Here is a 63278-nt window from a genome sequence, read left to right on the forward strand (position 1 = left end):
AAATAATATCAACTCTACAAAAACACTAAAAAAACGTATATTAGTAATAAAAATAGCTCCGTAGAGCTCAAATAAGCACAAATATGACCATGGGACGGGGAATAAAAATATATATAAAATAGACTCATCAGGCTTTCATCTAGTATATATATATATATATATATAAAGGGGAGTTTTTTTACTGAGTTTTTAGAGAGCCACGTAGGATCTAATTTTCTTAGTGCACCAAGTAGGATTTTAAATTTTAGTAGTAGGCAATTAAATAAGAGATTATTAAAATCTTTTATAATTAAATAATTCAAATGCCACGTAAGCAAAATTGGCGAATGAGATTTTTAAATTTAAATTAATTAAATATAAAATATTATCTTTTGATATTAAGAATTTTATTTAAATATATAACCAATTTTAGCACATAAATTAAAAATATATATATTTTAAAAATTCAAACAAACCGTGCATTGCACGGGCTTCAATTTTCTTAGCATGCCATGTAGGATTATAAATTTAAGTTGTAGCCAATTAAATAAGAAATTATTAATTTCTTTTACAATTAAATAATTCAAACGCCACGTAATCAAAATTGACGAATGAAATTTTAAAGTTTAAATTAATTAAATACAAAATATTAATTTTGAGATTAGGAATTATATCTAATATTTTAAAACTAATATAATAACAATTTTAATCACATAAATATGAAAAATATTTTTTAAAAAAATACTAACAAACTGTGCATCGCACGAGCTTCATCTTGTATGTATATATAAAGGGGAGTTTTTTTCCCCGATTTTGTAGAGAGCCATGTATGATTTAATTTTTTCGGCGCGCCATGTAGGATAATAAATTTAGTGGTAACAATTAAATACGAGATTATTAATTTCTTTTAGAATTAATAATTTAAATGACACGTAAGCAAAATTGGCGAATGAGATTTCCCATTTTAAATTATTTAAATATAAAATATTATCTTTTGATATCAGAAATTTTATCTAAATATATAACAAATTTAGCACATAAATATATATATATATATATATATATTTTAAAAAATTCAAACAAATCGTGCATCGCACAGATTTCATCTAGTAATGTGTAATATCAGAAAACAACACAAACCTATAAAATAAAATATATTACCTCCGGTCCAAATTACTCGCAACTTTAAAATATTTTGTATCTTACAAATAATATCCAAAGTTGCGAGTAATTTAGACCGGAGATAATATCAGCAAACAAAAAGAATATACTTGGCATTACATGTCAGGTAACAATGAAACATATAATAAGCCAAGTAAAATAGAGTATCATCCAACCCATCCGCAAACCAGAATATAAACCCTCTTCTGCATTTTCCGAGTCCATCCTACTCTCCGTCCTTTTCCTCTCTCTGTCTCTCCTTCATTACTTCTTTGAAGCAACAAAAATGGCGTCGACAGAAGAAGAAAGCGCAGTTAAGGAGCCTCTCGATCTCATTCGTCTCAGTCTCGATGAACGTATTTACGTCAAGCTTCGTTCTGACCGCGAACTCCGTGGCAAACTCCATGTATGTCTACTTCTCTTCGCCTTTCTCCTTTTCTTGCAATTTCTTTCTCTAAATACCTATCAATTCTGGTTTATTAACCTACTACTATATTTCAATTAGGGTTTTTCGAATTTTTCCTCTTTTTGTTGTTGTTGTCAAATTCTGGAATTAGGGTTCCTGTTTTCGTAATTACTCATTTCTGAGTGTATATTGTTAGTGTTCTATTTTAATTTTCTGGGTTTTTGTTTTTGAATGCTTGTTTCTAATTGTCGATATTGCATAGCTAGTTTGAATTTAATTTTTCTGTGCCCAACTTGCTAATACTAGGAATTTGCATAATTCAAAAAAAAAAAAAAAAAAAAAAAAAAAAGATCTTTTTTTTTGCTTGAATTGGGTGCATTTGTCAATTTTGTTTCATCATTTGTTGATTAAATGCATTCACTTGCTTTGAATTTGAAACTCGTTAGATTTCAAAAAAAAAAAAAAAAAAAAAAAAAAAAAAAAAAAAAAAAAAAAATTGAAACTGGTTATGTTGTTTTAGTGGTGCATTTGCTTTTTATGTTGTAAAATTTTGAATTGGGCTTTCAAAGAGGTAGGATTTGTACCGACACATCCATCTTGTTCTAATTTCTATGTTGTATCAGCTTAAATTGACTAATATTATAGTCTTAGGCATGTTCAATAGCTTCTCGAATCGTTATGAAGAATAGGGGGAAATTTTTTCCGGTAGTGATACTAGTGATTATTTTTGCTACCTGAAATTTTAAAGTTGATGTGACAAGAGTAAAAAAACCAAATCCCTTTAGAAATGTCCAAAAACCAGGTGTATGACGTTTTGGGTTGAAGCTTTATAGTCATTTCGTATTTATTTTCCTTCACTTTGGGACTAAGCTTAGTCTAGATTTTTGCAATGCCTATTACTTGATGCAACCAATGGTTTGAGTGGGGCTGCGAGTTTCTCTTCTGCTTCCTTGCCATTTCATTATGATTATATGGTGGATAATCTCTGAGAATACTGTGTTGGGGGCCTTAGCGGTGCATGCATGCACAGTCTGATTTTTTGAAGGGAGGGGAGGATGTTGTTAGGTACAAATATTGTGGCAGTTTCTATGGAGTTGTGTGAATTGCTGTTTCTGTTCTTCTGTCTTTTTTTATATATCTCTATCTTCCATCTTGTCATAGTACACTGTACATTGATACCTTTGTATTTTGAAGCTATGGGATATTATAAAAATCATTTGGTGTACTTTCTTCCCTTTTCATGTCACTTGATTAAAATGAGTTTTTTGATTGTCATGGGAGATGATTATTTTCTTCCCAACTGTAGTATAATTTCAGATGTTGGTTTTTCAAATTAAGGTTTCACCCTATTTCAGATGAGCCTACCCGAGTGCCTTAGGGACGTTAGGGTCATTACAACTTTATTTGCCCTGTTTCTTTGACAAATACTCCCTCCGTTTTATTAAATGCATCACTTTGACAATTGCACTATTCACATACCATGGTTGACTTAATTTTTACTTAATTTTTTCACCTCTATAATATAAATAAATGTTATTGTATAATATATCATTAGATTAGTCATAATGTCTTTTTTCATAATATAATTTTGTTACAGTTTTTATTAATAGACAATTAAAGATATTAATGGTCAAAGTTGTGTCTTGGAAAATATGCCGGTCAAACTGATGCATTTATATAAAAACAGAGGGAGTAATTTATAGGTTACTGGCAGATGAATTTTCTTGCTTTTGACCTTCTTAAGGCTCCCAATCTCCTATTTTGATGGATATATTAAATAACTGCAGCTTGTTTTGTCTTAAATTATTTGTGAAATTATGGTTTGTGCTCCAAAATTTTAAATATATTCAGAAATAGGAAGTGTATTATTTTTATTTTCCCCAATATTGTTTATCTTGCTTAGAAGCAGTATAGTTTTGTTCAGCTTTACCTGTGTTGATTTGCAGGCTTATGATCAGCATTTGAATATGATTCTTGGAGAGGTTGAGGAAATTGTGACATCTGTGGAAATTGATGATGAGACTTATGAGGAAATTGTTCGGGTAAGTCAATTTATACACCCTCCACGCTTGTATTAGTGTCTATGGTTTGTTTAGTAGCAGTATACTTGATATTTTGCATATAAAATCTCATACCAATGTACATGATAATATTTGGCTATGCTAAACTTGTGATCTTCTTCATAAATATCCATTTCCATCCATTGCCACTTTGAGGGTGGTATTGAACGGTAATTTAAATTCAAATTAAATCCATATATTTGTAGATGGAGTTCCATCATCAGACATTGGCATGGGACTTTCCCTGCAAATCTATACCTAGTATTTAAAAACTCAAACCATAAATTACACGTGACATCATTTTTTCACTTCTGCATCTTCACTTTTTCAACCTAAAAAAGCCACTTGGCTAAGCTTCTTAATTTTCTTAACTCTTTCATTATGGTTCCTAAACTTTTCATTTATCCCATATAGTTCATCTTCATCTCCCCCTCTTCATCAATTCAACCTTTAATCAAATTAATTGCCCATTCAACTTTCAATTTTAGTCCGTCAATCTTCTTCTCCATTAATAGCCTTATGTAAACTTAATACTCCAAAAAATAACTTTTTTAATCATTTAGAATTCAATACTGATCAATTGTAGGAGGGGTGAAATTATTCTTGCTCACAAACTAACTATTGACCAATACTCAACCATATATGTTCATACTACTATTTAACAATAGAACATAAGGAGTGAATATTATTACCATTTTCCTTAATCTATCTAAGTGTCTGACGTACTCTATCATTTCCATTATACTCAATGTTCAAAAACATACATATCTATTGAAATTATTTCCATAAAAAACCCGTACATTGGACGGGTCAAAAGACTAGTTTAGATATGATTTCATTACCATTTATGCCATCTATATCTGCGTGCAAAATGAGCTGTTGAGTTTATGTACAAGTAAAGAGTTGTCATTGTATTGCTATCCAAAGATGACCAATAACATTGCGTTGGTACATCTGAAAATATAAGCAATAGTGCATTTCAATAAGCGGTCTGTTAATATGGGAAAGAGGGATTAGTATCTGTCAAAGATGTGTAAAGACCTGTTAGAAATGGCCAGTGTAACCCAGAACAGGCCAGCTGCCCAATTTCCTATTTCACCGGCTCATAACAAGTCAAAATTTAGTTAAGAGCAGCCAAATAATGGTTGGATAACTTAGGCTGCTCTGTTTGTCTGTAAATGAAACTCCAAATGACATTCTATAGACTATAAAAAAATCATTTCCATCAGTGACAATTGAATCCCAGTAGGCACTACTTTCATATATATGCAAATGCATTCATTTTATTTGTTACTTTCCGCTATGTTTTGAACTGGTAGAAAGACTAGAAACATTGAATATTAAAAAGGCTAAAAAACTGCTGTTCCACACTTGCATGCTATATAATGTTTGCAGAACTTCATTAAGAGTGTGATAATGCCATACAATTCTTGGAAAGGAAACCGCTCTTCTACTTATTCTCAATTCTTTTGTTACATTCTGTTATCTCCAAGGGAGCCTTTGATTATCAAAGTCTTTAACTTATTCTTCTTATATAGGGTCCCTACTGTGTTTTGATGTAAAAACTGCTGAGCTCCGTTGTTCCCTGAGAAACCTGCAGTGTTTGTGGTTTATTGTAGAGACTATAGAGCTTATATCATATCTTTGTCTGAAATAGCTTGCCGTGGGTGTTTTTACTGGGTGCTTCAGGAATACTTATATTGGTAAAGCAGTCTTTTTATAAAGGCATTTTAATCAGATTACATGCATCTGTTTTTGGGCCACTGCTATGAACTGAATTTGGATTCTACAAGATGTACTAACTCACTGCACACTCTTACATCTTGCAATTTTTGATTTTTGTCCCCAGACTACAAGGCGCACTGTTCCATTTCTCTTTGTTAGAGGAGATGGTGTCATATTGGTGTCACCGCCTCTTAGGACAGCTTGACTTAGGACATCACAATATTGGATTTTGACCAAGGGATCAAGCATTTTATAGTTGCATCTGTTGTGATCTTATGCAAAGCTCAAGAAACTGTTTTACAAATGTAGTCTAGTTTTGGACAAAACAGGATGTCATAACTCCGTGGATGAATGTAAGCCTTTTTTTGTGCGCTTCCCATATATATTTGCATCTTGACATTTTATGATCTATGTTTATTTGTGGATCAATACTAGCTGGCATTGAGATTTTTTTTAATTGAATATTTATGGTTCGTACGTAGAATTTATTGGTTGCAGAAAGTTACTAACAGGCCTATTTTGAATTTTAACTGATTTTTGTCACGCTTTTTTCGTCTTCGGTTTGATCTGAGCGAATTTGTACTCATATTGGCAATTTGACATATTAATGTGGGCTAAACATGGAAATTGAAGCCGTTTTATTTGCCGACTGCTTTCGAGGTATAGAATGCTCCTCCTATCCATTTGCTGACATACTTAAATGGGCTGGATTTTGAACACTTGAAAATCAGATATGAATGAACAGAGTGTGGTACAGTGACCGATATGTTTCAGCCATATAAACTCTGTAGCAGCCACCCTACCATTGGATTACGGAATGCATGGATAGCAGAAAAATTAAATAATCTATTTTAATCTCATGCGTCTTTTTTTGAAAAATTAAACCCTAATTAGTCTAAAAAAATCTCTTTGACATTGTCATCAGTACATTAAAAATTAACAAAAATAATCTCTTCAAAGTTTTACTTAAAAATTTACGAAAAACAATCCCTTAGGTTTTTTTACATATCACCTTAGAACTAATAACATCGCAACATTAATTCGACTTGAAATCAACCGATACATAGTTCTCATATAATATTCTAGATACTTTTATCAATAAGCTCTTTACCAATATGATAACTCACAAAAGCATCTATACAAGCATACATAACTTGACATTCATCAAGCACTTCTTTATCCCACTTACTCATTGTTTCACCATCTCCCACCCCAACACCGCGATTGCAACTTCTTTTATGCCCACATTTACTCTAAGCCTTTGAGTCACTTTTGATTCCGACACCAGAGAACTTGCATTGTGGGTCCCCTAGGAAGTCCTCGAGGGCTGAGGGAATTGAAGGGGAGTGAAGGAGTTGGTAGATGAGGCAGTTGGGCCCTACACATAGCTGTAGGGTTGCTATAGGGTTTAGCCACTCAGTGTCTAGGCTGATTATGGTTGAATGATGGTTGGATCGAATGTGCGTGATCCAGGATGTTACTACGTCAGGGCAACATGTCACGATGGTTCGAACCCGATGGTTGAAACACGTGACGTCGTAGGCTGTGTAGGTGTTGGTTTGATGGTGTTTAACTATTGTTGTTGGCGAGGTTGCCATAGATGGTTTCGTTAATTAAGGCTCTTAAGAAGCCGGCGTTCTTCCTTGTTCTTCCTATTTAAATTCTCGAGAGAAGGGGATTAGAGAGAATTTTTGTTAATATATTTGCAACCACAAAATAACTGACTATATTAAGAGAAATTTATGTTTTTTTAAAGGTTAGAATAAAGAAATATATAGGGTAGGTTTATATTAATAGAACTTTATAGTATTTCATCCGTCTTTAATAAAAATACATCATATTTATTAGGATATGATCGTAATAAGTATCAAATAGATAAAATATTATTATATTAATTAGCCTATATCATAATAAGTATCAAATATTACTATGTCTAGTTGATTTTTTTTTTTTTTTTTTTTTTTTTTTTTTTTTTTTTTTTTGACAAAGGATAAAAGTACATAAACCTAAAACAAGTTACTACTAAAGCATATAAGATGGCCTGCAGCTTCTCCCGCAATTAGATGCGCCCTGTGGACACGTGTCCGATCTGCTTTATAAATACTACACTGCTGGAAAGTAGACCCGACCAGTTGAATCTGCTGCCCCAGCCATAGATACCGAATATCTCCTCGTCCATCGCCGCGCAGAAGAGTGACCAGATTATAAGAATCTGTAAATAGAAGAAGCGATTGAATTCCTGCCTTTGAAGCCCATTGCAAGGCATAGCAACAGGCTAAGGCTTCTGCGTGAAGAGAAGAGGAGCATATCCCAAAATTACTCCCCCCTAGAGGATCTGTATTGTCAAGACACCATCCCATTCCTGCTTGTTGTGTGTCTTTGAACTAAGAGCCATCTACCTGAATTGTCGAGAATGAAGAGCCCGAGTGGTTGTGCCCTAAATGGGCAACATGAAACCCAGGCGGGGGCAAACCAGGGAGATTAGTAGAAGAGAGAGAAAGCTCCGTCCCACTTTCCTCATCCATATAGATAGTATGAGAGTGATGTATGTCCAGTAGTTGCAGATGAAAGGGTCTTGTGACAGAAATGTCGGGATTGAACACCCTGTTATTCCTAAATAACCAAAGACCCCATAGAGTACCAACAAAGTTGCTAATACTGGGACTAAAAAGTCCATCCAGACTAATGAAAAGTCGGATATAGTCTTGGATCCAATCTGAAAGAGAAAGGTGTCCATGTAATTCTGAATGGATGCCCAAGGCACCACTCCTCCAAGCTGTTCTTGCAATAGTGCAATCTCGAAACAGATGGTTGAAATCTTCAAGCTGTGTAATGCATTGGTCACAGGACGCATCCTGTATGGGAACCCCCCTGTGATGAAGTTCACTTTTGACTGCCAAACCGTTATGGAATAACTTCCATAAAAATAGCTTCCACTTTGGTTGTAACTGCAGGGACCAAAGGACTTTCCAAAATGGACTTACTGAATGAGAAGTAAGCGGCTGAATGAGCATTGCATAACCAGTCTTAACCGTGTAGTTCCCCGAAGCAGTGCTTGCCCAAAAGCGAAAGTCCTCCTTCTGCAAAGTTGGGGTTTCCAAGGCAAGGATTGCAAAAGTTGATTTTTTTTTTCAATGGATCTAGTTGATTGTAATTGATAGTTCTAAAATGAAAAGAAACATGTAGTATACATATTTGTTAGATGTGTTTAAATATTTAGCCAACAACCGATCATATGATGAATTACACCACATTATATTTGTATCACATAGTAAAAAGCTGGTATTTCATGCCCAATTTCAAGTTACTCTATCCACCCAATTTGACTAAAACTAACTGCAAAACAGCTATTAAAAGCCAACTTCAGACATCCTTCTTATCAAATTGGTTAGGGTAAAAGTTTAACATAAGCAACTAAATTAGACAACGTTGTAAGCTTTAGTTCATAAGTCTGAGATGATCAAACTAACTCTTTATATTGAAATCACTTTGGATTGGCCTCGATCCATCACTAGAGTCAATTTGTATACTCAATTTTAAGTAAAATAAAAAAAAAATGGCGTGGGAAGCCGAGAAGGGGAGCTTCTTGAAAAGCATATCAGGAGAAAGCTTGGTCATGAACATGTGTACCTAAGGAATGGCAATTTGTTTTACACATTGCACCATTAACAGTGCAACAAGGACATGATTTTCATCAGTGAGTTTAGGGAAAAACAATCCATAGACAAGTAATATGTACTATAAAAAGTAATAGTTCGGCGAGGTGAACCAGTAAGGTAGCAACTAGTGTACTATGTAATTGTGTAAACCCCTATATATCTGGGAGGCTGGGAAACCTTTCAAGGTAGAGTAGACAAAGGGCTTAGCCATATAGCTGAAAGGACTACAGCCAAACAAAAACGAGGAAAGAAAAAATTATTGTAGGAGAATAAGAACAAAACCGCCAGACATAAAATTCTCTTGCCCTGAGAAACTGGACTAATCTGTTTCAAGATCTTACAAAAAAAGGTGAAAGGATAGTTTGGAGCTGATTTATAGTAATTATTGGAAACACCCAAGAATACAAAGACATCATTATCAAATCGTAACATATGCGTAGGATTATAATAAATTCTTAAGGTACATCAAAAAGAGAAGAGTTGAGAAGAATGATAATACGGAATTTTATTAGCACACTATAGTGTAACAATTAAATCGCATTCTTTCAGCTACACTAACTTAAATACAGCAATTACACAAAGAAATGAGAGCAAAACTGAGCAAAAAATGGAGATGGATTGAGAAACAGAATAGACACACGCTAAAATAAAAAGCTACCTCATCTACGTCGATGTTTAGAGATACTAGGGGAGCTAACTACTTGTGCCCCTTTGTAATTTTTGCTTGGAGAATCCAGTGACCCCCTGAAGGAAGCATAAGCAGATTTTGCAGACTCTGGTACAGAGTCCAGTGGAAGAGATTCAGCAAAGCATGCCGTGTTTATACGTGTTCTCTCAAGTTCCGCTTCAAGAAGCTCTGAGCTGCATTGTTGTGCAAGTGCCTACAGTAGGGGGGAGGGAAATTTATATGCTTAGATGAATGGCAATTTCAAGATAAAAAACACAATAAGAATTACAACTCATACATTTTATTGATAAGATCCTAATCCACCACCCTAAAGAGACAAAATAAATATATACGATAGGTTGCATTAGTGGCATACTTCAAATACAGAGAACGGAAAATAAAAATCTACTTCAATTAGACCAACTTACCCATCTAATGTATTTTGTCAAATGTCTGTAAATTTTAGAGTGGCTCTTCTCTGTTATAATTATAAACTAAACTAAAATTTACATCACTTTCCGTGGATGTGTGTGTGTGTGTGCTGAATATCCCATCAAAACACAGCAATCAAAGTTGCTTGTCACCACATCAAAATTAAAAAGTACAGTAGTAAAAATGAAAAGAAAAGAAAAAAAGATAAAAATATACTCACAATCAGATCATCTGGTGACACACTAACTCCCTGCTGTCTCTCATCTGCAAGAGCATCTTCTCCCCCTCTTGTTGATCTGCGATGATGCCCAGGATTCTCAACCACCTCTGTCACACTTTCAGTAGCTTTTTCCAGCAGCATCCCTTGAAGTGATTTTAGAGATTCTCTCGCATCATTTGTAAAGTAGGGATTTAGTACTGTCTCGAAATATTCAAGCTGCATAGAACCAAAAGTAAATTGCCTACGTCAACTTATGAGCATGTAATCTTCAAGCTATAAAGAAACTACGGAATTAGGAAATACAAGTATGAACTAACACAGAACCAATTGAAGTGATAACAGACATTTACTTTATGCAGCTTTCATTTATTTTTATCATCACCTTCAGCTACCATACGACTTAGTCACATAAATAACCACCTCAGTTTTCACAGAATTATCAATGAGTAATTTCCAACTATAATGAGAGCGTCATCTCCTGTGATAAAAGGAAAGTCAACTCACTTAAACTCCACTACCCTCTATCTGGTGAGAAAACTCTACTTACATGTAGTAATGTTATAATGCATCCAGTTATACTGATCTACTACATGAAATAATGTCATCTCCAATGAAATAATTTCAGCAATACAGCAGAAAGAGCCTCTTTGTAGGCAATGGCACCCAACTCCAATACAACAGGCAGGGGCCTACTTAGTCATTGGGGTAAATTATATATTGATATAGGATGGTGTGAATCACTTGTGTATTGTCTTACAATTTAATTTAAAAATTGGGGAAAATACCAATACCCGACATGATGTGATATTAGGAAGAAGATAAAAGACAAGCAAGACCATCATCACACAGAAAGTAAAGTAAGAATGCTTGTAATCCTTAATACTCCCTCTGTCCCATATTAGTTTATTACATTTCTTTTTCATTTGTCCCTAATTAATTTTTACACTTTCTTTTTAGACTATAGTTTTATATGATCTCTTTCCACTACCATAACAATAGGTTCTACTCTCTAACATTCAAAAAAATTTATTCCTCTATCTTCTATCACATCTACCTATTCAATAAAATTATATTCCACTATCTCCATTCACATCTTACTTTACAATAGAATAGTGATTGATGACCAAACAACTTATCAACCAAAACTATGTGCCATGATAAGTGTAAAATCTAATCTGGGATGGAGGGGGTAACGTTTACCAAGTCAGTGAGACACTGAGATATATATTATCCACATTAAGATATTTTCACAGAGACATATTACATGTTCTTGAGCCCCTGAGTGTTTCAGAAGACTAGCATCACACAGAAGTACAGAAGAAATGCGTAATCCTTGATTAACATTTGCCAAGCCACCAAGATAAATTAAAGATTTGCCAAGCCACCAAGATACATTTTATTTTCATCAAGAAATTTCAGTTTTGGAAAAAGTTGTATGGAAGAATGCCCATTTTTTTTTATAGATTAATATAGTGCTCCTTGTTAAGAGAAATTATGAACTAAGTAACAGATAGAGAAGCATTCCCAAGCCTGGCAAAGGAATATGTTCTGAGCTTATTTGGGATAATTGTAGTTTTCTTGGCGATTATCAAGCTTCCTAATATTTTTTAGGCTTAGTTGTTTAATCTTGCAAATCATTTTGGCACATTTTGATGACTTCTTTCTCATACAAGATTATACTGTTCACTTACAGGAGTACATAAAATGTACACTGCAGCACTGCTAGAAACGCAGACTTAGGAGCTACAGAGCCACATACCTCAAGCATAAGCTGACAGAAACCATTTGAATCCACCGACTTAAATTCTTTGCTTTCATATTCATGGAAGATACTCAAAAGAGTATCAATCAAACCTTCAACAAGAACACCAAGTGTCTTGTCTAGAAGGGGCTTAGCTCCAGCAAAGACCTGCACCAAAGGAACCAATTCAAAATTAAACGAAGTATACATGTAAAAGATGACAAGTGGATCAAGGAGATTATTTAACAATTATTAGAGGTGAAGAGGTTGACAACATGTTAATATGTTGTCTATTAAGCATATTCAGAGAAATTACATTAGATGGTTAAAAAGATATAAAATACCATTGTCCCTTAAATAGACAACTAAGCACAAAGACTCAGAGCTCCACAAAATGGTATCTGATGGAATAGCTGAAGCTATTAATTTACCTCTGCATGCACAGCTACCAGGGTGTGCAACAGCTCTACAGCAGCATCACGTACACCCTGCATACATGTATGTCATTAGATATGTTAAAACCCATTTGAGGAGAATATTAGATAGTTAATGAGTTGTTTAGCATCTAACTTTGACTGAAGGAGCTGAACCCCATTGAACTCCAGCATCTAATAAGTAGCTCATTGCAGCAGTCCTGATCATGTTTGCCTGATAAAATTAACATGTATGTTAAAAAAATGCCAGCAGATGAATTAGGGGATCGATCAGAAGATTTTACCATGAAGACAGGTTACCTTGGCAAAAGTATACTGTTCCAGGACTTTATCTTCAAGAGCAGAAAAAGCCATTACCAAATCAACTTTATCAGAGTCCTCTTCATCTTTCTCCCTGCAATAGTGAAGTCGAGGATAAATGATCTAGCTGTTTGCAAACATTGACATCCAATGAAAAATTGAAAGAGCCAAAAAAAAAAAAGATGCCACGATATGACCTAGAAAAACTGCAGGGCACTTTTACATACTCTAATCAGAAGAGTGGGCTTTTATTGGACCGTTCAAAAGTTATGAAAAGGCATGGAAGGGTTGTTTGTTGCATTTAAGGCAATATTGCAATAAGTAAAATTATATAATAAGGAACATAATACATTTGTTAAGTAAATATAATGGAATAAAGTGAGAAACTACTTTGAAAGCAAGCACAACAAGATACAAGTAAAAATTACTAACCGAGAATGTGACCATATATGTTTGTATTTATTATAAAGTTCATAACAAAGTTCATCTTTACAATATCCGACATTGCTCAAGACCATCAGCAACTGCTGGTGCGGATCAACAACACTTCCAGGCATAAGATCTAAAGACTTTTCTGAGTTTTCAAAAGAATGTCCGTTGGGTAAATACGAACTTTCTCTGTTAGATCTACTTTGCGTCAACTCAGTTCCAATACGTTCAAGATGCCCTACAAGATCCAATAACATGCAAATTTCATTATCTAAACTGAAGCACATTTTTTGAAAACATTATTGACGGGCATAAATCAAGGGGTCAATAATATAACTAGTCATCCTACTATTTTTCTTTCTACAATAGGTTCTTTTTTTTTTTTTTTTTTAAAGAGGGGGGTGGGGGGTGGTTTAAGAGCAGCAAGATCTCCTTTGTTTCACATTACCAGCAAAATCCAGGAAGCAATTCAAAGCGGATAATCTAACAGATTCTTGAATTTCATGAAAAGGAATAAAGACATCCTCTGTCTTTGCTGCCTCGCTCTTTAATGTCTGAAGCATCCTGAAATTATAGCACAAGTTCAATGTTACGAACAAAAAAAGAGTCCCTAGATTACTGTTCCTAAAAAAATAGATATAACTCAAAATGCAAGTTAATCAAAAGGAAAAAAGAAATGAAATAACCAATATTCTGATAAAAGGGTAAATGCTCCAGAAACAAATCCTAGAAAAAAAAAAAAAAAAAAAAAAAAAAAATTGGGCATCCAAAAAACAAAACTTCCTTTCTTAGTTAATGGTGGATATAAAGGGTTAGCCAATGCAAAACAAGTGCCAATAGGTAAACAAAATGCTCTCTTTGCACTTGCTTCAAAGGTGGCATCCTATGTCATTCCCTAATGCTTTTGCAATATTCATGAAATAGACATATAAATATTCCAAAAGGAGATAGACTCAAATAAGTTCACCAATTATACACCTTACACAGATATCCACAGCATTTTCTACCAAAAAGTGTCTCACATATTTCCTATACTTTGGAATGGACAAATGGTGCTCATCTGCCCTTATCAGCTTATGTTGTACAAAGTATAACAAGAACAGCGAGAGTAACATAAGGACATAAGTCACATAACAAAACCTATCTGAATTGATTGAATGTTACCTACAAGAAGCAATGATCTCATTGTGTATTAATGTATTTATCATTAGGTGGGTTTCCAAAGGTCCAGGAGGTCCAACTGTACACAAGCTTAACTTTGGTCACTTTAAGACAAAAGAGGCTATAGAGACAAAACTACATGCAAACTCCCCAGAGTCTGATTCCATTAATAAATATACAATGTCATGGAAGTGGGGAAAAAATGCTACACTTTAAAGAATTGATAGGTCCCAAATTCTAAGTACATCTACATCCAAACAGATTACAGAACATGTACTTAAAACTTATCATTTTAAATAATTATTTCATTTCCTGGTTGTAGTTGCAATTGCTTGCATTTCAGGTTCAGAGTTCATAAGAATGAAAAGGTATACACTTGTACTTACTGGCTGACTTGATTTAATGCTGATATCATAATCGACCGGAATGCTAGAGGCAAGTAAGAGATCCTGTATGGAGATTTATTTCTTTCAATTATTGAGACTGCGACCCATGTTTCATCTCTTGACAAGTCTTCAATAGTAGTCCTCATCCATGAACAAAGCCTCATAATATAAGTCTTTGAAACTTCTGCATGAACAGCTCTGAGCGCCATAACTGTCAAAATAAAGAGCAAACAATGAGAATTGCTTGATTAACAAATGCAGCAGGTGGATTACAAAAAGAAAGTGCGTAAGATACCAATTATAGCAGGGGCTGATTCTTTGACTTCTAAAACCTGGCAAGCTTTAGATACTTCTTTTATGGAGTCGCACATATATGGCTGAAGGATATTCGACTCTTCAAATTCACGAAATGTGTCGAGCACCTGCATTATGGTAAAAACGATAAGGACTTACACAAAAGATCACCATTACGCAAACCGTTGGCTTTAAAGAGTAATGACAGATCAATCTATGACTCTATGTTATTTATTTCAAAGTCCAGAAAAATCAATTGCAAGGGTAAAATAATTTAGATCAGCCCTGTTCCTACCATCAAAGAAGCTAATATGTGGTTAGAATGGGAAGGTGGAGTCATGCATAAAGGACAACTAAGGTTTCATAAGATTCTAATAAAAAATACTTTAAGAAATGTGAAAACTTCTGCACTTCCTATTATTATTTTCATGAGATAGCTTCAACATCTTCCACAATCATAGAGTGAAACCATCCGATACATAATTATACGTACTCCACTCCATGTTACTTGTAAAACTAAGAGTTTCACAGCTGCCAATGCACAACCTAAACCATTAATACCTTTGGCTGATTGTTTTGGTAAAAATTGAGACGAATCCAACAAGATCCCACATGACAATGTTTTTCTTCCATTTAAACCACAATATGACGTAATAGGAGAGAGAGTATGAATAGTGCCAAAATCCTAATGTTGCAACTAAAATGGAGCGGAGGAAGTATAAGTAGATCTATAGGGCTACCAAAAAAAAGGGTGAATGGGGTGATTCAAAAAATCAAAAGAAAAAATCACAAAATGAAATGAAGTGATTGTATGGCAGTAAGTAATAACGTCCACACCCATTCTTTCTAATGCCTTTTAAATTAACCTTTGCTTTAGGCCAATTACCCACCATAACAAGTAGAGCCCATAAATAAAACCTCATGTTCTACACTTAGACCAGTCAGCATTTTAAAGTATAGGTTAACAATCCCCAGCCTTCTCTCTGATATATCCAGCCAAAGGGAGAAAGTATTGAATAGAAGAGAGAAGAGTAAAGGTGAATTAGAAGGAACAATAAATATAAGAGAATAGAAGAAATTGTCGAGCAGAAAGAATTAACACAAAACTCAAGAAGGTTTCTCCTCCATCAAGAACGAAAGTGAAAAGCAACCAAGAAGTATAAAGAAGAGAGAGAGACTGATCGGGATTTTCAGATATAAGCTTTTTTTTTTTTTTAAAAAAAAAAGGAACCAAGAAGTATAAAGAAGTTAAAGACTTAAAGGAATAAGCTTTTTCAGATACAAGGTTGTAAAATTCCAATTAGAAGGTTTTATAAGGATAACTATATACAAAGGAAGCGACTCAAGGTACGTAAACCAGAAAACTGATTCCTAGCTAATCACGTTTAGATTTCGGAAAAAATTTGTTGGTGGCTAGAGCTTTCAGTCATCAGTTAGCAATTCACAAGAGCACTGAATATGTTTTTAATTGAATGTCTAACCATAAGAAAGCTCATACACCACCACAGATAAGATCAATGCAATCTTTCAGCGAAAGTGCCCAATTAATTGGATACAGAGCTTTCTTTTTCCTTCACTGTGGTAGCTGTTATATACTTATATATGGTACTGACTTTTTGTCTTAGAGGAAAGCTATGGACTCTTGTTTCATTATTGGGTAATACACTGGCGAGCTGGTTTGGTTTGCGGAGTTAAAACAATCTTAAGGAGCTTAGGCATGAATTTATGTCTGGTTCATTGGTTTGAGTGCTTTTGGTAAGTCCATCATGATTTATCTTTTGTGTTAAGGTTAATGAGATATTACAATTTACAAGACCATGTGATCTAAGCTTTTATGCAGTCATGAACTCATGATGCTTTTCCAAATTTTTATTGTGTCTGATGTCAAGCGTAATAGGCATACCTTATTGTATTTTATTTTATTTTTTCTTTTCCTTTTTTTTTTTTAATTTTTTTTTCTCAACTTAAATGTTTAATTTTTACTAGAAAATCCTGGGAAAACAGTCTAATTCAGCCATCATTCCAGCCTTAGTTTTAAAAGGCGCGAGGTTCAAAGAGTCCTCGGAGCTATAGACGTTAAAGTGCCTAAAACCTCCAAATTCATTTCAAGACCAAAAATTGTACCTGAAGCTACATAGCATTTGTATTATAAAGAAAAAAAAAAAAAAAAAGACAGAATATAGAAAGCAGATTTAAAAAAAAAAAAAAGAGAAAACATTGAATAAAATAAAACATAAAGATCCGAGAAAATAGAGAAGCAAAAAATAAAGCAGAAAAGGGGAAAAAGAAAAGAAATGGTATAGGAGTCGGCGAGTTGCAGAGAAGAAAGCGGAAGAACAAACAAAAAAAAAAGGAAAAAAAGAGAAGAAAGAAGACAGGTGATTTCGTGGTGACAACTGTTGGTTGTGTAGGTTGACTAACAGTTCCCAGTCTTCCCACTCCTCTTCAATGCTAGGGTTTATAATTTACAATTGAATAAGGGATTAAGTGTTTTTTCTCTCCTCTTGCATAATTACATGACCGCTGGGGTTTTCTAAAAAGGCGTGCAGTTTTTTTTCTTTTTTTTTTTTTTTTTTAAAAAAAAATAAAAAATAAAAAATCTGTGACAACTTTGACAAGTCAGCAGCAGCCAGAGCCTTAAACCATTAACTGACAAAGGCGCAGCGGTAGTGGCAATTAGCGGTAGTGTCTAATCAAGTACAAAAATGTTGAGGTCAGAAGGGTTAGAGAAGGCATACCTTATCCTCGTAGAGAGATATTGTACTACGCATCATTCCGGAAACTTCATCAAGAGAATGACTCGAGTATTTCGCATCACCAAATTTTTCGTCATTCTTATTTGAGGTAGTGGCATTGGATTCGGTAGCAACATGGGAAGACTGGAATAAAATCATAAACACTAATTCAATCCAAGGTGGTAATTGGCCACACTTAAAACTGATTTTAACCAGTACATTAAAAAAAAATAAAAAATAAAAAATAAAATAAAATAAAATAAAATCGATGTCCTGCTGTGAAACAGCCTTCAATTCTTGCATGTGCAAATATGATTTTATAACTAGTCCTTTGGTATGTGGGACAGCCAGAAGTCTTATAGGTACCCTTATAAGAACAAATTTTCTTTTCCCAAAAAGGCCTATATATGGTTTGATCCAATTTATATACAATATAACATATACACAAACAAGCAGAAAGACATAATGCTCGATTGTGATCCCACCTAAAAAAATAAAAGAAACAAGGAACAAACACATGCTCATTAAAAATAAATATACTATCTTGATCTTGGACTCCTACACTATATGAAAGGCATATAAGGAAACAACTAGCTTTATAACTCCATTCAGAAGTACCTCATTGACTTAAAAAGGTAGCCAAAATGAAAATTACACGAACCTACAATAGACCCAAACATAATTAGCATGGAAGAGAATGGCTAAGTTATTAACATGTATATATAACTCCTCCCTCCCCTGCACACACACACACACCAAAAGTAATTCCCATTAGAGAGAAGGAAACTTGGGTGTACCTTCGCAAATTTTCCACTGAAAACTGAAAGTGCTATTTTCCAGAAGGCTGGTAAGTAATGAATAAGAACAGATGTTAGCTTCTGGATGTACTTTTTTTTCAAAGCATCAACCTCTTCCCCAGTCAATTCCACTGAAAGAGCGTCTCCAGCAAGGTCGGTGTTACCATTTGTGTCTGGCTGATATGAAAAAGGTTAAATGGTTATACATTATAGCACATCAAGTGCATTTTTTGTTCTTTGCAAAGATGCAGTTTGACAGAATCAAGATTCAACTCACAGATTGACTAGGTCCCTGCAGTATCTGTTTCCACTTGGCATCAGAGGCAGCACGTTCACGTATATCATTTTGCAATGCATCAAGCCTTGCTTCATAGTCATAGGTGCACTTTTCAAGCAAACCTCTGATTCTTTGGTTCTGCAATGTTGGCCTTAACATTATAAGTTAAACTAGATTTCAACCTAAAAGTTAAATAAGCAAACTAAACAATCCCAACCTTGGGGAAAGATCAAAATGCTCAGAGACTTGCATCTTACCAATTATGACTAGTTTAGAGGCTGTTACCAAAAGACTCACAGTGAAAGAATTCACGGAAAAGAGCAATAAAAAGAGGAAGGAATGATTTAAAGAATATTAATCACACAGTTTCCAGATAATTTAGTAAATTCACAGCACACTAACAGTTTATTTGGATAAAAAAACAAAAAGGGGGAAGGAATAGAAGGGGAGGGGAAACTAATGAATTTTTTTTCCAAATCTCTCCATTGTTGGAGAGATCAATTTCTTACAATTTAATCCCTCTATTTCTCTCCCCTCCAATTCCCTTCTATCCTCATTTGTTATCCAAATGAAAGAAATCCAATCCCTCCATGTCCCTTCCCTTCCTTTCCTTCCACTTCCCTTCCCTTCCCTTCATTTCCTTCAATCCAAACACACTCTAAAAGGCCCAAAGTTGGATAAGAAAGCAAACAGCAACAAATTTTAAACACAACAAATGAATAAATTGTTATTCAGTAGATTATAGCATCGTTTAAACTTTAGAATGAACAATAAAGCATAGGATGAATTATGGAAGCAAATAGCATAGCATTGGTACATTAGACATCATGAGATTGTAGTGTATCTAACCTGCAAGTTCAGATAATGCCACACAGGATCTGATTCAGGTTCTAGCTCCAAAAGCAGCCTCACAGTGTTTTCAAGCTACAAGAAGCAATAAAAGTTGACCATTTAGCATTATCAGACTAACATTAAGGTGAAGAGTATCAGAGTACAGATATTTGGAAAAATTAACGAAACTTACAGAGAGAAATAATTAATTAAAAAAAAAAAAAAAAAACCCCACAAAATCACATTCCAATATACAAATTACTACCTTGTCAAGTTGTCGGCTTGTCACAACAATAATAGGTATTGGTAAAAAATACAAAGAACCTAGCAGCTCAGTTAATCAGGAGCGGAGAACTACAGATACAGCTTCACCAATATGGGTAAATGCCATATTCAGTCCTGAAGATGCTATACGGGTTCAGATGGAAGAGGTGTATGGGGTCTTATATGCAAGGATTACTCACCTACCAGTCTACCACAATGTACACAAAAAGGCAAAAGAATTATGAACAGAACCTCACAGGATTTATTCCTTCAGGTATATTTACGAAATTCCCATACTCATTAGAGACACCATATATGAAATGTGTTTCAACTCCTTCCAAGTCCTGCTCATGAATTAAACAACCACACCTGCTAGTGAGCGTAATCCATCCAAAGAACAAAATATCTAATCCTTGATACTCAAGAGTTGGAAGACCCTCAGACAACATGAGTTCATTTCAGAATAATCAATTAAATTCTTCCTTAAAACTTAAATTCAAGAAAACAAGTTACTTATTCCAGACATCATCAAAACACATCAAATGATAACCAAGAAGCTTTTTTTAGAAACTATTCACAGTTCATAAACCCTCTCTCTATGTTACTTGGACTCAGGTATACATGTCCAATACGGATACGTGTCCAAGCGTCCGACTCGGCTATTTTGTGAAAAATTCCATGATTTTGAACTAAAAGTGAAGTGTCCAAGTGTCATTCCCATGTCCGAGTGTCGAGGGTCCAACATGGCTACGTGAAGTGAAATGAAGAGTCATAGCCTCCTCTGGTATTGAGTTCTATTTACTTTCCTCTTTTGTGTTCTCACTCACTTTTACTTTATTCCTCTTATGGGAACCTTTTCATTCATCATTTTATCATCTCCTACACCACCTTGTGAGACCCCATTACATCAAATAATCCCTGTTTGTCTACATCACTACTTGTAGAAATGAAAGTACCCACATGGGTGGGTAGTCCCTCTCCCAAGTTCTCCTATAATTGCTAGTTTCTGTTGCTAGTTGCTACTATAAATCTATAATTGCATAGGAGTACTAATTTTGATCACATCTTTCTAAGAAAATTTAAAATTATTTTATATAATGTATTTTGTAATTACATTAGTCTCCACGACTATTATTAAAACAATATGTATATATTACAAATAGATTACTAAAGGGTGTTGCGATTGGTGGAGGATTGCAGCAAGTATGATGCCAAAATCTATGGGGCTCCTGGGAAGAGAAGGAAAAGAAGTCCTAAAATCTGGTCTCCCCCTCCTGAGGATTTTGTAAAGGTTAATTGTGATGCGTGTCTTCGAGATGAGGGCTGGGTGGGACTTGGGGCAGTGGTGCGTAATGGTGAACGTGAGGTTCTGTGTGCGGGAACTCGCAGATCTAGGGGTATCTGGCCTGTGGAAATAACAGAATGCAAGGCGGTTGTTTTTGGTATCCAACTTACTCGCAGATATGGGTTCAACAGGATTGTGGTGGAGTCTGATAGCCAGATTGTCATCACCAGATAGTCGAAGGCTAGTACTTTCTTTTCAGACTTAGACTCTATCCTTGATGATGTAATGTTTATTTGTAAAGATCTTGAATATGTTTCTTGGTCTCACATTCGCCCATCATCTAGCTAGGATTATCCTGTTTGGGTTGGAGCAAGTTTGGGAGAATTGTTGTCCCCCTTCCATTGCCTCTTATGTACTCATGTATAAGCTTTCTATGCCTTAAAATATTGATCTTCCAGCGTTTCTCAAAAAAAAAAAAAAAAAAAAAAAAATGAAAGTCAAACTACTGCAATTATAATCAATAACAAATTTTTAAAAGTTTACTAAAGATAAATGAATACTAATGTAATTTACAAGGTTACTTCCAAACTGTTGGTTAAGATCGCTGCCTAGTAGATCTGCCAAATATTAACCTAGCTTGAAACTTACATTACCAGATCTAAAATATACCTAACTCGCCAGAATGACAGGTCTCGCAGAAAATGCATGCGACTAGAAAGTGTAATCATGACCTTTCCAGTCCAAAGGTTCAACACTTGTCAACAGAAGCTAATGAACTATGGAATTTTCCAAAAAAAACTAGCAGAAATAAGTGAGGGTCATGACTTTGAATAAAAGTGTAAACTTACATCTGTTAAATCTATCTGTGGATCTTCCATAGTTTTGTACAGTGTTCCCTTGAACTCATGCATCACTTTTTCGACCTCCTCGAGTACACGTTTCAATATTCCAATCTGAAAATAAATCATAATCACATGGCTTATTAAGTTGAACTAAAAAAAAAAAATAGCATGCAGAAGACATGCTTTAAAGTCAGTCATCAGCTGGAAGTTCTCCGCAACACAAACTATTGTACGTACTCAAAGGAACAGTAAATATAATGTAGGCAAACATATAGATCAAAACAAAGCAGTCCAATACGTATAGGGAGTTCCTGTGATGAATATTGAACTTGACATTCCGAAAAATGCCGACAATAATGTAAATTTTTAAATATATCCACGGCATCTGTGAGATGCTATAATTTTACAATATCAGCCACTATGCTAAGTCTTTTTTTACACTGGTCCACATATAAGTTTAGAATCGCATAATTTCATCATTATCAGTTATTTAGAACCTCTTACCTTTTATATAAAATAACAAAAATAAGTTTCTAAAGTTATACTTCCTACACTCTCTTTTACCATTTGGGGTAAGACTCTTACCAATACATATCATTCACCATAAACATCTTTAATTATCTTTTCGTAAAAATTATAATGAGACGAATCTATCAAGATCCCACATGACTACATTATTCCTCAATTAAATCACAATATGTGGACAAAGGAAAGTGCGTGCATTGTATAAAAGATTAAAAGTCCAAATGGTGCAAGTATAAAAGAACAAAGAGATTAATAGGATGAAAACCTTCCAAAATTCTTTAACTGCAATAATAAAGAATTTATTTAAGAAAATAAATAAAATTCACGCCATGCTGGCTGGCAAAGTGCATCATAAAACCTACAAGATGATGCTTCCAAAAATGTAAGAATGTCACAGTCTAGCATAGAGGATTTCCACCCCCTCCCCCCGCTCCAATGAAAGGAATTTTTTTTAAAAAAATTTGTGATTATTTAATATATCTACAAAGAGACAAAATGTTGCAAATGAATCTCAATTTTAAAGAGCAAAGGTGTCTATAGCCATAATAACAATTGATAGGAAGAGTATAAGGTAATGTTTTTTTAACCTAATATAAGGTTTTTAGTTATAAATTATAGGGAAATTATAATTGGTACACCATTGGGCTTTTATCAATGATACACCTGCTAAAGTTTTAATTATCAGCAGTACACCTATACTTTCAACTAATTAATTACAGTAAACATTATGTTAATTAAACGTTAGTAATAGGTTAATTACTTTCAATTTTAACCAATTTTAACTCTCTCCTTTTTTTTCCCTCCTTAATTTCCCTCCTATATTCAAAGTAATCCACACACCTTTGTCATCATAATATAAATGAAGCCCCCTCATTTTCTCTGATTTATGCAGCTTCTTTGGCTTTTTTTTTTTTTTAATTAACTCTATTATGCTTTACCCTCAATATATCAATACAAGCGACCATTATATCTCTTCCACATCAAACTATGAAATAAAGGAGGGTGGCTTTGTATATATATATATAATGACATGGTTCATGGGTGGGTTACTTTAAATATAGGAGGGAAATTAAGAAGGGGATTGGTCAAAATTACAAGTCATTAACCTATTACTAATGTTTAATTAACGAAATGCTTACTGTAGTTAATTAGATGAAAGTATATGTGTACTGCTGATAATTAAAACTTAAGCAGGTGTATCGTTGATAAAAGCCAAAACTTGGGGTGTAACAATGATAATTTCCCTAAATTATACTAGCTTTATTATTGTCTACTATATCCTTGTCTAGTTTGGTTTGGTTTGATCTATCTCCAGGTTTGACTGAAAAGTTTTCGTATGCTAATTTACATAAAATTATTATTATCAAGTGGGATTTTATTTGATGTCCTAATTTGTATTTTCTAGAATCTAGATAGCTAAGTCCGTAACTTTAATTAATATACAATATTCCATATATTTGGCAATAAGTAAGCATAAATAAAAAGGTCCGTTTTCATATGAATTTTTGTGGCTTGATTGTAAAAATAAACATCAGTATGTTCCTGAACAAATAATATATTGTCAAATTCCATATATTTGGCAGTATTTACACACACATACATAGATAAAACAAATAATAAAACCACTTCTCACATTTTACACACTATCTATCTTTTTTTTTCTTTGTTCTGAGATCAAAAAGAAACTAGCAGCAAGAGGCACACATCATAACTAGATAAAAAAAGATGCCCACTAAAGAGAAACCAATGTTACTTGGACTCGGATAAAGTGTCAAATTAGACACGGGTGTCCAAGCATCGGACTCGCCCATTTTCTTGAAAAAAGTTGTGTTTTTAGTTAAAAATGAAGTGTCCCAAGTGTCGGTGTCGGTGTCCGACACGTGTCGTGTCGACACGGACACGTGATGTAAATGAAAGAGTCCGAGTAACATAGAGAGAAACCATACATAGAGAAAATTTCCGGTACATTTTTCAACAATTAGACACTATGCACTAAACTTAAAAAAAAAAATAATAATAAAAAATAAAAAAAAAATTATTATAAAATTAATAATCAACAAAAACCATGTCACAAGATAAGCTTATTTTTTTAGACAGCAGAGTCAACAGGATCCAAAAATCACAAAGTAGAAAAAACGCAACTGTTAACATACATGAGATGGCAGCGCAATTGACTTTGCCTTCTTATACTCCCTAACCGCCAAATCATGTTCACCATTGCTGATACTAGCACGAATTGTACTAGGCAAGTTGAAGAGTGTGCGAAACCTCTGGAGCATTCCTTGAACAGACCTGATCTTCTCTGCTTGAGCCTGACATGCATAAATGCACATAAAGATCAATATGGCTCAGTGGCTCACGATGTGAATGAGAACATTTCAAACTAACAACATTCCTCATACTAACCTGCCTCTCAAACAGGGGCTCAAAAGCACAGGTAGCTTGTGAACTCACTCCTTGAATGATGTTATATAGGTGCATAGTCCCAGCACCCTCTGGGTCTTCTTCAATTCGTTTCAGCTTTGATTCAATATCTACTCAAAAATTTCCGCTGATAATTAGGCAATTGCAAAGCTAATACTACTTATGAATCAAATTGGGCAGCAATAATAGATAAAACAATCAGAATCCTGCACTAACATACCATCAATGGTTGTCTTGCATGAGACAAAACAATCAAAATTTTCCTTCACCAAATTTTTTCTCTGCTGAGTGCGGCCTTTAAGGTCTGTTTTAATAGCGTGAGCACCAGCCTCCAGATCAGCTGCACTTGTATCTTGGTGAATCCGAGAAAGGAATAACTTCGCATCAAATTTCTCTGAAAAATACGCCAGCTTTTCTGCAAAAAATCCAATAATCGTGAGGACACCTTAAATGTTATTCCCATGTAAACAGCCTATAAAAGAACATTTTTTTTAAAAAAAAAAACACATATATAGAAAGCCCCTAGGAGGCTAGGAGTACAAAAAGGAAGATAACTCAGTGCAGGTTATCATTGGTTAACTAGACCTTATTAAAGAATTTTGGAAATTATTAACAATCAAGGATATCGCATGAATCCAAATGTCACTTGGAAGTATGCTGAATTAATTCAATAAACTATAAATGCCTCCTCAAACAACAAGTCGAAATAAGATAGATACCACGAAGATCATTATTAATATTATCTCTTTCTCTCGAAGGAGAGCTGTCCGAAGTATCTGTTATAAGCTTCAATGTTCTGTTGTCTATTATCCTGCAAAAATGAAAAAAACTCGGGTTAGTATAGAGGGTTGTGAGGGAGGTCACCAGAGGAAGAATTGTGGAGTGGAGGGCTGCTGTAGAAGAGGAAGGGGGAAGGAAGAGATTATAGAAAATTATAGCCTAAGAGAATGTAACATGGGTCTCATATAATGCAGTTCTAGACAGTTTCTGTTATGTGGTAGCAGAACTTGACATTTCAAACAACCGATAACAAATTCAATAAGAATTGTTGCTGGTGATAATTGGTTATAAAAGACAAACACAATGACAATGAACTCGCAAAAACCCCACAAGTGACTTACACTCTTTCTTTTTTTACCTAGATCTTTTTATCTAACTTCGAACTTCCCATTTGGGGTTGGGGGGGGGGGGGGGGGGGGGGCAGTGGCGTATCCAGACATTCCAAAGAGTGGGTTCGGAGTTGTTAAAAAAATGAGTGAAAAATATATTAATTAAGATTCAATATATAACTTTAAATTTCATCGTACAAATGGATTACACTTAGAAAAATGAAGGAAAACATAAAAACGTTTTTCGAGGTTTCATACTTTGTTAGCATGTAAAAACACATCATCATCACTAACTCTAGGAAATAAGTCTCTCTCAAGACAAGTAACTAAAGTATTATTCAAGCAGGTTTCCCGACATGTTAGTTTCATGAAAAACTCTGAACTCATGGTGAAAACAAAAAAATCCAGAGTCAAAATTAACATCAAGGAAAATTCATATGATTATTAATTTATCCATAAGCAAGGACTGAATTCTAGCAGTCTAGTTTTTAATATAGTACATCAATAATACAACAAAATCAATCAAGTATCAAACGAAAATCTCTAAACAATCTAACATTTTAAGTTCAAACTCTAAAAACTCAATATTACACCCAAAAAAAAAAAAAAAAAAAAAAAAGAACTACATAGTATGTAAATTAGAAGTATATATCAATTATTAGTTACAATAATCCAACAAGTAAAATTATAACTCCACAATCAATCACCCAATTATATACTGTACTTATCAAATTAGCAATTCACAATTATCAATTTTTAAAAAGTTAACTTATGTACTGGGTTGATGGAAGGGTTTAGGAATTTGGGGGAAAATGGGGATGAAGAGAGAGAAAGTTTGAGGGTAGGCCCAGTACTCCAGTAGCCCCAATGGAATTGACTAAATGTTCCAAAAAAAATAAAAGTGAGGCTTTGTGGAATACTGGACTAGAACCTTTGATCTCCTACAATCCAATAGTTTGAGTTGCGCTTGCAAATGTTAAACAAATAACACCAATTATTAGTTTTAAACTTTTTTCAAAAAATCAGTGGGTTCAATGAACCCATCCTGTATCCACCCCTAGGGTGGGGGGGGGGGGTGGTATGCACTTATCTAGGTGATATGTAATTCCAACACTTTTAGTTTTGCACTATTCAGTTATTAACTTTGACCAATTTATTTATACTAATTTATTGAAAGCAAATCCATAAAAAGGTATGTTATCGAATTAGTTCAATTGAACACTTCTATAATAACAACTTTTTCTATTTTTTTTATTTATAGAAAATTAAAAATATTAGTGGTCAAAATTGTTCATTGGAAAGCATGCTAGTCAAAGCAGTGGGGGTGGGGGTGTTAGATAAGCAACAACAATCAGCATCACCAAAAGAGCATAAGCAATTACTAAGTGTAAGAAAACGTGAAAAGATTCTGAACATGACAGTCAAGAAAGATTACCCTAATCCTAGAGGATCAATACACTCCATGCCTCGTGGAAACGACTGTAAATTTGCCAGGCCCTTTTTGCCCAATGCTGAAGGCTTATGCTCAACTTTCGGAACCACTGGTACTGGTACTGCTCTAGCCTCACGCATCTCTCGAACTCTACGAGCAAGCTGACAAACAAATATCATTATTTTCATGATGACTGTCCAAAGTCTTTAACAGAACATAATACACTACCAACTGCTAGAATAATTGTCAGGAAACATAACAAGACAACAATCATATACAAAAACAGCATGCTTCATCAACCTAAAGAATAGATCTGACTCATCTGAGTCACAAGCACACAGCCCAAATGTACCAAGACAGAATAACAGAATAGAAAATTAACACATTGCAGAGGCAAAGTATCATTTTTAGAATAAGAAAAGGTTTGACCTAGGTTTCAAATGTACATAGCTTCTCTACCCCCTCCCCCCCCCCCCCCCCCCCAATGGACATATACTTCATGCCTTGTCTTATTTCTATTACCTCTTTTAACCATTTGCCTAGAGATTTTAAAAATAGAAGAACACCACCAAAACATAATTTTCTTTGTCAATAATGTATACTTCATATTTTTAATATGATAGGAAATATAAACATTGCGCTTTTCTTTTTTGTTGTTGTTAGAATTAATATTGTAGTCCTCTTCAGAGGAGAAAAAAAAAAAAAAAAAAAAAAAAAAAAAAAAGAGAGAAAGAGAGAGAGCATGAATTGAATTTGATCAGAGTTTGGATGCAGTTTAAAGAAGAGATTCACATGCTCCCTAGTCCACGTAGCCACATCTTGTTCGGAATCCAATGACAATAATAATGTTTGAAGAAAGTGATACACAACTCACACAAGGATGCACATAAGAGGCAAGAGAAAAAAGTGAGAGAGATGATGAGCTAAGAAGATAAAATGAAAGTGTCAAATGAAGATGCTTGCCAGGATTATGAGCACAAGTGAAATCACAAAAATTAAGGATGAGCACAATAACTCTTAATAATAGAGGCCAATATAATGTCAAGTAGAACCACAATTGAGTGCAACAATGAAGATTGGAATAATGCAGAACAGTTAATTATGAATCCACAGACGGGATATAGGAAACAAGAATCTTAATCTAACTTGGGTTAAATAACAAACACCTCAACAGTTATTTTTTATGATATATTGATCCACCAGGTCTCCCAAAGTAGACACTAGACAAGTAATATTTTGGAACTGTCCAAATCTTAAGACACATGGCAAATTCAAGCCAAAAGAAGAATAATATAGGTGTGCGAATGCATTCCCGTGAAAAGAAATTTGGTGGAGACAGTTGAGAGAAATTAAGGCTTATATTAACTACACTTGTGTTCAAGTATTGACAATGATACTCGATAACCATATCCGAGTCTATATAATAAGTCAGGTTCTAAAGCCCAACACTAACATGAACCCTAGCCGATTACAAAAGACACACCAGAGAAAGAAAGAAAACAATGTCACCCCGGGATAGAGGATAGAGAAAAGGAGTGATGAGAAAACAATATTATTATAGTAGTAAATTTGTCATATACTCATATGCTGAAAGGGGGTGGGTGGAGCTCTCTCTCTCTCTCTCTCTCTCTCTCTCTCTCTCTCTCTCTCTCACGGCCTATACATGCAATAGTGAACAACTGCGTTTCTCTCTCCTCGATTTATGGCTTATATGTGGCTTACACAAGCACCCGTATCCAACAGTTTTTCTCTCTCAATTTTTGGCTTGCATTCAAGTGCATCATGCATTCATGCCAAATCCTTGGTTTCTGGCTTACACAAGCAATGGTGTCCAAGTGCATTTCCTTCTCCTCACTGTCTAGCTTACAAAAGTAGTTGTGTCCGAGTGCATTTCTCTCTCCTCACTTAATGACTTATTGACTTACTTGTTACGTCTGACTCCAATTTGACAGAACTAACCTAGATTTGTACTAAAGTTAGGGTCGTGCATGTCAGCACGAGTATGAAAAGCTATCTACCGAGTCCAATTAACATTGATAGAGGAAATTGGTCACATAATAAGCACAAGAGACAAAAAACAACAGTAATATAAATCAAATTATCAATCCCCATTATAAATATTCTTCAGCAGTTTAATATATGATGCAATTAATCAGATTTTAAGCAAACTCACCACAAGCTAATAGCCAAACACCATGATTACAATATGTCAGAATTTGAGGCTAAGAGCCAACAACGCTGCACGCCACTCAACTGCATTTCATATATTACTATACAAGTGTTGTGGAGAAAAAGACAAATTCCCTAGTAAAATAGAAAAATGTTCATAAAGGCAAACATATAAGACCACATTCCGTCCTTGAAGGTTTCAATGGTATACCTTGAGGTTTAGTGAGCATACAGCAAGGTACCTTAGTATGTCAATCATATCTCACTGGCAACATAGAGAGGAAGTAGCAAATTTTCCTAATTCTGGCAACTCTGCAGATAACCCCCTTAATTTTAGAGGGAGCAATTTAGCTTCGTAAATTCACGCCATATTTCAATGTGCCTTCCGCTATTTATCTAATTTTTTGGGTATATTGTCACCAGGGAAGAAACATGACCTTATTGGATTGTGATAAACTCTGATAAAATTATGGAGATAAGTGGATAAACTCTGACATATACATAGTATGGTTAATAAGAATCTTCATAAAGTAACATAAGTTTCAAAGGAGATAAGACATACAGAATCCGCTTGCTGCCAATCATTAAAAATTTCATTTTAGGAGGGAGGGTGCTAGAGTGTTCTGACTTGCAACCTAAGTTAGCAACCCTGAATTTCTACTAATGTCATCCAGTTCTTCGTTTTTGACATCCCTAAATAAGACAAAAAAACGTTTCGCTAACTTCCTTGTCATGTTCTAAACAAAATTTCTTATCAACATTAATATTTCAAAAGAACAATTTGCTTTCCTTGAAATATAGCCAATCAAAGAGTGTTATAAGGATTTCAATATTGCTAAAATCAACAAAAGTTCCATTATTCACACTTCATTAAGCATAACCCGAGTTGTTGATCACATTCGATATTATGTCCCATTCCGAATTCCAATCACTACTCAGTTACACTATCAGAGTTTCAGAAAATTCCATAACTTGGCATAACAGCAAGATCACACATCGTGGCAATCACATTAACACTCAACACAAATCAACAAAACGAAAAGAACCCAAAAATTCCCAAATCATAAAACAGCTAAAAAAACACAATTAAACCCAAAATTAGCAAATGCAGCATCAAATCAAAGCTGAAAAACCTACCTCAGACTCATCCACACGCTTCCAGCTATCAGGCTCACCACCAGCCCACTGCGAATCGGCGTCATCCTTAGAAGCTTTAGCTCTACTCCTCCCCTTCCCACCACCACCACCACCTCCGCCGCCATAAGTAGACGCCTTCGACGACTCCTCATCACCCGAAGAAATACTCAACATCTCAACCTCAGAATCATCATCTTCATCCATAGACTTGGTATAATTCCTTTGTCTAGGGTTAGGGTTTTTACTCGCCGACAACGACCCTTTATTCGACGGCGGTTGGACGTAATTCGCAACAGGTTTGGACGATTTTGATGGGGGTTTCTGGTAATTGGAGTCTCGTTCAGCTTGTTCCTTCAATGCCATCTGAAGGAGCTCATCTTCGTCGAGATCTTCGCTGTCGGTCGACATTGAAGCTTGTTCTGCGCGTTAATGGAGGAATTGAGTAGAGGAAATTGGTAGATCTGGTGTTGCAGAGGTTGAGGAAGATGATGAAGAAGGATGATTTTTGGGTGTTGATTGATTAATAAAAATGGAGGAGAATTGAGGGAAAGTTCAAAGGTGGAGGAGAGAGAAGATTAGAAGAAATAAATTTGGAAAGGAAATTGTATTGTCTAATTGTAAATGCCACGTTTTTTACTCCTTTTGCCACGGTGGCATAATTGAAATACGTATTTTCTATTTTTTTTTTTTTTTAATATTGGAGTACTTACGATGATCAAGATGATAGGTGGGTATAATTTTGCGAATTTCGCACTATATATGTATAATTTTGCGGATTTCGCACTATATATGTCTCAGTTGAAGTGGATATGGCCCATATGGGTATGATTTAGATGGATAATAGACGTGTATGGATATTAAAAGTCATACTCGCCATGAGTAGTGGGGATCAGGGGTGAAGCCAGGAATTTAGGAATCGAGGGGCCGATTCTTATATAAATTAAGAGCTATTAGGAAAAAAAAATGCAATTATTAGAAATTTTTAAATATCATTGTCAAAACTTGATCATCCCATATGTATATAGGTTTTTTAAGAAAAAAATACTAATGAAAAAATGTTATTATAATAAAAAGTTAGTTGGAAAAATAGGAAAGAAATGGCTTTAAGAAGAAGTAGAAGAGACCACATTATTTTCATATGTATATATTTAAAAAAAAATCAAAATCAAAATATATACATTTAAAATGATAGAAGGTAAAAAGCCAAAAAAAAAAAAAAAACTATAGATGAAGAATTGATCCCATGACAAGAAAACATTATTATGTCCTCCTCAAACCAACTAAACAACCCAACTTTACTATTATTTTGAGCTAACATTTATATTTATCTATAACTAGGTTGACATGATGGGCCAGGGAGGCCGGGCCTCCACCAGCCCCTCCCGTACCTCTGCCCCTGGTGGGGATGGTGGTTTTGATTATGCCTTGACCAACTCGATATCCACCTACCAACTCTTCATATCGACTCTTGTGTCTAATTTTCACTTTGTATTCATGACTATCTAAATATTTTTAAAATTAAGGAAATTTTGCATAAAACCACCTTTTAAATCTTTTTTTTTTGCAAAAAACCACCTTTTAAAAAAAATGGGTAATTAACCACCTATTTACAAAAAAAATGTTGCCAATTATCACCTAGTATCGGAAAAGAAGAGTTGACCCATTACTCCGGCGCTGATCCCGGTCACGTGCTTAACACGTGACCTTAAATGACCCTCTCTATTTCTCTCTCCCCTCATAAGTCACAAACATACTCACCTGAATAAATGGAGGCCAGCCAACAATAATCACCGTCGTCACAACCACCAGTGTAACACCCTATAAATTCCTTTCTTTTAAAATACCTGTTTTGCCCTGTTTAAAACTCAAAATAGGAAAATCTAAGACATTACCGCCACCGTGAAAACGGCTAAGGCAACTATCAAAGACACACAGCGGAAGACCATCTTTAAAAACATTCAAAACGACTCAACTTCAAAAGTCAACCAACGAAAGTAAAGTCAAAGGAAAGTAAAACAAAGTCAACCTACAACTTGGAACCATTGTAGGCCCTTAACAAAACCGAACCAATTCAAAACCTTTGTGTTAGTATCACAAACATAATATAATAAAATAATTAAAGCAATAAACATATCATAAACTTATGGAAACTAGCATGATTCGCTCTTCACTCATGCCCATCATGAATATGCTTGATCCCCTTAAAAGTTTCTCTCTACTTGTTTCCACTACTCTGCATTAAAAATGGGTCATCATAGGGCCAAGGTAAAGATAAGGCCAACAAACACACAATCAGCAAAGCTGACTACATAAGCGTAACTAAACACACTAACATGCTTTCACCTATCAACACACAACTTACCTCGTCGCAACCTGTTTACAAGCACACAACATACGACAAGACTTCTCAAAATGATTCATTTAGCATTGATTACGCATCGAACGGATTTCCCCCTAACCTGCCCCAATAAAAGGGTACTAACACGGCAGCTAACCATACCAGTATAAAAGAACCACTCGTAAGTGGCGGAATTCCTGCGCATAATAATAAAAGGAAAATACAGCGTCCTGTACTCCCAGTAGAAGTTATGGCTAAATATAAAATCCTATAACTCCCCCCAAATGTTCATACTCAAGGTATATATGTTCCAAGAGTTTTGGTGCGTAATCTCTTTCATTTTACGTTATTTACATACTTGGTGATGATTCTCAAACCATAACACAATCAAACATTATAATTATCCAAACAATTAAACATTCCAATTTAATTGTTGAATAATTACTGACCACATAAAATTTAATGTTGAACCCTTTTTAAATCTACCTTGGCGTCAAAGACACCTTAAACGTGTAATGCGCCAAAATTCCTATCCCTCGGTGTTAGAAACACCTTAAGTACACAAAGGCACCAACATATAATTTATTCCTCATGTACATAGACACTTACATAGCTCCTTTCTCATTCTTATAGCATCAATAAAAATTATATGAACCATGATAAAATTCCTTTTTAATATTCTAAACCAAATTAAACATTTAGTTTAATTAAACATGCTCTCTATCATGTCAATAATAAAAGTGTGGTTCATATATAACATGTCAAAATATTTATTTTCATTCAACAATCTATCACAAATAATCCATGCTTCATAATTCAATCACCAACATCAACCAAATAATAAATTCCAACCAAAACTATCACAATACTATTTGGAATCAATTATTCAAAGCCTAGCATGTTCCTATATCACCAAATAAATACCAAGTACGCGAATGTACCTTGAATACGATCTTAAAATCGCCACGACTAATAGAAATCAGTCATTTGAAAGTCTCCTACAATCCAAAATCATAATATGACATTAAAAATCTACTCCACACAAATTTCCAGCAATATATACTCTTATTAAACCACTCATAATTTAATTAAAACAAGCTGGAAAATCAATTAAAACCTCTTACTTTAATGAGCTGAAAAATTATAATGAGACGAATCTATCAAGATCCCATATGACTACATTATTCCTCAATTAAATCACAATATGTGGACAAAGGAAAGTGCGTGCATTGTATAAAAGATTAAAAGTCCAAATGGTGCAAGTATAAAAGAACAAAGAGATTAATAGGATGAAAACCTTCCAAAATTCTTTAACTGCAATAATAAAGAATTTATTTAAGAAAATAAATAAAATTCACGCCATGCTGGCTGGCAAAGTGCATCATAAAACCTACAAGATGATGCTTCCAAAAATGTAAGAATGTCACAGTCTAGCATAGAGGATTTCCACCCCCTCCCCCCGCTCCAATGAAAGGAATTTTTTTTAAAAAAATTTGTGATTATTTAATATATCTACAAAGAGACAAAATGTTGCAAATGAATCTCAATTTTAAAGAGCAAAGGTGTCTATAGCCATAATAACAATTGATAGGAAGAGTATAAGGTAATGTTTTTTTAACCTAATATAAGGTTTTTAGTTATAAATTATAGGGAAATTATAATTGGTACACCATTGGGCTTTTATCAATGATACACCTGCTAAAGTTTTAATTATCAGCAGTACACCTATACTTTCAACTAATTAATTACAGTAAACATTATGTTAATTAAACGTTAGTAATAGGTTAATTACTTTCAATTTTAACCAATTTTAACTCTCTCCTTTTTTTTCCCTCCTTAATTTCCCTCCTATATTCAAAGTAATCCACACACCTTTGTCATCATAATATAAATGAAGCCCCCTCATTTTCTCTGATTTATGCAGCTTCTTTGGCTTTTTTTTTTTTTTAATTAACTCTATTATGCTTTACCCTCAATATATCAATACAAGCGACCATTATATCTCTTCCACATCAAACTATGAAATAAAGGAGGGTGGCTTTGTATATATATATATAATGACATGGTTCATGGGTGGGTTACTTTAAATATAGGAGGGAAATTAAGAAGGGGATTGGTCAAAATTACAAGTCATTAACCTATTACTAATGTTTAATTAACGAAATGCTTACTGTAGTTAATTAGATGAAAGTATATGTGTACTGCTGATAATTAAAACTTAAGCAGGTGTATCGTTGATAAAAGCCAAAACTTGGGGTGTAACAATGATAATTTCCCTAAATTATACTAGCTTTATTATTGTCTACTATATCCTTGTCTAGTTTGGTTTGGTTTGATCTATCTCCAGGTTTGACTGAAAAGTTTTCGTATGCTAATTTACATAAAATTATTATTATCAAGTGGGATTTTATTTGATGTCCTAATTTGTATTTTCTAGAATCTAGATAGCTAAGTCCGTAACTTTAATTAATATACAATATTCCATATATTTGGCAATAAGTAAGCATAAATAAAAAGGTCCGTTTTCATATGAATTTTTGTGGCTTGATTGTAAAAATAAACATCAGTATGTTCCTGAACAAATAATATATTGTCAAATTCCATATATTTGGCAGTATTTACACACACATACATAGATAAAACAAATAATAAAACCACTTCTCACATTTTACACACTATCTATCTTTTTTTTTCTTTGTTCTGAGATCAAAAAGAAACTAGCAGCAAGAGGCACACATCATAACTAGATAAAAAAAGATGCCCACTAAAGAGAAACCAATGTTACTTGGACTCGGATAAAGTGTCAAATTAGACACGGGTGTCCAAGCATCGGACTCGCCCATTTTCTTGAAAAAAGTTGTGTTTTTAGTTAAAAATGAAGTGTCCCAAGTGTCGGTGTCGGTGTCCGACACGTGTCGTGTCGACACGGACACGTGATGTAAATGAAAGAGTCCGAGTAACATAGAGAGAAACCATACATAGAGAAAATTTCCGGTACATTTTTCAACAATTAGACACTATGCACTAAACTTAAAAAAAAAAATAATAATAAAAAATAAAAAAAAAATTATTATAAAATTAATAATCAACAAAAACCATGTCACAAGATAAGCTTATTTTTTTAGACAGCAGAGTCAACAGGATCCAAAAATCACAAAGTAGAAAAAACGCAACTGTTAACATACATGAGATGGCAGCGCAATTGACTTTGCCTTCTTATACTCCCTAACCGCCAAATCATGTTCACCATTGCTGATACTAGCACGAATTGTACTAGGCAAGTTGAAGAGTGTGCGAAACCTCTGGAGCATTCCTTGAACAGACCTGATCTTCTCTGCTTGAGCCTGACATGCATAAATGCACATAAAGATCAATATGGCTCAGTGGCTCACGATGTGAATGAGAACATTTCAAACTAACAACATTCCTCATACTAACCTGCCTCTCAAACAGGGGCTCAAAAGCACAGGTAGCTTGTGAACTCACTCCTTGAATGATGTTATATAGGTGCATAGTCCCAGCACCCTCTGGGTCTTCTTCAATTCGTTTCAGCTTTGATTCAATATCTACTCAAAAATTTCCGCTGATAATTAGGCAATTGCAAAGCTAATACTACTTATGAATCAAATTGGGCAGCAATAATAGATAAAACAATCAGAATCCTGCACTAACATACCATCAATGGTTGTCTTGCATGAGACAAAACAATCAAAATTTTCCTTCACCAAATTTTTTCTCTGCTGAGTGCGGCCTTTAAGGTCTGTTTTAATAGCGTGAGCACCAGCCTCCAGATCAGCTGCACTTGTATCTTGGTGAATCCGAGAAAGGAATAACTTCGCATCAAATTTCTCTGAAAAATACGCCAGCTTTTCTGCAAAAAATCCAATAATCGTGAGGACACCTTAAATGTTATTCCCATGTAAACAGCCTATAAAAGAACATTTTTTTTAAAAAAAAAAACACATATATAGAAAGCCCCTAGGAGGCTAGGAGTACAAAAAGGAAGATAACTCAGTGCAGGTTATCATTGGTTAACTAGACCTTATTAAAGAATTTTGGAAATTATTAACAATCAAGGATATCGCATGAATCCAAATGTCACTTGGAAGTATGCTGAATTAATTCAATAAACTATAAATGCCTCCTCAAACAACAAGTCGAAATAAGATAGATACCACGAAGATCATTATTAATATTATCTCTTTCTCTCGAAGGAGAGCTGTCCGAAGTATCTGTTATAAGCTTCAATGTTCTGTTGTCTATTATCCTGCAAAAATGAAAAAAACTCGGGTTAGTATAGAGGGTTGTGAGGGAGGTCACCAGAGGAAGAATTGTGGAGTGGAGGGCTGCTGTAGAAGAGGAAGGGGGAAGGAAGAGATTATAGAAAATTATAGCCTAAGAGAATGTAACATGGGTCTCATATAATGCAGTTCTAGACAGTTTCTGTTATGTGGTAGCAGAACTTGACATTTCAAACAACCGATAACAAATTCAATAAGAATTGTTGCTGGTGATAATTGGTTATAAAAGACAAACACAATGACAATGAACTCGCAAAAACCCCACAAGTGACTTACACTCTTTCTTTTTTTACCTAGATCTTTTTATCTAACTTCGAACTTCCCATTTGGGGTTGGGGGGGGGGGGGGGGGGGGGGCAGTGGCGTATCCAGACATTCCAAAGAGTGGGTTCGGAGTTGTTAAAAAAATGAGTGAAAAATATATTAATTAAGATTCAATATATAACTTTAAATTTCATCGTACAAATGGATTACACTTAGAAAAATGAAGGAAAACATAAAAACGTTTTTCGAGGTTTCATACTTTGTTAGCATGTAAAAACACATCATCATCACTAACTCTAGGAAATAAGTCTCTCTCAAGACAAGTAACTAAAGTATTATTCAAGCAGGTTTCCCGACATGTTAGTTTCATGAAAAACTCTGAACTCATGGTGAAAACAAAAAAATCCAGAGTCAAAATTAACATCAAGGAAAATTCATATGATTATTAATTTATCCATAAGCAAGGACTGAATTCTAGCAGTCTAGTTTTTAATATAGTACATCAATAATACAACAAAATCAATCAAGTATCAAACGAAAATCTCTAAACAATCTAACATTTTAAGTTCAAACTCTAAAAACTCAATATTACACCCAAAAAAAAAAAAAAAAAAAAAAAAGAACTACATAGTATGTAAATTAGAAGTATATATCAATTATTAGTTACAATAATCCAACAAGTAAAATTATAACTCCACAATCAATCACCCAATTATATACTGTACTTATCAAATTAGCAATTCACAATTATCAATTTTTAAAAAGTTAACTTATGTACTGGGTTGATGGAAGGGTTTAGGAATTTGGGGGAAAATGGGGATGAAGAGAGAGAAAGTTTGAGGGTAGGCCCAGTACTCCAGTAGCCCCAATGGAATTGACTAAATGTTCCAAAAAAAATAAAAGTGAGGCTTTGTGGAATACTGGACTAGAACCTTTGATCTCCTACAATCCAATAGTTTGAGTTGCGCTTGCAAATGTTAAACAAATAACACCAATTATTAGTTTTAAACTTTTTTCAAAAAATCAGTGGGTTCAATGAACCCATCCTGTATCCACCCCTAGGGTGGGGGGGGGGGGTGGTATGCACTTATCTAGGTGATATGTAATTCCAACACTTTTAGTTTTGCACTATTCAGTTATTAACTTTGACCAATTTATTTATACTAATTTATTGAAAGCAAATCCATAAAAAGGTATGTTATCGAATTAGTTCAATTGAACACTTCTATAATAACAACTTTTTCTATTTTTTTTATTTATAGAAAATTAAAAATATTAGTGGTCAAAATTGTTCATTGGAAAGCATGCTAGTCAAAGCAGTGGGGGTGGGGGTGTTAGATAAGCAACAACAATCAGCATCACCAAAAGAGCATAAGCAATTACTAAGTGTAAGAAAACGTGAAAAGATTCTGAACATGACAGTCAAGAAAGATTACCCTAATCCTAGAGGATCAATACACTCCATGCCTCGTGGAAACGACTGTAAATTTGCCAGGCCCTTTTTGCCCAATGCTGAAGGCTTATGCTCAACTTTCGGAACCACTGGTACTGGTACTGCTCTAGCCTCACGCATCTCTCGAACTCTACGAGCAAGCTGACAAACAAATATCATTATTTTCATGATGACTGTCCAAAGTCTTTAACAGAACATAATACACTACCAACTGCTAGAATAATTGTCAGGAAACATAACAAGACAACAATCATATACAAAAACAGCATGCTTCATCAACCTAAAGAATAGATCTGACTCATCTGAGTCACAAGCACACAGCCCAAATGTACCAAGACAGAATAACAGAATAGAAAATTAACACATTGCAGAGGCAAAGTATCATTTTTAGAATAAGAAAAGGTTTGACCTAGGTTTCAAATGTACATAGCTTCTCTACCCCCTCCCCCCCCCCCCCCCCCCCAATGGACATATACTTCATGCCTTGTCTTATTTCTATTACCTCTTTTAACCATTTGCCTAGAGATTTTAAAAATAGAAGAACACCACCAAAACATAATTTTCTTTGTCAATAATGTATACTTCATATTTTTAATATGATAGGAAATATAAACATTGCGCTTTTCTTTTTTGTTGTTGTTAGAATTAATATTGTAGTCCTCTTCAGAGGAGAAAAAAAAAAAAAAAAAAAAAAAAAAAAAAAAGAGAGAAAGAGAGAGAGCATGAATTGAATTTGATCAGAGTTTGGATGCAGTTTAAAGAAGAGATTCACATGCTCCCTAGTCCACGTAGCCACATCTTGTTCGGAATCCAATGACAATAATAATGTTTGAAGAAAGTGATACACAACTCACACAAGGATGCACATAAGAGGCAAGAGAAAAAAGTGAGAGAGATGATGAGCTAAGAAGATAAAATGAAAGTGTCAAATGAAGATGCTTGCCAGGATTATGAGCACAAGTGAAATCACAAAAATTAAGGATGAGCACAATAACTCTTAATAATAGAGGCCAATATAATGTCAAGTAGAACCACAATTGAGTGCAACAATGAAGATTGGAATAATGCAGAACAGTTAATTATGAATCCACAGACGGGATATAGGAAACAAGAATCTTAATCTAACTTGGGTTAAATAACAAACACCTCAACAGTTATTTTTTATGATATATTGATCCACCAGGTCTCCCAAAGTAGACACTAGACAAGTAATATTTTGGAACTGTCCAAATCTTAAGACACATGGCAAATTCAAGCCAAAAGAAGAATAATATAGGTGTGCGAATGCATTCCCGTGAAAAGAAATTTGGTGGAGACAGTTGAGAGAAATTAAGGCTTATATTAACTACACTTGTGTTCAAGTATTGACAATGATACTCGATAACCATATCCGAGTCTATATAATAAGTCAGGTTCTAAAGCCCAACACTAACATGAACCCTAGCCGATTACAAAAGACACACCAGAGAAAGAAAGAAAACAATGTCACCCCGGGATAGAGGATAGAGAAAAGGAGTGATGAGAAAACAATATTATTATAGTAGTAAATTTGTCATATACTCATATGCTGAAAGGGGGTGGGTGGAGCTCTCTCTCTCTCTCTCTCTCTCTCTCTCTCTCTCTCTCTCTCTCACGGCCTATACATGCAATAGTGAACAACTGCGTTTCTCTCTCCTCGATTTATGGCTTATATGTGGCTTACACAAGCACCCGTATCCAACAGTTTTTCTCTCTCAATTTTTGGCTTGCATTCAAGTGCATCATGCATTCATGCCAAATCCTTGGTTTCTGGCTTACACAAGCAATGGTGTCCAAGTGCATTTCCTTCTCCTCACTGTCTAGCTTACAAAAGTAGTTGTGTCCGAGTGCATTTCTCTCTCCTCACTTAATGACTTATTGACTTACTTGTTACGTCTGACTCCAATTTGACAGAACTAACCTAGATTTGTACTAAAGTTAGGGTCGTGCATGTCAGCACGAGTATGAAAAGCTATCTACCGAGTCCAATTAACATTGATAGAGGAAATTGGTCACATAATAAGCACAAGAGACAAAAAACAACAGTAATATAAATCAAATTATCAATCCCCATTATAAATATTCTTCAGCAGTTTAATATATGATGCAATTAATCAGATTTTAAGCAAACTCACCACAAGCTAATAGCCAAACACCATGATTACAATATGTCAGAATTTGAGGCTAAGAGCCAACAACGCTGCACGCCACTCAACTGCATTTCATATATTACTATACAAGTGTTGTGGAGAAAAAGACAAATTCCCTAGTAAAATAGAAAAATGTTCATAAAGGCAAACATATAAGACCACATTCCGTCCTTGAAGGTTTCAATGGTATACCTTGAGGTTTAGTGAGCATACAGCAAGGTACCTTAGTATGTCAATCATATCTCACTGGCAACATAGAGAGGAAGTAGCAAATTTTCCTAATTCTGGCAACTCTGCAGATAACCCCCTTAATTTTAGAGGGAGCAATTTAGCTTCGTAAATTCACGCCATATTTCAATGTGCCTTCCGCTATTTATCTAATTTTTTGGGTATATTGTCACCAGGGAAGAAACATGACCTTATTGGATTGTGATAAACTCTGATAAAATTATGGAGATAAGTGGATAAACTCTGACATATACATAGTATGGTTAATAAGAATCTTCATAAAGTAACATAAGTTTCAAAGGAGATAAGACATACAGAATCCGCTTGCTGCCAATCATTAAAAATTTCATTTTAGGAGGGAGGGTGCTAGAGTGTTCTGACTTGCAACCTAAGTTAGCAACCCTGAATTTCTACTAATGTCATCCAGTTCTTCGTTTTTGACATCCCTAAATAAGACAAAAAAACGTTTCGCTAACTTCCTTGTCATGTTCTAAACAAAATTTCTTATCAACATTAATATTTCAAAAGAACAATTTGCTTTCCTTGAAATATAGCCAATCAAAGAGTGTTATAAGGATTTCAATATTGCTAAAATCAACAAAAGTTCCATTATTCACACTTCATTAAGCATAACCCGAGTTGTTGATCACATTCGATATTATGTCCCATTCCGAATTCCAATCACTACTCAGTTACACTATCAGAGTTTCAGAAAATTCCATAACTTGGCATAACAGCAAGATCACACATCGTGGCAATCACATTAACACTCAACACAAATCAACAAAACGAAAAGAACCCAAAAATTCCCAAATCATAAAACAGCTAAAAAAACACAATTAAACCCAAAATTAGCAAATGCAGCATCAAATCAAAGCTGAAAAACCTACCTCAGACTCATCCACACGCTTCCAGCTATCAGGCTCACCACCAGCCCACTGCGAATCGGCGTCATCCTTAGAAGCTTTAGCTCTACTCCTCCCCTTCCCACCACCACCACCACCTCCGCCGCCATAAGTAGACGCCTTCGACGACTCCTCATCACCCGAAGAAATACTCAACATCTCAACCTCAGAATCATCATCTTCATCCATAGACTTGGTATAATTCCTTTGTCTAGGGTTAGGGTTTTTACTCGCCGACAACGACCCTTTATTCGACGGCGGTTGGACGTAATTCGCAACAGGTTTGGACGATTTTGATGGGGGTTTCTGGTAATTGGAGTCTCGTTCAGCTTGTTCCTTCAATGCCATCTGAAGGAGCTCATCTTCGTCGAGATCTTCGCTGTCGGTCGACATTGAAGCTTGTTCTGCGCGTTAATGGAGGAATTGAGTAGAGGAAATTGGTAGATCTGGTGTTGCAGAGGTTGAGGAAGATGATGAAGAAGGATGATTTTTGGGTGTTGATTGATTAATAAAAATGGAGGAGAATTGAGGGAAAGTTCAAAGGTGGAGGAGAGAGAAGATTAGAAGAAATAAATTTGGAAAGGAAATTGTATTGTCTAATTGTAAATGCCACGTTTTTTACTCCTTTTGCCACGGTGGCATAATTGAAATACGTATTTTCTATTTTTTTTTTTTTTTTAATATTGGAGTACTTACGATGATCAAGATGATAGGTGGGTATAATTTTGCGAATTTCGCACTATATATGTATAATTTTGCGGATTTCGCACTATATATGTCTCAGTTGAAGTGGATATGGCCCATATGGGTATGATTTAGATGGATAATAGACGTGTATGGATATTAAAAGTCATACTCGCCATGAGTAGTGGGGATCAGGGGTGAAGCCAGGAATTTAGGAATCGAGGGGCCGATTCTTATATAAATTAAGAGCTATTAGGAAAAAAAAATGCAATTATTAGAAATTTTTAAATATCATTGTCAAAACTTGATCATCCCATATGTATATAGGTTTTTTAAGAAAAAAATACTAATGAAAAAATGTTATTATAATAAAAAGTTAGTTGGAAAAATAGGAAAGAAATGGCTTTAAGAAGAAGTAGAAGAGACCACATTATTTTCATATGTATATATTTAAAAAAAAATCAAAATCAAAATATATACATTTAAAATGATAGAAGGTAAAAAGCCAAAAAAAAAAAAAAAACTATAGATGAAGAATTGATCCCATGACAAGAAAACATTATTATGTCCTCCTCAAACCAACTAAACAACCCAACTTTACTATTATTTTGAGCTAACATTTATATTTATCTATAACTAGGTTGACATGATGGGCCAGGGAGGCCGGGCCTCCACCAGCCCCTCCCGTACCTCTGCCCCTGGTGGGGATGGTGGTTTTGATTATGCCTTGACCAACTCGATATCCACCTACCAACTCTTCATATCGACTCTTGTGTCTAATTTTCACTTTGTATTCATGACTATCTAAATATTTTTAAAATTAAGGAAATTTTGCATAAAACCACCTTTTAAATCTTTTTTTTTTGCAAAAAACCACCTTTTAAAAAAAATGGGTAATTAACCACCTATTTACAAAAAAAATGTTGCCAATTATCACCTAGTATCGGAAAAGAAGAGTTGACCCATTACTCCGGCGCTGATCCCGGTCACGTGCTTAACACGTGACCTTAAATGACCCTCTCTATTTCTCTCTCCCCTCATAAGTCACAAACATACTCACCTGAATAAATGGAGGCCAGCCAACAATAATCACCGTCGTCACAACCACCAGTGTAACACCCTATAAATTCCTTTCTTTTAAAATACCTGTTTTGCCCTGTTTAAAACTCAAAATAGGAAAATCTAAGACATTACCGCCACCGTGAAAACGGCTAAGGCAACTATCAAAGACACACAGCGGAAGACCATCTTTAAAAACATTCAAAACGACTCAACTTCAAAAGTCAACCAACGAAAGTAAAGTCAAAGGAAAGTAAAACAAAGTCAACCTACAACTTGGAACCATTGTAGGCCCTTAACAAAACCGAACCAATTCAAAACCTTTGTGTTAGTATCACAAACATAATATAATAAAATAATTAAAGCAATAAACATATCATAAACTTATGGAAACTAGCATGATTCGCTCTTCACTCATGCCCATCATGAATATGCTTGATCCCCTTAAAAGTTTCTCTCTACTTGTTTCCACTACTCTGCATTAAAAATGGGTCATCATAGGGCCAAGGTAAAGATAAGGCCAACAAACACACAATCAGCAAAGCTGACTACATAAGCGTAACTAAACACACTAACATGCTTTCACCTATCAACACACAACTTACCTCGTCGCAACCTGTTTACAAGCACACAACATACGACAAGACTTCTCAAAATGATTCATTTAGCATTGATTACGCATCGAACGGATTTCCCCCTAACCTGCCCCAATAAAAGGGTACTAACACGGCAGCTAACCATACCAGTATAAAAGAACCACTCGTAAGTGGCGGAATTCCTGCGCATAATAATAAAAGGAAAATACAGCGTCCTGTACTCCCAGTAGAAGTTATGGCTAAATATAAAATCCTATAACTCCCCCCAAATGTTCATACTCAAGGTATATATGTTCCAAGAGTTTTGGTGCGTAATCTCTTTCATTTTACGTTATTTACATACTTGGTGATGATTCTCAAACCATAACACAATCAAACATTATAATTATCCAAACAATTAAACATTCCAATTTAATTGTTGAATAATTACTGACCACATAAAATTTAATGTTGAACCCTTTTTAAATCTACCTTGGCGTCAAAGACACCTTAAACGTGTAATGCGCCAAAATTCCTATCCCTCGGTGTTAGAAACACCTTAAGTGCACAAAGGCACCAACATATAATTTATTCCTCATGTACATAGACACTTACATAGCTCCTTTCTCATTCTTATAGCATCAATAAAAATTATATGAACCATGATAAAATTCCTTTTTAATATTCTAAACCAAATTAAACATTTAGTTTAATTAAACATGCTCTCTATCATGTCAATAATAAAAGTGTGGTTCATATATAACATGTCAAAATATTTATTTTCATTCAACAATCTATCACAAATAATCCATGCTTCATAATTCAATCACCAACATCAACCAAATAATAAATTCCAACCAAAACTATCACAATACTATTTGGAATCAATTATTCAAAGCCTAGCATGTTCCTATATCACCAAATAAATACCAAGTACGCGAATGTACCTTGAATACGATCTTAAAATCGCCACGACTAATAGAAATCAGTCATTTGAAAGTCTCCTACAATCCAAAATCATAATATGACATTAAAAATCTACTCCACACAAATTTCCAGCAATATATACTCTTATTAAACCACTCATAATTTAATTAAAACAAGCTGGAAAATCAATTAAAACCTCTTACTTTAATCCCAATTAATGGGTAATCAAAATTCCTTCAAGAAACTTAATTTTTAGCTTACTAACAAAATTTCCAGTAATATTAATTCATGAAAACTTGCTGTAATTATGCTTTAAAACCCTCATATTAAAGGTTTAAACCACCTAAATCATATTCCTTCAATAATCAATTATTTACAAATCTAGGGTTTCAAAATTGGGGCTTTTCAATTAAAATTAAAATCTGAAAATTAATTTGCATCATACTTAAAATCAATCATCGTAAAACCATCACAAAACTCATAATTTATAATTAGATCTAGGATTTAACAAAAGAAAAATAAAAATGAATAATTTTTTTTTCAAAAGGGTGGCCGGACAGCACCCACGGCACCACAGCCGGCTGCTGCCGTGCTGCTGGTGGCGCCGCCGCTGCTGCCGGTAGTGGCCGGTACCCCACCGATGGTGTGGTGGTGGCCGGCGGCGGTGAGTACCGGGGAAGGGGAAAAGAAAGAAAAAAGAAAAAGAAATAAAGGAGAAGGGAGAGAAAGTTTACTTTTCAATTATGTATTGTCACCTAAAATTTTCTTGAACCATTCATTGTATCATTGTATTATTGTATGTACCGTAAAGTCTATAAATTGTAGTTACTTTGGTACTCAACTTCACCCACCAAACAATCAACTCTTTCTCCATTCTTCAAACACTTAACCAATTACCACTATGTCAGATTACAACCCCCCTAACACATTTGGTGAATCATACAATGAATTGTGTTATTCATATATGGAGGAAAACACTTCCATGAGTTCAGTAGATAATATCCTAAACGATGTCATAGAAGCAGCTTCTTCCTCAAATGTTAGAAAAACGAGAAAGAAGCGAGAATACACAGAGAGATACCGTGAGGAAGGTCATGAGCGTATATGGAATGATTATTTCTCAAATAACCCGGTTTATAATGAACAACAATTTTGCCGGAGGTTTCGAATGAGAAAGGAGCTATTCATTCGCATTGTGAAGGATCTTGAAAATAAATATCCATATTTTCAACAAAAAATTGATGCCATCGGTAGAACTCACTGTCACCCCTACAAAAATGCATTGTTGACATTCGAATGTTGGCTTACGGAGTGGCTGGTGATGCTGTAGATGACTACGTGCGTATTGCTGGAGATACAACCCTTCAATGTTTGAAGAATTTCTGTAAAGGGGTGATCAAGATTTATGAAGCTCAATATTTACGTAGGCCCACTGTCGATGATGTCCGGCGTCTTCTCCGAGTGAAAGAGGCCCGTGGATTTCTTGGTATGCTAGGAAACATCGATTATATGCACTAGCAATGGGAGAAATGTCCAATTGTACGGCAAGGCATGTACACTCGAGGTGATCAAGGGGTCCCTACCATGATATTGGAAGCTGTTGCTTCCAAAGATTTATGGATTCGGCATGCCTATTTTGGTGTTGCAGGTTCTAACAATGATATCAATGTATTGGATCAATCTCTAATATTTGATGAGATTCTTTAAAGCCGAGGCCTTGACATTCAATACATAATAAATGGAACAATGTGCATGTTGAAGCTTAAAGGTTTTGATGATGATGAACTCAAACTAAGCAAACTTCAACTAATAAAGTTTTTTCTAAGTGTTGTAATTAGAAAAGGTGAAGTAGACTTTGGAAGTGGAAGAGTAACCTAATCTAAGAAGACATGAAGGGATTCCAAGGAAAGGTTAAACAAGATAGAAGAAGAGTTCTCTAACAGGAACTTGAAGACATCAAGTTGAAGCGTTGACTTGGTCTGCGTTGAAGACAACAAGTTTCATTAGAACTTGGCCTGAGAAGTTCCAGTTCAGAACTGGAGTGCAAGTGATAGTAGGAACTTAGTCCTGGATTGCGTGAAGCCCAAGTATCCTAGTTTATAGAATATTGGCGAAGCAAATTAGTTTTGTTAAGTTTTTATCTTTAAGATTTGTTGTAATTGTGTTTGTTAGGTTTACGCGTGAGACTTTTTAGAAACGTGACAAATGAGCTTGACAAGATTTTAAAATAGGAAAGTTTATAAAAGATAAGTTTTTAAGAAAAGATTTTCTAAAACGATTTATTTCTTAAAAACGGATTATCAAAAGATATTATTCTTTTGGTGATTTATCTTTGATAAGTTTTCTAAAAATATTTTCTTCCAAAATGATTTACATAAAACCGTGTTTTAGGATTTTGGTATATTAACATATTTATCTTTTGAAAACCCTACTTTCTATACAAGTAAGTCCTGTATAAATAGTAGAGATCTCATTTCATTATTCCTCTGTGAGTTTTATGCGTGAAGAAATCAAAGTGCGCTTAATTGTGTAAGTGTGCCAAGTTCATAACTTTGTCATATTAGTTTCGGGTTTCATGCGTAGCTTACCTCTCATATACTAAGGGTCAATAATTTGTATTGGTTGGGTTCTTGGGTGTGTATGTGTAACTTATCTTTGCATACAGTTGTGTAGGCTTCTAGGTTGAAGCTGAGTGTGTAGTGCTCAGGGAGTACGAGTGAATCTAAGTCAGGGACTTAGGTTGGGTAGGATAGGGTCCTACTGTGTAGCAAGTTCAGTCTAGAACTTGTGAGTAAAGGTCTAAGTATAATGGGTTGTAACTTGTGTGTTTGCCTTATTATAGTGAATTGGTTTGGCTTTGGAAATCCCTTAGAAGGGTCGAGGTTTTACTTCCAGTTGGGCCCTGGAAAATTTCGAGGTAACCGCAACCAATGACAAAAATGAGGTAGTTCCTAAACTTATTTCTGATTTTGATAAAGAAGATTATCAGAAACTTGAGTTAAATGCTTTAGTTATCAAATATTTGCATTGTGGTCTTAGACCCCCATGAACATAACTGAATCATGGGATGCAAGACTACTAAACATATTTGGGGTCTACTAGAAGTTACTCATGAAGGTACAAACGAGGTAAAACGTTCCAAAATTGATTTATTAATGTCAAGATATGAGAGGTTTGAAATGCAATCTAAGGAATCCATAGAGGAAATGTTTACTAGGTTTAATGAAATAATTAATGAACTAAGTTCCCTTGGCAGGCACATTCCTATAGATGAACAGGCTAGAAAGATCTTAAGGAGTCTACCACAAGATGAACGATGGAGATCCAAGGTTACTGCAATGCAGGAATCCAAGGACTTTACAAAATTCAATATGGAGCAGCTACCAGGATCATTGATGACCCATGAACTTCACTTGAGTTCCAATGCTGAAAGTTCCAAGAACAAGAGTCTTGCTCTTAAAGAACAAGAAAGATTCAGATGAATCTGAAGTTGATGAGGAAGAGATGGCGATGCTAGTAAGAAGGTTCAAGAGGATGATGAACAACAGGAAGTTTGACAGGAACAAGAAGGTTGCGAGTTCCAAAGACACTACCTACCTGTTTCAAGTGTGGCTCAAAAGATCACTTCATAAGAGACTGTCCAGTAAAGGAGAATGACAAAGGGAAGTTCAAAGGAAAAGATCAAGCTAAGGAGTCCAAAGTCTATAAGCATTAATTCACAAAAGAAAACGTGAAGAAAGCTATGATGGCAGCATGGGGAGACTCAAATTCAGAAGAAGAAGAAGAAGACCAACCATCAGAAGAAATGACACATCTATGTCTTATGGCTAAGACCGATGAAAAGGCCAAATTACAAGAATATGAGGATGAGTTATGGTACTCTTTTAACGAATTAAGACATTTCTCTAAAGAAAATTTGATACATGTTGTGTTAGATATTCAGGAGGATTTAAAGGAACTCCACAGAGCTAAAGCACAAAGTGACAAGGCACTTGACACTTACAAAGAACACAGTAAATGGATGGACATTATGAAATTTGATATTCAAAATAGGTTCTTTAGTCTTTTTGATGACAACATAAATTTAAAAGAAAATCTAGAAAGACTAAAACATGATAACACTCTTTTGAATGTGGAACTGTCTTTGTTAAAAATTGGTGAAGCGGTTCCTAACTTTGAAGTTCCTCTTCGTGATCAGTATCCAAACTTTGAAAAGTTAAAATCTGATTTAGAAGAATTAAAAATGGATAAACTAATCTTGAGGGGGAACTTGAAAGAGTTAGGAAAGGTAAACAACCCATTGAATACAATGTGCCTGACTGGATTGTTAATGCCCAAACCAAGAGAACTAAAGGTTTGGGATATAAGAAAAAGTTCCAGAAAGAAAAGAAGTATGTTAACTTGCCAAGTAGTATTGTCTGTTATTTCTGTAGTAAAACTGGACATAAGCAAGCTAAATGTCCCAAGAAAGAAAAGAGCACATTAAAGAATGAAAATCATGTTAAAAAGATATGGGTTAGGAAATCTGATTAAACATCTGTTACACAGGAACCCAAGGAAACCTGGGTTCCTGACACTAACGTTTGATTCTTCATGCAGGTTCCAGTGAAGGGGAACAACACTTGGTACCTCGATAGTGGTTGTTCTAAGCACATGACTGGAGATAAATCTGGATTTCTCTCACTGGATGCCTACTATGGTGGAACTGTGACCTTTGGTGATAATATGAAAGGTGATATAATTGCTATTGGAAAAGTAGGAAGGTCAAGTTCCTATGCTATTGATAATGTATTTTTAGTCGAGGGTCTCAAACACAATTTGTTAAGTATTTCACAGTTTTGTGACAAAGTTAACTCTGTTAGCTTTACCTCTAATAAATGCAAAATCATTCACAATGACACTAGGAACATTATATTAAAAGGAACTCGTAAAGGGAACACATATATTGTGGATCTCAACGAGGTTCCCAACAACAGTTTGACATGTCTTAGTGTTATTGAGGATGATCCTCTTTTGTGGCATAAAAGATTTGGTCATGCAAGCTTTACCTTTCTTGATAAGCTTAGATTCAAGGAATTAGTAGAAGGGCTTCCTTGTATTAAGTTCCTATATGATAAAGTATGTTACGCATGTGTCAGAGGTAAACAGACTCGAGGTTCTTTCAAATAAAAAAAATGGTAAGCACCAATAGACCTTTGGAACTTGTTCATATTGATCTTTGTGGTCCAATGAGGATCCAAAGTAGAAGTGGTAAGAGATATGTAATGGTTATTGTTGATGATTACTCAAGGTTCACTTGGGTGTTCTTTCTTGTTAGCAAAGATGAAACGTTTGATGAGTTTGTTGCTTTTGTGAAGAAAGAACAGAGAAGAACAGGTAATCCCTTGGTGCATCTAAGGTCAGATCATGGAACAGAATTTGAAAACTCCAAAGTTTGATGAATTCTGAACAAAACATGGAATGGATCACAACTTCACTACCCCAAGAACTCCACAACAAAATGGAGTAGTTGAACGCAAGAACAGAAACCTTGAGGACATGGCTAAGACAATGTTGATCTCAATTGGTTTGCCTAGGAACTTTTGGGCAGAAGCAGTGAATGCAGCTTGTTACATCCTAAATAGAGTATCAGTCAGAGGCATCACCAACAAGACTCCCTATGAACTCATTAAAGGGAGAAAGCCTAATATTTCTTACTTTAGATCTTTTGGTTGTAGATGTTTTGTTCATAACAATGGTAAAAGAAACTTGGGAAAGTTTGATGAACGTAGTGATGAGGCAGTATTCCTAGGATATGCCTCAAACAGTAAAGCTTATAGAGTTTATAATAAGAGAACAAAGTGTGTTCAAGAGTCTGTACATGTGATTTTTAATGAAACTGAACAATTGACTGATGTACAGGAAGATGATGACGATTTCAAAATAGGACTTGTACGAAAAAGTGATCCAGATGAAGAATCAACATCATCAAAGAAGTAGCATGTAGAAAATGAGGGTGAGCAAAACACTGAAGAAAATGGTGAGAAAACAACAGAAGATGCACAAGGATCTCCAGCTCAAAACCAAGATCAAGAGCAACCGAAAGTTCCAAAAGAAGTTCAAGCTGAATCATAAGATGAAGTTCCAACAGAAGTACCAGTCAACAATAATCAATAAAGGTTGTATCCAATCAAGGACTTCGCACCAAAGTCTTGGATGCATCAGAAATCACATCCAGTTGATGCAATCATGAGCGATATCACTAAAGGAACTCAAACCAGATCTCAACTTAGGAACTTCTGTGCATTTTATGCATTCCTTTCCTCCATGGAACCTAAGAACTATGTAGAAGCTTTAACTGATGCTGACTGGATTAATGCTATGCTAGCTGAGCTAAATGAATTTGAAAGAAATAAAGTTTGGCATCTGGAACCTAGACCAACTGATCAAAAGACAATTGGATTGAAATGGGTATTCAGGAACAAACTAGATGAACATGGTATTATTGTCAGGAACAAAGCAAGATTGGTTATACAAGGTTTCAATCAACGGGAAGGAATAAACTATGAAGAAACATTTTCTCCAGTGGCCAGGTTAGAGGCTATTGGCTTACTTATTGCCTTTGCTGCTTATATGGAATTTAGGCTGTACCGAATGGACGTAAAATGTGCATTTCTAAATGGTTTATTAAAAGAAGACGTCTATGTGGAACAACTTCCTGGATTTGAAAATCCAGAGTTTCCAAACCATGTTTACAAGCTTGACAAATCCCTTTATGGACTTAAGCAAGCTCCCAGAGCATGGTATGAAAGACTATCTAAGTTCCTTTTGGAAAATGGTTTTAAACGTGGTAAAATTGATAAAACTTTGTTTTTAAAATCAAATGAAACTGATATTTTAGTTGTACAAATTTATGTTGATGATATAATTTTTGGTGCAACTAATAAATCTCTGTGCAAGTACTTTGCTAACCTTATGAGTGGAGAATTTGAGATGAGCATGATGGGAGTATTAAACTTATTTCTTGGTTTGCAAATTAAGCAAACGGAGGAAGGCATTATGATTCATCAATAGAAGTTCATTCAGGAACTGGTGAAGAAATACAAGCTTGACAATGCAAAACCAAATAAAACTCCTATGGGTATAGCTACAAGATTGGATGAAGATCCATCTGGAACTTGCATAGATCCAACTACGTATCGAGGTATGATTGGATCCCTACTTTACTTAACAGCTAGTAGACCTGACATATCTTTTAGTGTAGGTTTATTTACCAGGTTCCAAGCTAATCCAAAGGAGTTTCACCTAAAAGTAGTAAAGAGAATCCTTCGTTACTTAAAAGGAACTGATGATTTGGGTCTCTTCTATCCTAGAAGTGACTCATTTGATTTAAATGGATTTACTGACGCTGACTATGCAGGTGATTTGGTTAGTAGAAAAAGCACATCAGGTATAGCACAATTTCTGGGACCGTGTTTGGTTACTTGGGGTTCCAAGAAGCAAAACACAGTTGCTTTGTCTACAGCTGAAGCTGAATATGTAGCTGCAGCAGCTTGTTGTTCCTAAATGTTATGGATAAAGAAACAGGTTAGAGATCTTGGTATTCTATTTGAATGTGTTCCTATTTATTGTGATAATACTAGTGCAATCTGTATTTCTAAAGATTCGGTTCAACATTCAAAGGTCAAACATATCCACATTAGGCATCATTTTCTAAAAGATAATGAGTAGCAAGGGTATATTAAGCTGATTGGAACTTGGGATGATCAAGTTGACTTGATTGCTTCTAAAGTTCCAAGATATGGCAAAATCAGAAATAATGTAAATAGAGCAAAAAGAGCATCTAGCACAATTATGATGTGCTAAACATAGCTGAAATGTCACCGTTGGTGAATTCCTAAAGGTTAGTTCATAAAAACTTTACTACGTGTGTAATTAGTAATGTACATTGCATATGTGTAGAAAGCATGTTTTCTTTTTGGTAATTAATTATTTTTAGAAATAAATTGAATTTAGAAAGAGAACGAATTTTGGAAAATATCCTATTTAAAATTTGAAAATTAATTGAATTTGTTCAATTGAATGACTGAACAGTAAAACCCTTCAAATCCTTCACGCCACTTTATTAAATATAAAGCATCTTTCACCCACCTCTTTACTCTACTATCAAATCAAATTAAACCGCTCAGTAAAAACCATCAAACCTTCTCAAAACCCTTAAACCTTGAAACAGTGGCCATTATAACTTCAATTAGCTCTTTCGAAAATTCCCAAAACGAGCCAAAATCAGAACCCGAAATTGTGTCACCCCTGGCCACGGTATCCTACAAAGAACAAGAGAAAACCCAAGACGAAACTGCACCAACCTCTTCCACTTCAAATAAAAACCCTAGAGAGAAGACTTCGAATGTTGAGGAAGTGGAAACCTCTGATATCTTTCAAAGATTGAGAGAGTGGAAAGAAAAGAAGGACAAAGGAAAATCAATAGAGGAACACATCAAAGAGGTTGAGGACTTTGTGGCTGGAACTGTGGAGTTAGAGGGGGAAGACGATCCAATGGAGGAGGAAATTACGGCTGATCAATCAGAGCATGAAGCTCAAGTAGGAAGGTATGTAGTTGGTCATAGAATTGATTTAACTTGGTGTAGGAAGGCTAGATTTCTGGAATTTTTAGATTTAATTAAGTTTCAGGGTTGGGAGTTTTTGTTGTCTAGAGCTTCAAACAATTTCATGTGCCCAATTGCCATGAATGAATTCTGTAAAAAATTTTAAGTGAAACAAGGGGTAATTTTGAGTGAGGTTTATGAAATAAAAATTGAATTTGATGTGAAAACCCTAGGTAAAATTCTGAAAGCTCCAACTGAGGGTTATAAGACTTATGTCAAGGGAAAATCAAGCATAAAGGAGGGAAATTATCTGGTTGGTGATATAGTTGAATCATTGGGAGGCAAAAGGGGGAAGAACACCATGAGTCACAATGACTTGAGCCCTATGAACAAATTGTTGTTTAATTTGGTCAAGAAAACCATACTGCCTCGAACCCAGAAGAAGAGTGAAGCATGTCTAATGGACATGGCTGTCATTTTTTGTTTGAGTAAGAAGATTAAAAACAACTTTCCTTCCCTTATGTATCAACATCTTGCTCACTTTGTTCCTGGCAAGAATAAAGTCGGTTATGGAGCTATTTTATCTAATGTGTTTGAATCACTTCGGGTGATTCTAAAGGGGAATTATGGAGCACTAGATGAGAAGCCAAAAAATGTGATAAATGATGAGACTCTGCTTGGAATCAGTTTGAAAGTTGTGGATGGAAAATTTAAAAGGGTTGAGGAAAAGAAAGAGAAGACCAGTGGGAAGGAGAAGGCAGTTCCAGAGGAACCTGTACGAAAGAGTAGGAGGCTGTCTGCCAGTGCTTTTCCACAGACAAGTATGGAACAACCTCTGGAACTGTATGAGGAAGAAGAGAAAGTAACGGCAGGACAGATTGCTGAGTTATCTAACAGAGCTGAAGTTGCAGAGAGGCAATTCAAAGAGGCTACAGGGAAGATTCAGAAGCTGGAAAGAGGAGTACAGGGACTTGAGAAGAGTCTTAGGGAATAGAAGGTGGAGTTCCAGAAGGCTATCAAGAACTTGGAAGATAAACTAGAGGCAAGCATTGCACATCATAAGGAGGACAACAAGAAGATTCTTGAGTTCCTTAAGAGTTAATTCAGTTTATATCTCTTCAGCCTACCCTAACTTTAGCCTATCTCAGCCTAGCCTTAATCTTGTCTTTCTTCTATTTTAGTCATGAACAATTTCAGTTTTATTTTGTGAAAATTTGAAAATATTTTGGTTTGTAATCAGATTAAGCAGGATTATCTTTTGTTTTTAAAATGAGTGTTTGGAACTTTGCATATACATGTGTGTTTTGTATGTTATGAAAGCATGTGCAGGAAAGTGGAACTAAATGAAGGGGATATAGTAGCGCTACCTTCGTTTTCCACACTCGATGAATTGCTTGTGGGGCTGTGGCTAGATGCTTAATAACTTGAAGTGTAGGACTTTTTAATAATGCCAAAAGAGGGAAAAGAAGAAGCAAACTTGAAGGCTGAAGTTGTTCTGGGTTTCAGTTGATAAAGTATCAGAAGTTTCTGTGATGCTGTTGTGTTTTAGTTTAGCTTTATAGTTCTTGTTCTGTTTTTTTTTGTTTGTTTTGTTTTAGTTCTGTCTGTTCTATTTTTTTTACTCTTTTGTGTGTTTTATTTATGTTTTGATTATTGGTTTTCTATCAATAAATTAAAAATTACAAACATACGTCCTTCTATATTATTTAACTTTCCTTAGAAGTTTGCTAATGTTTGTCATCATCAAAAAGGGGGAAATTGTTGAAGCTTAAAGGTTTTGATGATGATGAACTCAAACTAAGAAAACTTCAACTAATAAAGGTTTTTCTAAGTGTTGTAATTAGAACAGGTGAAGTAGACTTTGGAAGTAGAATAGTAACCTAATTTAAGAAGACATGAAGGGATTCCAAGGAAAGGTTAAACAAGATAGAAGAAGAGTTCTCTAACAAGAACCATCTGAGTTTCCTGACAGGAACGTTCCCTAATAGGAACTTGAAGACAGCAAGTTGAAGCGTTGACTTGTTCTGCGTTGAAGACAACAAGTTTCATTAGAACTTGGCCTGAGAAGTTTCAGTTCAGAACTGGAGTGCAAGTGACAGTAGGAACTTAGTCCTGGATTGCGTGAAGCCCAAGTATCCTAGTTTACAGAATATTGGCGAAGCAAATTAGTTTTGTTAAGTTTTTATCTTTAAGATTTGTTGTAATTATGTTTGTTAGGTTTACGCGTGAGACTTTTTAGAAACGTGACAAATGAGCTTGACAAGATTTTAAAATAGGAAAGTTTATAAAAGATAAGTTTTTAAGAAAAGATTTTCTAAAACGATTTATTTCTTAAAAACGGATTATCAAAAGATATTATTCTTTTGGTGATTTATCTTTGATAAGTTTTCTAAAAATATTTTCTTCCAAAATGATTTACATAAAACCGTGTTTTAGGATTTTGGTATATTAACATATTTATCTTTTGAAAACCCTACTTTCTGTACAAGTAAGTCTTGTATAAATAGTAGAGATCTCATTTCATTATTCCTCTGTGAGTTTTATGCGTGAAGAAATCAAAGTGCGCTTAATTGTGTAAGTGTGCCAAGTTCATAACTTTGTCATATTAGTTTCGGGTTTCATGCGTAGCTTACCTCTCATATACTAAGGGTCAATAATTTGTATTGGTTGGGTTCTTGGGTGTGTGTGTGTAACTTATCTTTGCATACAGTTGTGAAGGCTTTTAGGTTGAAATCATATATAATTATAATTTTAAAGTGATGAGCAAAGCTGTCTAGTATTAAAGGGACAAGAAAATTAGGCTAGCCCCACCTATTAAGGAATTTTGAGTTGATATCGGAAATCAATAAAACAGTCTTTATTAAAGTAAATTAAATATGCGGGGTAGTGCTTTTTAAACTTGTGGTGTTGTGGTACTACAAAATATTAGTTGTAATAGTATTTCAAATGGATGATACTTTAGAGGCTTGTGGTGGTTGAGATCAGCAAATTTTACTGATCCCTAATTCCTATCCCTCGGTGTTAGAAACACCATAAGTGCACAAAGGCACCAACATATAATTTATTCCTCATGTACATAGACACTTACATAGCTCCTTTCTCATTCTTATAGCATCAATAAAAATTATATGAACCATGATAAAATTCCTTTTTAATATTCTAAACCAAATTAAACATTTAGTTTAATTAAACATGCTCTCTATCATGTCAATAATAAAAGTGTGGTTCATATATAACATGTCAAAATATTTATTTTCATTCAACAATCTATCACAAATAATCCATGCTTCATAATTCAATCACCAACATCAACCAAACAATAAATTCCAACCAAAACTATCACAATACTATTTGGAATCAATTATTCAAAGCCTAGCATGTTCCTATATCACCAAATAAATACCAAGTACGCGAATGTACCTTGAATACGATCTTAAAATCGCCACGACTAATAGAAATCAGTCATTTGAAAGTCTCCTACAATCCAAAATCATAATATGACATTAAAAATCTACTCCACACAAATTTCCAGCAATATATACTATTATTAAACCACTCATAATTTAATTAAAAAAAGCTGGAAAATTAATTTAAAACCTCTTACTTTAATCTCAATTAATGGGTAATCAAAATTCATTCAAGAATCTTAATTTTTAGCTTACTAACAAAATTTCCAGCAATATTAATTCATGAAAACTTGCTGTAATTATGCTTTAAAACCCTCATATTAAAGGTTTAAACCACCTAAATCATATTCCTTCAATAATCAATTATTTACAAATCTAGGGTTTCAAAATTGGGGCTTTTCAATTAAAATTAAAATCTGAAAATTAATTTGCATCATACTTAAAATCAATCATCATAAAACCATCACAAAACTCATAATTTATAAATAGATCAGGATTAAACAAAAGAAAAATAAAAAAGAATAATTTTTTTTTCAAAAGGGTGGCCGGACAACAGCCACGGCACCACAGCCGGCTGCTGCCGTGCTGCTGGTGGCGCCGCCGCTGCTGCCGGTAGTGGCCGGCGCCCCACCGGTGGTGTGGTGGTGGCCGGCTGTGGTGAGTGCCAAAAAGGGGAAGGGGAAATGAAAGAAAAAAGAAAAATAAATAAAGGAGAAGGGAGAGAAAGTTTACCTTGGGTATTCTCCACTCTACACAAAGTTTACGTTGAAGTTTAAAGGTTTTGATGATGATGAACTTAAACAAAGCAAACTTCAAACTAATAAGAGTTCTCTAAGTGTTGTGACTAAGACAGGTGAAGTTGACTTTGGAAGTGAAAGAGTAGCCTAGCCTTTGAAGACTCATAAGAAAACTCAAGGAAAGTTAAGGAAGATAGAAGAAGAGTTCCTTTACAGGAACTAACGAAATTCCTTAACAGGAACCTGAAGACATCAAGTTAAGGAATTGACTTGGTCTGCGTTGAAGACAGTAAGTTTTGGAAGAACTTGGCCTGCGAAGTTCCAGTTTGGAACTGGAATGGAATTGACAGCAGGAACTTAGTCTTGGACTGCGTGAAGCCAAGTATCCTACATGATCAGAGTGTTGGCGCAACAATTCGGTTTTAATGAAGTCCGTATCTTTTAGAATTGCTGTAAATAAGTTAAGTAGGTTTACGCATGAGATTTATTAGAAACGTGACAAAAGCTTGGCAAGCTTCTTAAAATTGGAAAGTTTAAAAAAGATAAGTTTTTAGCAGAAGATTTTCTTAACAAGATTTATTTTCTTGAAAACCGGTTATCAAAAAGATATTATTCTTTGAAGATAATTTATCTTTGATAAATTTCCTAAAATATTTTCTTCTAAAAGATTTACTTAAAAACCGTGTTTTTGGATTTTGGAAAATTAACATGTTTATCTTTTGAAAACCCTACTTTCTATACAAGCAAGTCTTGTATAAATTGTAGAGATCTGAATTCATAATTTTCTGTGAGTTTATGCGTGAAGAAATCGAAGTGTGCTTAATTGTGTAAGTTTGCCAAGTCTATATCTTTGTCATATTGGTTTCGGGTTTCATGCGTAGCTTGCCTCTCATATAGTAGAGTCTATACTTTGGTTGGGTTCTTGGGTGTGTATGTGTATTCATCTTTGCATACAATAGTGTGAGCTTCTAGGTTGAAGCTGAGCGAGTAGTACTTAGGGAGTACGAGTGAGTCTAAGTCAGGGACTTAGATTGGGTAGGATAGGGTCCTACTGTGTAGCGAGTTCATTCTGGAACTTGTGAGTATAGGTCTGATTATAATAGGTTTGTAACTTGTGAAGTTTGCCCTATTATAGTGAATTGGTTTGGCTTGGAAATCCCTTAGAAGGGTCGAGGTTTAACTTCCACTTGGGCCCTGGAAGATTTCCTCTTAAAATATTGTGTACATTGCTAGTTCCTTTACATTCTGTTTTACATTCCGCAAAAAGTAGTTAATAGGAACTCACATACAATTCACCCCCCTCTTATAGTGTTCGTCTGAACTAACAGTTTAATTTGTCCATGTGTTGAATATTTATACCCCTTTCCCTAGAAAAGTTTCTTACCTAAAATTTTCTTTTTAATATTTCCTAATGCCTTCTCTAATAAAACTTAACTAAAATAAAACTTTCCTAAATTAAATCCCAACTTAATAAAATAATTAACTAAACAAAAATTTCCTTTTATAAAATATTTCCAAACTTATTTAAAATAAATAATTAAAATGCCATAAATAATTCATTTCAAATTATTTAAATACCGACCTCACAAATACTTATTTAAAATAAAATACGTATAAAAATACGAGGTATTATAACCAATCCACCACCGGCGTCAAGTCGTCAACCATTGGCTAGTATGGCTACCCACCACCGCCATCACTCATCCTTCCAAAGCAAGCTTAGATTCTTTCTTTCTCTCCTCTCTTTCCCCCAATTTATGCCATTTCCAGGGTTTCATCGTAGCTTCAATTCAAAATTTTTTTTTTCATTCCATTCACAAAATCAAATACCCAGTAAGTGAATTAATCAAAGAAGAAGATGCAAATCAAATGTCAACAATATTACAATTTTCGATAGATACATAGATCCCAAATTTAAAGGCCACCATTTCTTACTCTCATAAAGATCATTGTTCTAGCATTACCTCTCATTCTTCTTCCCCAATTTACTTTTCTCATCTCAAGCTAACCTAATTTATCGATTTCGCAAAAATAAATAGGTAATTAATAAAGAAGAAACGAAGAAGAAGATGAATAGAGAAGAAAGAAAAACAGAAGAAAGAGAAAGGAAAAAAAAAAAAAAGACAAACTTACTTGAATTGTTATGAAGTAGCAGCAACCAACAATGGAGGAAATGCGAGGAAGAAGGAGGAGCAGAGAAGAAGAGAAAGAAAGAAGAAGGAGGAATAGGGGAGAACAACTGAGAAATCAAAGAAGAAAAAGAAAGAAAAAAAGGGGGGAGGCCTCATTAAAAGTCACGTGCATGGCACGTGATAGGGTGAATGCCAGAGTCTTTGGTCAAATACTCACTTTCCGATGTCAGGTGTTAAGTTGCAACATTTTTTTATAAAGTGGTGGTTTCTTGCAACACTTTTTTGGAAAATTTGTTGAAAACCATCTTATAAAAACCAAAATTTGTTGAAAACCATCTTATAAATTTTTTTTTTGCCAAAACACACCTGTTTTAAAAAAAAATTTGTCAAGGCACACCTGTTTAAATTTTTTATTTTTATTTTTTATTAAGTCCCACCATTTCCCCGGGTTCCGACCAATTACTTACATTTCCTGCGTTACTAACATGTGCACCTCATGTGACCCACTTAACTCTACTTTTCTTTTATTTTCCCCCCTTTCTCTCCATTCATTCCCCTCTTCATCATAATTTGGTTTTTATAGCCTTTTATAAAATTGCACGAAAATGTAAGTGACAAAGGGGGAATGAATGAAGGAAAAAGGGGGTAAAAATAATAGAAAAGTGGGGTTAAGTAAGTCACGTGAGGTGCATATGCTAATCAACGCTGGAAATGTCAATCAATAGTCGAAATTCGAAAAGTGGTGGGATTCAACAAAAAAAAAAAAATTTAAAACAGGTGTGCTTTGACCAAAAAAAATTTATAAGATGGTTTTCAACAAAATTTGGTTTTTATAAGATGGTTTTCAACAAATTATCCCATTTTTTTATAAGATGGTTAGTTGCAAAAAACAAGATTTAAAAGGTAGTTTTATGCAAAATTTCCTAAAATTAAATAGGTAATTGGGTAAGTAGGCGTACATATTAGACATGTAGATATGTGTGGATATCCACTTGGGTGGTGAAGCTGATTTAAATTTAAATTTATATATATCCACTTTGTGTAGGTGAGGATATTAAAATATATGACCTCCATAGGTAATATTAGTAAATAGTGGATATAGAATTATTAGACGGGTATGGGAGAAGGAGTATCTGCCATATAATTGACCATTTGCCATCTCTAGAACTATCTTGAAATAAGTAACTAAGAGTCAAAATTAAATGTGGTAATGCTATATCGATGATGTTCTCCTAAATGATGTGTCCAAGTTTATATCATTCTATGTTATTGTGTTATTAGAGTCTGATTTTTCATTTCAATTTACATATAGGAAGTTCTTAGTATAGATGATTTCTTGTATTGATGATTTGGTTAAAGGTTTGAGTAAAATCTTGTATTTGGGTAGGAATTTGAGTGATTTTTTTTGTTGTGCATGTTAAATTTGAGTGGAGTTGAGCGGGAGAAAGAGGAGAAAATACAAGTTAATATCCAATATTAACAAAAACTTGTTTATCCCAGGGTAATTTTGTCATTTTCATCAACTATTTAGGGATATTATTGGAAATTCACCAACATCAATTCTTCAATCTCCTACAGTTCTATTACTATCCACCGTCACAACCACCACCACACCCACCACCTTTTATCACGAGTTCCCATCGAACCATAAAAAAAGATGCAATTTTCACCTTCTTCAACGTGTTCTAACAAATTCATCAACGATCGAACCACCCAGCTTTCTTCAAGTTCGATTTTCGTCAAATCGAACCCCAACGAAGTTCCATTGTTAAAGCCCAAGTACCATCGAAAAATACCTACCATTTTGGGTTAACCATTCCCTTAATTTATGTATTATTTCTTAGGGTTTTCTTTAAATTTGGCGGCGAAGCCGCCGCCGTGCCGAAATTAATGGATGAAGGGGGTTGGTGGTGGTGTGCATTGTGAGGAAGAAGGTGAAAAAAAAAATAGCTTTCATGTTTTTTTTTTTTTTTCCGCTGTAAGGAAGAAGATAGCTTTTCATCATTTTTGATTATTTATTTATTTTACTCCCAACTTTTTGATATTAACATAAGTTATTAATATCAGATATTAACTGGGTCTAGGTCGAGAAAGAGTGCTTTAAGTAAAGGGTGGTTAAGAGAAAACTTCGAGGAAACAAAAAGAAAGTAAATATCTAAACTTGTTAGTATTGGCTGACGTGTGCTCGGCATGTCAAGCAAAATATCATGTTACTTGTCAAGTCAATTTTAACCAGGTTGGGCCAAAACTTCAATCAAGTACTTTTATGCAATCCCTTCAATAACCATTTAAAAAGTTAAAATACTTTAATTCCATCAAAACCTTACTACAGTATAAATCTAATGAGTTTCAAATAACAAAAATAAAAAATCTTACAGTAACGTTAACTATCCACCATTACAAAACAAGAAAAATGAAATTTATACAAGTTTTATACTGTTCAATACAATACAATACAATATCTTGTGTATTTTCACGGGTATACTCTATTATAGTACTCTGTAGTATATATAGATATAAATATTGTCATATGATGTAGGTCCCTAAGTAATTTGATAAACTTAGGGTATGTTTATCGCTAAGATTTATGAGAGTCTGGAGCTAAGACTTTGGTAAGAGTCTTGCTATAATGCTG

General features: G+C 34.6%; 4 protein-coding genes and 1 long non-coding RNA gene across 6 annotated transcripts; 2 read left to right on the forward strand and 3 right to left on the reverse strand.

Moving 5' to 3' along the window:
- The first annotated feature begins 1316 nt into the window (after positions 1–1316).
- Positions 1317–5740, forward strand: LOC145585188 (sm-like protein LSM3A). The gene is made up of 3 exons (XM_081641919.1): positions 1317–1546; positions 3493–3588; positions 5456–5740. Exons 1-3 carry the CDS (start codon positions 1427–1429, stop codon positions 5534–5536), a joined length of 297 nt encoding a protein of 98 aa, XP_081498045.1. The 5' UTR covers positions 1317–1426; the 3' UTR covers positions 5537–5740.
- Positions 5741–9478: 3738 nt separating this feature from the next.
- Positions 9479–31540, reverse strand: LOC145586424 (exocyst complex component SEC5A-like). The gene is made up of 21 exons (XM_081643264.1): positions 30882–31540; positions 27579–27736; positions 25754–25845; positions 25255–25449; positions 25017–25144; positions 24764–24922; positions 22092–22196; positions 19713–19787; positions 18864–19001; positions 18587–18763; positions 17793–17933; positions 15056–15182; positions 14761–14971; positions 13662–13777; positions 13217–13451; positions 12785–12878; positions 12621–12698; positions 12482–12538; positions 12069–12218; positions 10310–10525; positions 9479–9871 (listed from the first exon to the last, which is right to left on the reverse strand). Exons 1-21 carry the CDS (start codon positions 31287–31289, stop codon positions 9650–9652), a joined length of 3282 nt encoding a protein of 1093 aa, XP_081499390.1. The 5' UTR covers positions 31290–31540; the 3' UTR covers positions 9479–9649.
- Positions 31541–32828: 1288 nt separating this feature from the next.
- LOC145586425 (exocyst complex component SEC5A-like) lies at positions 32829–43158 on the reverse strand. 2 transcript variants are annotated; one of them, XM_081643266.1, is made up of 8 exons: positions 42523–43158; positions 39220–39377; positions 37395–37486; positions 36896–37090; positions 36658–36785; positions 36405–36563; positions 34161–34217; positions 32829–33109 (listed from the first exon to the last, which is right to left on the reverse strand). In XM_081643266.1, exons 1-7 carry the CDS (start codon positions 42928–42930, stop codon positions 34203–34205), a joined length of 1155 nt encoding a protein of 384 aa, XP_081499392.1. In that variant the 5' UTR covers positions 42931–43158; the 3' UTR covers positions 32829–33109; positions 34161–34202. The 2 variants fall into 2 exon arrangements, with proteins under 2 accessions (XP_081499392.1, XP_081499391.1); XM_081643265.1 differs by having other exon boundaries at positions 32829–33114; positions 42523–43155.
- A 1312-nt stretch (positions 43159–44470) lies between these two features.
- Positions 44471–45859, reverse strand: LOC145586427 (uncharacterized). The gene is made up of 2 exons (XR_014100942.1): positions 45803–45859; positions 44471–44756 (listed from the first exon to the last, which is right to left on the reverse strand). It is a non-coding gene; the product is annotated as an uncharacterized LOC145586427 (long non-coding RNA).
- An 887-nt stretch (positions 45860–46746) lies between these two features.
- LOC145584167 (uncharacterized) lies at positions 46747–47489 on the forward strand. The gene is made up of 3 exons (XM_081641080.1): positions 46747–47032; positions 47113–47268; positions 47332–47489. The coding sequence occupies exons 1-3, from the start codon at positions 46747–46749 to the stop codon at positions 47487–47489; spliced, it is 600 nt and encodes a 199-aa protein (XP_081497206.1).
- Positions 47490–63278: the final 15789 nt, after the last annotated feature.

The sequence above is a fragment of the Chenopodium album genome, chromosome 16, assembly GCF_948465745.1.
Source record: "Chenopodium album chromosome 16, dcCheAlbu1.1, whole genome shotgun sequence".
Taxonomy (NCBI): Eukaryota; Viridiplantae; Streptophyta; class Magnoliopsida; order Caryophyllales; family Amaranthaceae; genus Chenopodium; species Chenopodium album.

What these genes read in the sequence shown, in the direction of transcription:
- LOC145585188 (XM_081641919.1), top strand. Translation starts at nt 1,427, where the DNA reads ATGGCGTCGACAGAAGAAGAAAGCGCAGTTAAGGAGCCTCTCGATCTC. An exon ending in AACTCCGTGGCAAACTCCAT is followed by an intron (nt 1,547 to 3,492) that starts GTATGTCTACTT and finishes GTTGATTTGCAG; the next exon opens with GCTTATGATCAGCATTTGAA. An exon ending in CTTATGAGGAAATTGTTCGG is followed by an intron (nt 3,589 to 5,455) that starts GTAAGTCAATTT and finishes TTTTGTCCCCAG; the next exon opens with ACTACAAGGCGCACTGTTCC.
- LOC145586424 (XM_081643264.1), bottom strand. Translation starts at nt 31,289, where the DNA reads ATGTCGACCGACAGCGAAGATCTCGACGAAGATGAGCTCCTTCAGATG. An exon ending in TTGCTTCCTGGATTTTGCTG is followed by an intron (nt 13,452 to 13,661) that starts GTAATGTGAAAC and finishes TGGATCTTGTAG; the next exon opens with GGCATCTTGAACGTATTGGA. An exon ending in AACAGTATACTTTTGCCAAG is followed by an intron (nt 12,699 to 12,784) that starts GTAACCTGTCTT and finishes TAATTTTATCAG; the next exon opens with GCAAACATGATCAGGACTGC.
- LOC145586425 (XM_081643266.1), bottom strand. Translation starts at nt 42,930, where the DNA reads ATGTCGACCGACAGCGAAGATCTCGACGAAGATGAGCTCCTTCAGATG. An exon ending in TATTAATAATGATCTTCGTG is followed by an intron (nt 37,091 to 37,394) that starts GTATCTATCTTA and finishes GATTTTTTGCAG; the next exon opens with AAAAGCTGGCGTATTTTTCA. An exon ending in ATGCAAGACAACCATTGATG is followed by an intron (nt 36,786 to 36,895) that starts GTATGTTAGTGC and finishes ATTTTTGAGTAG; the next exon opens with ATATTGAATCAAAGCTGAAA.
- LOC145584167 (XM_081641080.1), top strand. Translation starts at nt 46,747, where the DNA reads ATGGAGGAAAACACTTCCATGAGTTCAGTAGATAATATCCTAAACGAT. An exon ending in ACAAAAAATTGATGCCATCG is followed by an intron (nt 47,033 to 47,112) that starts GTAGAACTCACT and finishes GTGATGCTGTAG; the next exon opens with ATGACTACGTGCGTATTGCT. An exon ending in AGAGGCCCGTGGATTTCTTG is followed by an intron (nt 47,269 to 47,331) that starts GTATGCTAGGAA and finishes TTGTACGGCAAG; the next exon opens with GCATGTACACTCGAGGTGAT.